The sequence below is a fragment of the Pinus tabuliformis genome, chromosome 5_1, assembly GCF_031772625.1.
Source record: "Pinus tabuliformis cultivar Carrire ecotype Pingquan chromosome 5_1, CPIR1, whole genome shotgun sequence".
NCBI lineage: Eukaryota > Viridiplantae > Streptophyta > Pinopsida > Pinales > Pinaceae > Pinus > Pinus tabuliformis.
The window spans coordinates 479,947,115-480,019,203 of record NC_142305.1 but is presented as its reverse complement, the minus strand read 5'-3'; the positions used below and the strand labels follow the sequence as shown (position 1 = coordinate 480,019,203).

Sequence of the window (72,089 nt, the reverse complement as noted above, 5' to 3'; positions counted from 1 at the left end):
GTATACGCGGGTTTCCTTCTACATAGTTGCGTATATACGCGGGTTTAATTAACTGAAGTAGCGTATATTATCTGGATTTGAAAAAGGGAATATTTGACTTGATAATACTGATTCACCCCCCCTCTCAGTATTATTTCCAACACAAGGTCTACTAAAGTTCTTATGGGGAGAAGCTGCCAACATTGTCGTGTATGTTCAAAATAGGAGCCCGCATCAAGCCTTGGATTTCAAGACACCCGAGGAAGTCTTCACTGATAAGAAACCTGATGTTTCTCATTTTAGAATATTTGGGTGTCCTGTGTATTTTCACGTGCCTAAAGAGAAAAGGAATAAGTTGGAAGCTTCTGGGAAGAAAGGAATATTCGTCGGCTTAGTGAAAATTCAAAGGCATATAGAATCTATGTGCCTGGTCAAAGAGATGTGGAAGTAAGTCGTGATGTCACCTTTGATGAAGACACTACCCTTGGGAAAGCCAAAGATCTCCCTATCTCAAGGAAGGACGATGATGATGCTGCTGAAAAATAAGATGGACCTCCGAAAAATGAGCCTATGCCCGATGTTGAAGGCCTGATGGATCCTATCGATCCACCTCCTAGTGATACCTCTACCTCAAGGAAACATCCACTGTGGCTCAAAGATCCTGAAAGACATATTGCTCCAAGAGGGACATTTCGTGAAAGTAAAAAGTTGAACAAGTATCAATGTTATTTCGTTGCTATGAGTACTATTTTTCAAGTTGAACCATGCACATTTGAAGAAGTTGTAAAACACCAAGTATGGAAGGATGCGATGAATGAGGAATATGAATCATGAAGAATGATGTCTAGGACGTGGTGCCTAGACCTAAAGACAAGTCTGTGGTCACCTCTAAATGGCTTTACAAAATTAAACGCGGAGCTGATCAAAGTGCTGAAAAATATAAAGCCAGGTTCGTTGCTCAAGGCTTCTCTCAAAAGGAAGGGGTGGACTATGACAAGATAATTGCACCGGTTGACCGATACACCACTACCTGATCTATTATTGCTCTTGCTACCAATCAAGGATGGAGCCTACATCAAATGTATGTCAAGACTGCTTTCTTGCATGGCTCACTTAAGGAGGAAGTCTACTTGGAACAGCCTTAGGGGTTCGAAGCACAAGATCGAAGGACGCATGTATGCAAGTTGAAGAAAGCCCCCTATGGGTTGAAGCAAGCCCCTAAGGCTTGGTATGAGAGGATTGATAGTTACCTTATGAAGCTGGTATTTACAAGGAGTTATGTTGATCAAAACCTATACTTCAAGATTGAAAACGACATGCCTCTCATTTTGGTCCTTTATGTTGATAACCTCTTTTTTACAGGTGCTGGCCCTCTCATTTATCAATGCAAGAGGGAGTTGACTTCTGAGTTCGAGATGAAGGACCTAAGGCTAATGCAATACTTCCTAGGCTTGGAGGTTTGGCAAAAGCCAGGGGAGATTTTCCTTTCTCAAGGAAAATATATTGTTAAGCTACTAGAGAGATGTGGGATGGTGGATTGCAAGTTTGTGTCTACTCCGATAGAACTCGACTTCAAGAAGCTATATCGAAGTGATGTTGGGCCCGAATTGGCAAACCCTTCTGAGTCTCGACAACTTGTGGGGGGGAGGGCCAATGTTCTTGGTAAACTCCCGATCGAAGTTCGAACATATGGCTCGTTGCGAATACTTTGAATCAATTTATGGTTGAGCCTCATCACATACATTGTATTGCTGCTAAGAATCTCTTGAGATATCTCTGTGGCACAATCAACTATGGGTTGAGATACACTGCCGAAAATTTGAGGCTACATGGATATTTTCATGTAGACTAGGCAGGCAGTGTGGTGAATCGAAAGAGCACGTCTGGATGTTGCTTCTGATTTTGGTATGCTTTAATTTCTTGGATGAGCAGGAAGCAGAAATCGGTTGCTCTAAGCATCACCGAGCTTAATATATTGCAGCTAATATGGCCTGTTGTGATTCGTAAAGCTATATGCTTGAGGAAGCTTTTCAGTGAGCTATTTGAACATGTGTTGGGTACCACCATGATCTATTGCGATAACTAGAGTGGGATTCACCTTTCAGTGAATCTTGTGTTCCACGGCCGCTCCAGGCACATTGATATCAAGTACCACTTTATCCAAGATATGGTACAAGTTTCGAACATATGGCTCGTTGCGAATACTTTGAATCAATTTATGGTTGAGCCTCATCACATACATTGTATTGCTGCTAAGAATCTCTTGAGATATCTCTGTGGCACAATCAACTATGGGTTGAGATACACTGCCGAAAATTTGAGGCTACATGGATATTTTCATGTAGACTAGGCAGGCAGTGTGGTGAATCGAAAGAGCACGTCTGGATGTTGCTTCTGATTTTGGTATGCTTTAATTTCTTGGATGAGCAGGAAGCAGAAATCGGTTGCTCTAAGCATCACCGAGCTTAATATATTGCAGCTAATATGGCCTGTTGTGATTCGTAAAGCTATATGCTTGAGGAAGCTTTTCAGTGAGCTATTTGAACATGTGTTGGGTACCACCATGATCTATTGCGATAACTAGAGTGGGATTCACCTTTCAGTGAATCTTGTGTTCCACGGCCGCTCCAGGCACATTGATATCAAGTACCACTTTATCCAAGATATGGTACAACAAGGAGTAATAAGACTCCAACACATTAGGACAGATGACTAGATTGCTAACATTCTCACGAAGCCCTTGGGGAAGGTCAAATATTAGCCTTCCATGAGAGACTTGGAGTTGTGGAAGGACCCTCTCATGAGGGTCTCACTTGAGTTGGACACTAAGCTCTGGGAGCTCCTAGGGTCTTGGGGTACTTCTTGAAGCCATGAGTGACCATAAGGTGAGTGGTTCACCTTCCCCTATAGGTGCATTATGTACAGGGTGAGTGGTTCACCTTCCCTTGTGATACCCCATGATGTGTAGGGTGAGTGGTTCACCTTCCCCTATGATTGATGACATATGCATAGGATGAGTGGTTCACCTTCTTCTATGGCATATGAGCAGGATGAGTGGTTCACCTTCTCCTATGGATGCCCCAACATACATTCTACCCATGTAGTTCGTGACTCATGGGTAATACATCTCATCTGGCCAATGAGTTGGGAAAAGTGAATAGGGACCATAGCACTACAGATGGATGCATTGTGTACTGTCGTACTCCCTATGTCTAGGATGCATGGTGTTCAACGACTTGATCTGAGATCAAGTTTGATTAGTTTTCTACCCCTGGACTGACTTCGGCCAATGGAGAGTGGCAAGGTCTTGTGACTCACTCTCGATTGATTCTTCTTCATTGTTACATCAATGTTCAGCGAAGTTAAGATGAGATGTCGAGACGATACATGATGACAAGATGGCATGATGATGGATGGATTGGCAGGTGGAATTCTCCTTAGTTGACAAGGAGTGTTAAAATTGGCAACTAGGGCCAAATTCCACTTTGGAAAGCTCATTTGATGAAGATGATTATTGCATTGAATTCCTCTGTTCAAGAGGACCAAAATCTAACTAAAAATCATTAAATTTGGATAAGCAAAAATGTGTTTTTAAATTTATGCCCACACATGTGCAAATCGTCAAGGCCGGCCACATCATCATGTACGCTCATGAAGCCCAAGAGACATGTCACTTCACCTTCAACGACTTTTATAAATATGAGGGACCTCAAGCCTCATTTGGCATCATCTCATCTCACACATTCTTCTCCCTCTTCATCTGATTGGTTCGTACAGCTTATTGGGCATCTCTTTTCCTCACACGTGTGGCAATAGAAGGACGAATTACAAGGCCAAAATTTCAGATTGTTGCAGGTTTGACCAGCGTTGACCAGGGGTGTTTTGTCCACATTTGACTGCGATTTTTGGGTCAGAATTTCATTTTTGGCAGCAGGCCGCATTTAATGGCATAGGAACCGAAGCATTCTGTTGACTTTGACTGCAGACCAATTGCAGGGTTGACCACAGAGTTTGACCATGTTTGACTGCTATTTTGATGACTATTTTGGGCTGACTTTGACCAGAAAAGAAACCCAAGTTTGACTGGGTTTGACCGAGCTGCATAAAGGACTGTCTGATGCGTTGACTTTCTGGTTAGGGCTGAGTTTCACTGTGGTTGACTGCAGATTTGACAAAGCTATTTTCACTGTGATTTGGCAAGTCAATATGACTTTATTGTACTCTCTCTCTCTCTCTGGTGAACATTTGAGATAGTAATAAGAAGAATTGATCAAAGGGTTTTCTCCATCTTGGGGTTTTTCCCAGCGATTTGCCAAATTTGGTGTTCTCTTGTCTTGGCTAGTCTTCTGCATTTTGTTATTTATGTTCTATCTACAGTTACTGTAAATGTGATTTATGGTTAATGTGATTGCTATTGGAAAACTAGATTGGAAATTGTCATTGGGCTGCTAAAAAGACAGTGAAGAAGTTGTGCTAAGGATAGAACATACCATTGTTAACTAAAATTAACAAGAACTTAATAGGATATATGACATATCAACCCGATGTTGATATTTGAAACACTTTGCTTGGGGTCTACAAAATCTGTGGAAATATGAAGCTAGGAATTCAAGCAGCAAAATGCCTCTTTTTAGCTTGGAACCACAACATGATGCAACATACATTCTTCTGCCAAACATGTTCGCTAGAGCTAGTAGTGGAGTGATGGCTATGCTACTAAGGGGCTTTCATAATTTCATTGCCGAGGTGAGTTTCAAAATGCATGTTGACTTGGATAAATGGAATAGCTTATTCAACAATCAGAAAATGATGGATGACCTGCATTGAAACTGGCTGTATCCCTGGTTATTCCACAGAACTCTATAATAAAAAAATTCCATGCAGCTAGACTTGGGCCATCTTCAAATGTCTAACAGTTGAGTGGCATGGTTGCAAGGAAACAGACCCATTTAGTATTTACTGTAACATCTTGGTGCCCTGCATGTTGAGATAACGGCCATGAATGTGTCTTGGGATTAATGGGAAACTGATGAAACCAATGATACAAGAAAATTGTGGATTGCATATTAGAGTGTCTCTCACTACAGGCTGTTTTGAAAAAGGATCCTGAGGTAATAGTTGACATACTCTAACAAGAAATACATGGTTATTATAGATTGTGCCTCTTCAAATATATATGCAGAGGCAAACCATCCTCCAAATGTTAGTGTTTAAATTTATAAAGCCAACAGGAAAACTGATCAAACCAAATCTCCACCCAAATTCTGAAATAGTCTCTTGGTCCTTACAAGTGCCCTAGAGAACAATATATCTAGCATGCAAGCCCTGAAGACAAAAATACACAAGTACATCCAAGATATACTCTTATCCCTTCCCCCTTTTAGGATGTTACTTCCCACACTTCTTCAGATATGCAGACCAATGGCATTATTCCTCAGTATATGTGTGGTATGGCTATGATGTGTCTTCCAGCCTGCCTCCATTGAATGAGCATGTCAATGACATTGTTTTCCAGCTGATGAGCATATCAGTGGCAGCAATCTGTCAGCAGACTAGCAGTTCAATGATCACTTTCCTTCAGAGGATGAGCAGCTCAGAGTTAAGTCCTATACCGGAAGTTTCTTTCAGCACTTCTTTATAGTATGGGCATTTAAGTATCGCAGTCTTCCAGATGATGAGCAGTTTGGTGGCAACATTCTTCCAGAAGATTATTGAGTCCACCTTTTTATTGAGGCTAGCCACCACAAACACACTCTCTCTTCTTACAGCTACCACCGACACAACATTGAGTTGAGTATGCCCACTCACCTTTGTACCTTCTCTCTCTTTTATGTATGCCTATTTACAACACTCATCAGATCATTTGGATAACAGTATTTAAAGTCAGACATGCAAAGTGTTGTAAAGTGTTTTATGTATGGCATTTCACTCTAAAGTGTAAAGCCTCAAATGGTTAACTAACATTTTGCATCCGACACAGCTGACTCTGAAGGCATAACTGCGTTACCTGCCTGGCATGATAAAGGCCGGGCATTTCACTACAACATTTGGATGTGTTATCCAAGCCTTGCCTGACTAACTGAGTATTACTCGAAAAAATCTGGAAACAATTAAGCAGAGCTCAGAATAGACGACAAGAATGGTGCATTTACTTCACTGAAGAATTAAGACTGAATTTTACAAACAACTTGATTGAATGCAACTCCCTTTGAGGAATATTATTAGACAATTGCATTACAGTCAGAACATTAAACTAATGCAAAAATGGTTAACTGACATTTTGCATCCGACTCAGCTGACTCTGAAGGCATAACTGCATTACCTGCCTAGCATGATAAAGGCCGGGCATTTCACTACAACATTTGGATGTGTTATCCAAGCCTTGTCTGACTAACTGAGTATTACTCGAAAAAATCTGGAAACAATTAAGCAGAGCTCAGAATAGATGACAAGAATGGTGCATTTACTTCACTGAAGAATTAAGACTCAATTTTACAAACAACTTGACTGAATGCAACTATCTTTGAGGAATATTATTAGACAATTGCATTACAGTCAGAACATTAAACTAATGCAAAAATAATCAATTTTTTTTCATTTTTTTAGCTTATAAAACAACATCAACATCAAACAAACACATTTCTACATAAATATGAAAATAGAATCGATATATAAGATGTATAAGATGTCAAGTGATACATCAAATATCGACATTGAAATATGGTATGGTATTTTTCCTAAGTCATAACATCTAATAGAATGTTGCAAAATCATATCAAAACAAAAATAAGTGTATCTCATGAGAAGAATCACGACAATGAAAACAACGAATTTCACATTGTTTGCTTGATGGAAAATGGTCACATAATCCTCAGAAATGTTATTAGAACTGGACCAAAAGATCGGTTGACCAAAAAATACATAAAATATTCAAATTTGAAAAAGAACATTTAATTCATGTGTGTCCCTATGAATCCAAATTATTAAACACAAATATGCAAAATCTCTCATGTGTATAGCGAGGGTGCATGTAACCAAAATATCACCAAGTGCAATCCATCTCTGAATCAAAATAGATCAATAGAGACTAAGAGGCTCTAAATGGCCTCCGAAATCCAAAGGAAATCATGCTACAAGCCTACAACAAATAGCTACATAACATCAAAATCATTGCCTATATTGGGATCCTACTCATCAAGATCACCCACTAAGCATTAAAATAAGATAGAAAAAGCTTAACATTCTAATCAATGATTTTGCTTGACTGAAGTGTACATTTTTACTAGGGTCATGAAGGAGGGGCTCAACACTCAATGCCACCAACATCGAGGTAGATCAACCGTCAATCCCGCCAATCCTGAAATCCTAAAAACTATGTAGCTTGTTGGATTTTGAGTGGATCTAAAATTCTACTCTCTCCATATGAAATCCAATGAGGTTGGAACCACTCTCAAACATCCTAAGTCAATTAATGGTAAACTTAAAAATTTAAGTAAAAGATATTACCATTAACTACTAGGATATGTATCTCATGAGATGAATCTTGGAAAATGAAAACAATAGATTTCCCCTTGCTTGCTTGATGGAAATATGTAGAGTATCCTCACAGCTCAATCCCCTAACTCACTTGTAAAAAATCAGGGTTAAAAAAAAATGGTAATAAGTTGAAATTTTAATTGACAAAGACAAGGCAATAATTCCAAAATTATCGCGATAATTATCTAAATTATCGCGATAACTTTATGGCAACAATATTTGGCAATAACATTGCGATATGTGCAACACTACAATGTACAGTGGAACAACTAAAAAATTGTGATAACAAGTCCATTATGAGTGCCTCACGCTTCCAAAGTTTCATACCTTTGAGGACTATTATTAGAAAATTGCATTACAGTGAGAACATTATACTAATGCATGCCAAATGGGTACTAACTGTGCCAATGTACAGTGGGACAAGTGAAAAACTGTGATAACAAGTCCATTATGGTTGCCTCATGTTCCCAAAGTTTCATCCCAACGAAATGTGAGAAGCATGTCATTTATGCAGATTTCTTCTGCTTCTTCAATCTCCATTCCTTGATATTTGCTTGCATCTTTGCTCGTACAGCCTTCTGGAAGCCAGGATAAGGCTCATAACCACAGAACTTTTGGAGGACCTGAATTCAAAAAAACAGATGCATCACTTCTGATGTTCACTTCCGACCATGAAACATCTTAAAGCTTCTAATTTCAAGTTAGAAAGCATTATTAATACAAAACATATACCAGCTCACCTCAAGCAAGACAAAAAATGGAGCCATCATGAAAGCTTGGATAAGATTATCCAAAAGTGCGGGTGATCGCTTCTGCAAAACAATATATGAGATTCCAATTCCACGTCTAACAGCAATGAATAAAATGTGTATTTTCTATGAGTACCTCAAATACTCCGTGTCCTATAAATTGGGCTGTCCAACAGACCACTTGGGAAACGAGAACCACCTGAGAAAACAAAGCAACAGTCAATCATTAGAAAATAAATAAGTACATATGCCATGCTCTAAGGGTGAGATATTGGCAGAGCGTTACACCTAGGTTTGAAAAGGATATGAAGCCAAAAAAGGTATTGATTGCAATATTTGGCTCTAGTCTTTGAAGCAATAAAGTTTCTAAATTACTGTTGGGGTTAGAAAGATATCGAAACTCTCACTATCTGAACAAAATGCCAGATAAAATGACTATCCTTACTGGACTTATTTCTCACACATCCATCCAAACCCTAATAAGATCGAGATTTTTCAACTGCTGCTGAAATCCAGCAGACGGTCTGGAAAATGAAAAATCAACTAGATGCCATAGAGGGTCATTCATCATTCATAGACACCGTCCCCAAAATCAATGCATTAAAATTTTGATATATAATTCAAAACTAGAACAAGAAAACCTGAAGACAAATCACTCCTAGACTTTTAGGAATATGGTCCTCTATTCTAACCACTTTCTCCATCAAGAGTTCACGAAAACTACTTTTTACTTTAATTTTTCTGTGCAGAAGAAGCTGAAACTTTGTATTACAGGGCGTTCTTGAGAATTGTTGCAGCATTTCTCGAGTGGAAGACGATATTTCTGCCACATAAATTTGTGATGGAAATAAAAAACTCTCAATGGTGCGAGCTCAATTTGCTGCGATGAAGTTCTGTGAAAATGGCTAACTCAATGACCAATATGTAATTTTGCAATGCAAGGTTTTCTAATGACGGCATAACATGGGTGGAACTCAACAGTAAGTGGACACCCATATCGGCAGTGTTCGCCTTCTCTGCTGGGAAGGCAGAAGCAATCTAATGGGATTTTAACATCCCACCCCTTTCTCTTTAGGCCTTTTGGAGGAAGGTGATTTGGAGAGTGCACTATGAGCGAAATTGTAAGCAGATTAACTGTAATGACTAAAAAACAAATCGTAAGCAGCCGATGCAGACCCCCCAACACCATGTGAGAAAGCGGTTGCCTGATCAGCATGAAGTCTACTTTTAGTCCTGTGGTTGGCCAGCTCAAAATCAAAGCCATAATCTAAGAAACCCGAAGCTTAGTTTGCCCTCCAGGAGGATGTTAGGAAGAATCTAGTATTGCAACTTATTATCGACAGTGAAGTTCTTGAAAGCAACAGCCTATTTAGAAATTGCCAACACACACAAACACAGAATTGCAAAAGACACTTGCCTTCCATGCTAAGGAGAAACCCAATCGCTGTGCAAGAGCGTTGCTGCTGACCCAACAAAGAAGGCAAAGGGCTGCTGCCAGCGTACCTGCCTTCTTATCCATCATGATATAAAACAGAGCATATGCAACAGCAACAAAAAAACTCAAATTCAATATCATGTATTCCTGAAAGGGAAAGGCCCCTGGTGAGAAGGGAAGCAAACCCAAAGCAGGGGTGAAGCATCCCAATAATAGGCCAGTGTACAAAAGTGGCCACACACATATGGTATGAATAAAAATATTAGTCGCATTATTGTGATAAGCTCCATAACGTGCAAATTGTGTCTCCAGATCAAAAACTCCCCATGCCATTACAACAATCTCTTGGCTCTCGCTCCAATTTCGTTTATTAAGATCTGGCACCACCCAAGTGAAAAAAAATGATTTTCAGAAAACCCATATGTGACTTAGTGCAATCAAATTCCAAAAGGAGGATATCTTGCAACCCCTAATTCGAATTTACATATAAAACACACGACAAAATCTAATATTGAGTTCAATAAGCAACTGTATGCCAAACTTTCTGCAAATTAGCGAGAACAATCTGAAGAAAAACAGCAGGAAACAATTAGCAAATCTACTTACATCGATTGGAAACCTGTTAATAGATTCAGATAAGAACCCCCGCGGTGGCTATTTCTGTATTTTATTTGCAGAGCTCGAACAATAGATTCAACCTCAAACAATCTCCAGTCAAGAAACTGAGTCACCTCATAAGGCCCACAATGACCTTCTAAAATCGAAATGTCAAAACTATTCCGCACGGTAGTGATTTTCTGACGTACGCACAACTCCCTTCATTTGGAAATCTGAGGTACAGTTGGACGAAGTAACCATTGAAAACCATGTAGAAATCCTGAAGGTCCACCTGGCTTAATGCAATAGCAAGTATTTCTAGAAAACAAATTCGAAGATAATACAACTAGAATAACAATCTGCTGGGTCAAAAAATTAAATGCCCAGCTTTGTAACATTAATGGTGATATAATTTTTTGGAATATATCCTTTGGTGGGAGGTTGTATGGCTATTAATGTTTTTCACATATCCGTGTAATATGGTGTATATATTTTTGGAAAACACCAAAAGATTAACGTGTAGTAACATATTGGGAATTCAGGTGAGTTGTTTGCCACTCTATGTCTATGTTAATGTTATACGCTATGTGTATTATATTAAATTTTTATTATTTATATATATATATATATATTCAGGTGAGTTGTTTGCCACTCTATGTCTATGTTAATGTTATACGCTATGTGGTATTATATTAAATTTTAATATTATTTATATATAGAGAGAGGGGTTAAATATTGAAGCGATCGTATTATATTAAAATTTTAATATTATTTATATATTTATTAAAAATAAGTATTATTGAAATTAGAAATAGTTTTTTATAATACTGAGTAAGCTTTATTTTTAAGGTTTTATAGTTCATTAAAATCATGATTTTTTTCAAACTTTTACGTAATTAAAATCATTATTTATTATTTTTTATGACTTTCATGTGATCGAAATTATGATTTTCTTAATATTTCTATCTTAATGAATATTATTGTTGGTTTTACATGTTTTAGTTATGATTTTTCAATTATTTTAGAAAATTAATGATGATAAATAATATTTCTATCTTATTGATATTATTGTTGGTTTGACATGTTTTAGTTGTGATTCTTCAACTATTCTAGAAAATTGATGATGATAAAGTTGGAATAGCCATCTGTAAAGTCAAAAATTAATAACTATTTTATAAGTTGTAATATTAATTGTGATATATTTTGAGATATAATATCTTAGTGAGAGGATATATGTCTATTATTTTCTTCAAATAAACATATATGTAATATAGTGTCTTTTTCTTAAGAAAAAAGAAAAACAAAAATTAATAACTATTTTATAAGTTGTAATATTAATTGTGATATATTTTGAGATATAATATCTTAGTGAGAGGATATATGTCCATTATTTTCTTCAAATAAACATATATGTCATATAGTGTCTTTTTCTTAAGAAAAAACAAAAACGATAAACATATATGTCATATAGTGTCTTTTTCTTAAGAAAAAACAAAAACGATAAACAAGACATGTCATATGGTATCTTTTGTTAGGAAAAAAACAAAAGAAAAAGAAAAAGAGGGATTAGTAATTGATTACCCTATGTTCAGGTTATATATATAAATATATAGGGAATTTAATGCAATATCTTATATTTAGAAAAAGATATCGTCATATGTTTAACTAAAAAACAATAATGGACATAAATTCAGTTTTATTAAAGACAATGATATTCAAGTTGTTATTGGAGTTGTTATTGGTTTCTTTAACTTATCTAAGAAGAAGAGAGTGATGCATTTATTTATTTTTATCATTCACCAAGATAATGATCTCAAAACTTCCATGTCATTTGACATTATTGTTAGCTTGGAATACTTTGCTTTTTAACTCATGACCCCTCAAAAACTCAAGGGGTCCCTTTTTTCCCAAATATCTGTTGTAGTGTTCCCACCTTCTATATTTCCTCTTGAAATGTGGCATGTTCAAAATGATGACACGTTAACAATTTATGTTTAAAAAGTCCATAATTCATCACTTTGGATTTCTCATTGGTTGTTTACAATTAAATGCACTAATAATTGAAGAGTAGTGGAGCCCATGATTACATAACTTCATTATTAATCCAACATGTTGGTTGAGGTCCACTTTTTTCTTCTTTTATTTTTTCCTCTTTTTTTTTTCATTTTCTTTTTTTGGGAAAAAGATAGTCTTTACTATTAATCAATTCAAGAGAGGATGCTAGTACCTTGCTATACAATGTGGATTACCTCTCTCTTCTTGGTTTTCCAAATTTAGGATGATAGTAATCACCAAAAAAAATAAAAAATAAAAATCCCGAGGGAGTCAATGGGTTTTGACGTCAAGACATCCATGAAATTCCACATGAAAGCATCTATAAATCAAATTAACCCCTAGCACTAGTCGAGGTCCATTAGTACACGAACTTGCATGACAAAAAGGTCATCTCATTACTCAACCCCTAAGGTACCACCCACATTGCAATTCATGCATTCTTCATAGCTACAACATTATCGCTACCAAACCTCATCGTTGAGTCTTATTGTCCAACCCCATTTCACTTGTTGAAGATAAATAGTGCACTAACCACTTGATTTTGAGGACCATTAACCTCCTAGAAATCTCATTAATGAGGAAAAGAAAGGATATGTACATTGTCTCGCGTGTCCGTATTAGTGTCCACTAAGTCAAGATTAACTAATGAAGTGAATTGTTCCCACCAACATCACCACTTAAGCTTGACTTAAGAGACGTGAAACAAAATAAATGGAAACCTCAATATTTGACAAAGTAAATATTATCTCAACATTCCCCTTTAGTACATATTTGGGAAAGTTGCAGTGCAACATATTGGTTAGGAGTGAATTAAAAAGTGGATAAACTCAACATTTTTTATTGATTTATTTTTCCTGACAAGGAAAAGTTTTATCTTGATCTAGTCATTTTTTTCAAAATTATGACAATCTTGGTCATCTTAAAATGTGTCAAAGCCACTTATAGCAAAGCTCCATAGTTAAGTTCCCATTAATCAATGAAAATATAACTTGTAGCAAATTCTCACCAAATTTGGGAAAGAATTTATATAGAAAAGAGGTTGAGTTTATGCATGATTTAACTTACTCCTATTGGTTAAACATTACAAAAATATCCTTATGAAAATTAGGAAGGAAATATTGTCACATAAATAAGGACTAGCAACCACTAATGACTTTGGCAATTATGATCACTAAGGTAGGTTAAGTGCAATGTGACATATGTACATTATTGTCCACTAAGTCAAGATTAAGTATGAAAGTGGACTACTTACACCAATTCCCCTTATTAAATTTGACTTAGGAAACAAGAATGGAGCTATCTAATATTGTAGCAAACTTTCCTTCAATTATCAGAATCCAATAATACACAAAGTCAAATTTTCCATCCATTTAAAACTTTGATTGATTTTTTTATGATTTAGGTCAATTTAGAATTTGTCATAACCTCTAAGGGCATTGTTCCATCACTTACATATTTTAGATCATGGTAAAACTTTGCTTATACCTAAAATTTATATCGGCTTCTTATCAAATTTATAGCCAAAAAGAGGACCCATTTGCTAAAAGATTAGTTTGTTCCAATAATAAGAATAGGGATAGAGACAAAAATGGAATTAACCTAAGTATTGGACAAAGTAAATATTATGTCAACGTTCATATCTAGGAAGATGTAGTGCAAAAAATTAATTAAACATTACAAAAAAGTTACGAACATTGGAAAGAAATATAAATGATAAATTTTCACAACTTGATCACTACAAGGTGCAGAACAAGCTCAAGCATGGAGTTCATTAAAATCGTCGTCGTGAAACCAAAAATATTCTCACAAAATGGTTAAGATGACAAAGACGCCCATTTCTAAGCATAAGCACAAATGATCAGGGATATGAAAAGATATCCATAATGATGTCAACTAACAATAGTTAAAAGATATAAAAGATCAATAAATGTCTTAAGGTTGAACAAGATATGATGTAGATGCATATAATGGAAAAAGTTGACAACGATCAACATAAGTACTCCAAGTAGGAAAAAGGTTCTTTACCGACACACAAATTATCATAATAAAATAAACATACGTTGCCATCATATCTATCAAGAGAATAATGCATAATGATCAATTGATGGTGATGAAAAAAATTGAATGAACACATTGTATGTAAGGAACCAATGAGAAAAACTCATAAAATTCCTCATTAAGGCACTTAAAATAATATCTTATGTAAAAATATTATCAAGGAAATCATTGGCCACCATTATGTAGTGAATTATTGAAAGACTTACCAAATCATCTTTCACAACACAATTGATAAAACCAAAATAAAAAAATCTATATATAGTGGTTATAACTAAGACATTATAATGAGGTAACAAGATTCAGGGGTGATCATATATGATCCAAATAGAAATGAAAGAAATGCATATGCATGGAGTTTAGGATGAGCGACCAACAATTAGCTAGAGCCCCTGGCTTTATTCATAGGAATAAGATTAATTGATGCCAATAAATGCAAGAAAATAATTGTTATAAGATATTTTGAGATAATAATCAAATCATTAAGGCACCGGTCTAGGTAAGGTCAAAACAATTTTGCAAGAATCATTCAAAGATATTGAAACAAGAGGCAAGGCTAAAGAAGGCAGAATATTATGATGTCCTAAGAAACTTGAATGGAAAAGCAAATACAATGGCTAACAAGGCATGTGGTTTGAAATGGGGAACTATATGGAGCAATCAAGGAGTAGGGTGAACTTTATTACCTTAAAGTTATATGCAAGAAAAATAAAAATAAAGTGTGTTGACGACAATTTGAGGAAGGTCGGCGAGTGACTAGCCTGAGCTGCTGCGCGCTCGGCTCTGCTCCGCGAGGTCCGCTCCTACGGATCTGATCCCTGAGGCCTCTTCCCTCTTTCGGTAGCTGAGAGTGGGTGAGACTCTTCTCTTGGCTGGTCGTCCAGTGATCGCCCGCCCTTTTCCCTTCCTTCCAGCTACGGCCGTTTAGGGTTAGAGCTGGATCTCCATGGAGGAGCCAGATCCCCCCCTGGGTTCTTCCTCCCCTCCTCCACCCTCTGCTGTCGTGGGTTCTTCCTCCCCTCCTCCACCCTCTGCTGTCGAGGCCTTCAGATCCTTGTTGGCCTCTCTACCCAAGAAGAAAGCAGTGGAAGCCGTTAAGTTCGTTAAAAGACTCGAAGACATCCCTGAGATCGCCCTTCCCCCTGAAGGTCCGATCCAAGTAGCTCTTTCTTTGTCGGAACGCGCCCTGGTGGGTCAGTTTATAGGTCTCTGGCCCTCTCCCAAATCAACAGAGATCTGGGTCTCCAGAAACTGGGCTCCGCTGATCAAGGGCAAGGTAACATCTTACTTCCTCGGAAGAGGATACTTCCTCTTTGAATTCTCAAAAAAAGAGGACAAGGACCTTATTTTCAGAAATGGACCCTATTTCATGGGGCCTCAAGGGTTGTACCTGAACAAATGGACCCCGGATTTCGACTCGGCAATGGATGTACCTTCAGCAGTCCCAGCATGGGTAAGACTCCCCAATCTTCTGGTTCATTGCTGGAACTGGGATTCCCTGAAACACATCGGGAACACCCTTGGGAAATTCATCGATAGGGCCAACAATAGAGACCAGTATGACTGCACCAGAATTTGCGTGGAGGTGGATCTGGAGGTTGGTCTCCCAGAAGCTGTCAAAATAAGGGTGGGCCCATGGACACATATTCAGAAACTAGACTATGAGCAGTTGCCGTTCAAATGCCGGAAGTGCCAAGTCTACGGTCATTTCGCTAGAGATTGCCCGTCCAAAGGGGCTGAAGATAAAGGGAAGGAGGAAGGATGGAATCAGGTGAAGAGATCCATAACTTCCTTCAGGAAGTCCGCAAACGCTAACATCAGAGCACCCCAAACAGTGCCTGCTCAGCAGCCACCCATGGAAAGTCAAGGGAACAGATATGAGATCCTCGGATCAAAAACCATAATTTCCCAGGAGACAGAAACCCCGAAAGAAGTCTCCCCGCCTAAATCCAAAAGTGAGACAGAGATTTCCAAAGGAAAGATGTTAGAGGACGAGGAGGAAACCCAAGAATCCGAGGAGTCGGAGGAAGAAGGGGAAATAGGGGACTCGCAATCCACCCCCAGAAGATCTACAAGAGGCCGAATGTCAACAAAAGAAAAAAGGGAGCAAGAAACATACAAAGACAAGCTCCATGGCAGCCAACCTACGCTAGAGAAACTACTAGCAAAAACTTCGAAGACAAAGAAGACGCAAACCCAGGGCTCCAAAGGAGCTCACCACAGCAAAAGTAAATAATGAAGATTGTCTCCTGGAATTGTAGGGGAATGGGATCCAAAGCCAAGGAAGAGGTGATGAGAAGTTTGATAAGGCAGGAAACCCCAGATATCCTCCTCATCCAGGAGACTAAGATGGAGGAATCATCCTTCCTCCAAGCAAGTAGAAAGTTTTGGAAAAAAGACGGAGCACATGCAACCTCGGCCCGGGGAGCTTCAGGAGGACTTGGGTCGCTCTGGAACCCAAATAAGTTCTCCCTCATCTCTAAATCCCTAAATACTCATTGGATATTGTTAAAGCTGCAACACTTAGAATCTAAAGAAATTATTAGTCTGGTCAATGTATATGCTCCTAATAATGCAAGTGAAAAGAAACTATGTTGGGACTCCATCAAAAACCTGGCAGACCTGGAAGATTTGGGGAACGTCATCATTGCAGGAGATTTCAACCTCACCCTCCTGCCATCAGAAAAGAGAGGAGGCAGTATTGTCAGAGACCCGGCAAGAGAAACAATAGAGGATCTCATGCAGGATTGGGACCTAATCGATATTAAGCCTTCCATCGGTAAGTTCACGTGGTCAAACAAAAGGGCTGGGCCAGGACACATAGCGGCAAGACTGGACCGTTTCTTGGTACAAAGTTCCTTCCTACTCATAGGATTAGAAGCTAGATCGTGCATTTTGCACAGCAGTACATCAAACCACAAGCCTATCAGCTTGGAATTGTTGACCACTAATGATCTAGGGCCTATTCCATTCAGATTCTGCTCTCTCTGGATCAAGGAGGCGGACTTCATGGATAAGGTAAGAGACTGCTGGAAAAACCCAGTCAAGGGTTCTGCCTTCTTTGTGTGGGAAGAAAAACTTAGAAGAGTGAAAGCCATGCTGAAAAATTGGGCGAAGACCTTGCCCAATCCAGCTGAGGAAAGGAAAAAAACTCAATCAGAACTGGAAAGGCATCATCTTCAACTCGAAACAGCTGATATTTCAAAAGAAGATCTGGAAAAGGAGGTCAAGCTTCAGCAAAACTTCCACAAAGAATGCCTGGCTGAAGAAGAGTACTGGAGGCTCAAATCTAGAAGTCTTTGGCTTAAAGCTGGAGACAGGAATTCCTCCTTCTTTCACAAACAAGCCCAAGCTAGGAAAGGCCGGAACTCCATCATAGAAATAAAAGATGAAAGCAGTGTTCTAAGGGACTTTACAAATATAAAAAAGGCAGCCTAGGAGCATTTAGAGAAATTGTACAGGGAAGACATCAGAGCAGATCAAAATTTCAGCCTTCTAGATACTGTTCCTAAGCTTATCACATCCAAAATAAATCAGGCTCTAGAAAGAAAAATCACGCTTAAAGAAACCAAGGAGGCCCTATTCGCCATGGACCCGGATAAAGCCCCGGGTCCGGACGGTTTCACTCCAAGATTCTTACAAACTTGTTGGCAGATCATTGAGAAGGAATTCCTCAAAATGATTCAGAAATCACAGGACTGTCAGAAGATTGGAGGCTGCACAAATTCGGCATTTCTTGCCCTCATCCCTAAGGAAAAAGGGGCAAACACCTTCAGCAGATTTCACCCAATTTCACTATGCAACATTGGGTACAAAGTGATCACCAAAGTGATAGCAAACAGGCTGAAAAGATTCCTCCCCAAAATCATCCCGGACAATCAAGGGGGATTCATCAAAGGCAGACAGCTAGTGGACAATTTCGTGCTGGTCCAGGAGGCAATCCATTCCAGCCAACATCGAAAGGAAAAAGGTATGGTCATCAAACTCGATCTAGCTAATGCCGTTGATCGTGTTAGTCATAAATTTTTGTTTAATGTAATGTTTAAAATGGGATTCGGGCAAGGTTTTATAAAGCGGATAAAAGCCTGTATTTCGGAGCCTTGGATTACTCCTCTGATGAATGGAAGGGCCGCTGAATTTTTCAAAACCTCTAGAGGACAGAGTGTTTGGTCAATTTAGTGTGTTCTAAATTGCTGATTAAAATGTCAATCTGGGATTCGTAAACTGACGAAGTGAAGTGTACTATATGTACAAGATAACCATTTTCTTAGTCTTTTGTCGTTTTTGAGCTTTTTAGTTTGTTTTTGGATTTATCTTTTATGGATTCCCTAGTGTGTGATGGCGAAAATGAAAGTTAAGTATGGATGGTAATGGTGATTTCTACAGTGATTTTCCAAACTTAAAAGTGTTCAAAAATAAAGCTCTAAAATAACTGTAATGAAATTAATTCTTAAGAGGAAGTAAATGTATCAAACAGTGAACTAATGACAATGGCCCAGTATCCTTACTGCTGTATGAAAAAGAAAGTAAAAACTGAACTTAAAGCAACTCAAAGACTGAAAGCAAAGCAACTAATTCACACTACTTCAACCCTTCTGATCCTTTACCCTTCAACTCAATCTACCTTATGGGAAGCAATCATGAACAAGTTAAGCAATATGATATCTAAATTGCAGGAAATTAAATTGCATAAAGGAAACTAATCACACTACTTCAACCCTTATGATCCTTTACCCTTCAACTCAATCTGCCTTATGGGAAGCAATCATGAACAAATTAAGCAATATGATATCTAAATTGCAGGAAATTAAATTGCATAAAGGAAACTAATCACACTACTGCAACCCTTATGATCCTTTACCCTTCAACTCAATCTGCCTTATGGGAAGCAATCATGAACAAGTTAAGAAATATGATATCTAAATTGCAAGAAAGCAAACTAAATCATACTACAATAAGTAATATTCTGATTCCTTACTAATAGAGTCACTTGACTATAGAAAGAAACCATAAACAAATGAGTAGTATGATGTCTAAGTAGCAGAAAAATAAATAAGCAAAACACAATTTGAAAAATGACAGTGCTGGAATTAAACTTCAGAAAATGAAAATTAGCAGGAAGGAGAAGATGATCTCATATTTAAGTAGTTATCTAAAAAAAATATGTAAATCTGCCCAGGCTACCTACAACAAAACCTGTAAAAGAAGCACTGATCAGCTAACAGTTAGAAAAGAAACATAAAGGAAATATAGACAACAATGATCATTAGAACAACACACTATATATACAAGCAATGATTGAAAGAAAACAGTAAATGAAAGCAAGTAGAAACTATACAAGGCTCTGGTGTACAGGGGCCCTCTGCAACCTCGGCCAGTCAATCACTTAGTCACAAATCCGATTCAGAAAAACTATCTTCTCATGTATTTAAAGTGAAATGCAGTACAGTGGGTGACAACAGTCGAAATTACAATATGAAAGCTAATCCTTCAGCGTATATCAACGCGTTATTTATAAGAAAAAGATGCTGCAACTAATTCCTAGATTTATGCTGCTAAAAGACACGTAAATCCCTTGAGCCGAGATCTAGCGTGGTGGTCATGAATTCATGGAGTGGTGGCTGCTTGGTTTAGTTCACGGGCTGCTCTCCAGGTGTGCCAATACCTCCGTTGACTAAGGATCGTGCCCCGCAAACCTTCAGGTGGGCAAAACAGAGCCGTGCCACCGCAAAATTCTTCATTTGGCCCTTCCTTTGACCATCGTTGACCGCGATTGTTTATGAATGATTTGGCTGATCTGAGGGGACACACCCCATGTACACGTCACATGCAACTTACCCATGTGGCTGGTTTCTCCATTGGACGCCTGTAGCATAGCCTTTAACAAAATGGTTGCGGAAACTTGGGCTCGCTGTGGAAAGTGACAAGTTTCCGCAGCTGCTTGAACAAAAATCTAAATCAAACAACAGTCATAAGCATAGTTAGGAAACCATTCCATAAGTTCTTTTTAAACTATTTTGCAACAATTTGACAGCTTGGTGGACGAAGTAAATGGAAAAAGAAGGCTGAAAGGGTATATAGGGAAGTGCAGGTTTGGGACTCAACACTGAGGCAGGGGTACCCTCTTTCACCCCTTCTTTTCGTCATTCAAGCTTTTGTTCTTAGTTTCTATTTGAATAAAAAGCAGCAAGATCATGCTATCACCGGGTTGTGCATTGCAAGAGGGTTGAAGCGCATCAATCATGCCCTTTTTGCGGATGATACCCTTCTCCTGGGAGCTGCAACCCCACATTCAGCTATCAACTTCAAAGCAGTTTTGGATGACTTCTGTAAAACCTCAGGCAGTGAGCTAAACAAGGGGAAATGTCAGATATTTTGTTGGAATATCCCTGCTTCCACTGCAAATTCCATAGCTAGATGTTTGGGATTTACTGCCTCCATTAGTTGGTCCTCTTTCAAATACCTTGGGCTATCAATCTTCAATAAGAGGGCATCAAGAAAAGACTGGGCTCCTCTCTTAGATAAATTCAAAACAAAGATGCAAGCCTGGGGATCCTCTTGGCTTAATATCGCCGGCAAAGTTGTACTCGTCAAGGCAGTTCTCAACAGTCTTCCGATCTTCAAATTTGCTGTCCTCTTGGCACCTGTGGGAATTATTAAGAAGATGGAAGAATTAATCAGGTGTTTTTTCTGGAAAGGAGGCAAGCAAAATGACAAGAAATTCTCCCTAATTAGTTGGGAAACAGTCACAAAACCTTATCTCGAAGGAGGTCTGAACCTCAAAGATCTGATGGCCAAAAATCTAGCTATGGGAGCCAAATTAGTATGGAAAATAATCGCTCCTAAACCAAGCTGGGCTCAGATTGCATTATGGAAGAAATACTTTAGAGGTTCAAGGCTCAGGTGCTTAGACCACCCAAAAAATTCGCTCAGAATGCACTTCAGCAGTCTCTTCAATAGAATCGTGCCGATGATTAACAACCATGCTCATTGGATACCTGGAAACGGTAAGAAAATACAGTTATGGAAGGACAAAATCATGGATCGCTCTCCTTTGGAAGAAGTTGGAAACTTTACAGTGCTAAGGAACTGGTTAGAGGCAGCGCACGTCCACACTCTGTGGGATATCTCAGAATGGACAGAGAACTATTGGACGGGCTGGAAGCGTTTATCAGTGCCCATCGACCTGCAAAATGATTGGACAGCATTCAGAGCCCAGCTTCACGGACTAGCCCCCCTCCACGTCAACAGAAAGCATGTGAGAGGTTGGGAGAATAGTCGCTCGGGATATACTGTTAAGCAGGGATACTTCAAGTTTTTAGAGCGCCCCCACGTCCCTCCCAATCCAACTCCTTGGGCAGGGATATGGAACTTCCCGTCTATCCCAAAAATTGACCACTTCTGCTGGATTCTCAGCCATCAAAAAATTCTTATTGAGGACAGACTTCAAAAAAGAGGAATTAATGGACCGTCCAGATGTGTTCTCTGTAAGGCAAATTCTGAAACCGCTCTCCATATAATGATTGAATGCAACTACACAATATCTGTCTGGCAGGAGCTGCTAGACACTTGGAAATTCGATCTCAACTTTCCCACCTTAGTTCAAGAGCTGTTTGTAGGTTGGATGGCCAGATATCCAAGTGTTCAACCAAAGAACAAAAAGATCAGATCAGCATGGAGTGCTTTGCCAAAATTTACTAGTTGGCAGGTTTGGTTAGAAAGGAACAGGAGGATATTTCGTGACAAAGCACAAGATCATAGAATAGTAGCCAATTCAGTGAAATGCCAATTAAACGAGTGGTTGGAAGGCATAGATGAAGATTCAAATCTTAGTCAACAAGACAGAGAGCTGGGCACTGCCCTTAAGCTTAGCTTCCATAAAACAAGAAGCTCACCACCAGAACTTGAAGTTTGGCAAATCAGGAAAAATGAGATCGAATTCCAGGAATGGCTGTCCAAACAATTAATTCCATCTCTATTTTTTGACGGAGCAGCTAAAGGGAATCCAGGGAAGGCTGGGGCGGGAGGACACATTATTATGCCAGACAACACTTCTTCTCATAATTTTTCCTGGGGGCTAGGCCATACTTCTAGCATGCAAGCCGAGGCGCTCGCCCTCTTGCAAGGGGTAATCTTCCTCAAGGAGCTGGGAATTCAGGAAGCTAACATTCTTGGAGACTCCCAAGTTATCATAAGAGCTGTGGTGACCAACTCCAACCCATTTGATCTGCACCTAGCCAGGCTACTTTCCAGAATCAAAAGCATCTCAAAATCGCTTCGCTTGACATATTTTCATGTTCTAAGAACAAATAATAAAGCAGCAGACACCCAAGCAAACATTGCAGTTCATTTAGACGTTGGAACTGTTCTCAGAAACAAGGAATCTCTGTGGACTCCTATTCCATGAAAAGACATGTTTTACTGTTCTCTTTTAAATCAGTTTGTCTGCATCTTTCATCTAGGACAATTAGCATCCAAAGAACATTTTGAAAATTGTAAAAAGAGGAAGTGGATAAGAGAAAAAGCCAATCCCCTCCTGGCAGAAAGGCATGCTGGAAAATGCTCCTCATTTTGTAACCGAATATGTGGCCATTGGCCAAGCAGATAATGAAACACTATAACCGTTCTTGTAAAAAAAAAAAAAAAAAAATTGGGGGGTTCACTCATTAGATCTATCATTTATGGAGGTATTATTGAAGCCTTGTTTGCAAGTTTACCATTTATATAGGGTGTCACCCATATCACAATGTGGCATGGAGTGCTTCATGCATGAGAATGAAGTGGGAGACATTTAACCACCATCTCCTCACTTCATCCCTAAAGAGGGTGGGAGACCTTTGCCCCCATGTTAGAGTTCATGCTACAATGGTGTTTTAAGGCTTAAATCATCCAAATTCAAGTAGAATTTTGGCTCTAGGAAATGTGGTGCATCTCGATTCTTGGAGTCGTTAGGTAGTTGAATGTCTCTTCATTAAGTGCACAAGGTTTTGTTACAAGTTTGAATCAATGCAAAGATTCAAACTTGTTGACAAGGGTTGTAGGCTTTGGTTTTGGACACAAACTAGGATTCAGAGGAGTGTTTATGGAGCAAGGATACCTCGTCATTGCATTGTTGGAAATAAACATGTGGTGGGGACACAAATACACAAAGAAATGTGTAAATTGTGAAATTCAAGAAGTTAAGAGAGAACTGAGAAGTCAGTAACTGGAGATTATGGACACCAAAATTTCTATTACTAGCATGAAAGTCTAGACCATATTGCAAGAAGAGGTACATGATAGGGAGGTGACCTTAATCATGGAAACAATGAATTATCCAAGGAACGTGATCCAATAATTAAAGTAGGAGAACAACCTCCTCAAAGATATTGTCTTGTAGTTGTTGAATTATCAAGGAATGACACAAGCTAAGGTGACTTTGTTTATGGATTCAACTATGGAGGAAACTAAGATGGTGCAATAACACCACTCAGGAATAGGCATGTTCAAAGTGGGTCAAAATAATGTGGACATGAAGCTCAAGCTTTTTAAATATTGATTCCTTATGTTACACAAAGTATGCTTGCTACTAGGAGTTAATGTAAGAATATATACAAGTAGAATCTTTTTGAATTGGCACCTTGTTGTAGCCAATAATAATTTTATAGGAGGGATGAAATTTTCTCCAAAACAATATCGTATTAGCCATTTTGAAAAAATGAGGTATTAAGTTATTCACTAGTGAAGTTCCAAAACTTTGCTAATAAAAATACAACGATCCATGTGTGTGAGTGTGTGTGTTAAAATACAATATATTGGATTAAAAAAAACTTCTACCCTAAAGGAAAAATAAATAAAAAATCAAAAGGTAAATAAGCGATGATGTTTAGCAAATTGTTACAAAGTTCATTAAACTTCATCTAGAATGCAACAAACAAAGTTTAAAAAGGAATTTATGCAATAAATATGGCAAAATTAAAAAACTTCAAAAAAACCCATGAAATCTATAGTAAATATAATATAAAAATTTGTCTTCTCAATTCTTTTAAAAAAAAAACATCTTCTTTTAAAAAATAATACAAAAATTTAACATCTTCTTTTAAAAAATAATACAAAAATTTGTCTTCTTAATTCTTTAAATAAACATCATCTTTTTATTCATAATGTGACCTTAATGCCAAAAGGCATGTGAGAACATGTGAAATCCTTTTTTAATAAAATGAAAATTTTACAAGGTTATATGTTTCCATGGTGATAAAGAATGTGAATACATGCGAAATTCTTTTTTAATAAAATGAAAAATTTACAACATTATGAAACCTTCAAATGTTTCTATGGTGTCCCCTACCATTGATCTTTTACATTATTAGAAATAAAAACCCTCTTTTTTCTCTTAACGTAACCTTAATACCAAAAGGAATCCATAGTGTTTGATGTTATTGATTTTTTACGTTCTTGCAAATGAACACCCTCTTCTTGTTGTTCTTAATGTGACCTTAATGCCTCCATAGTGTTTGATGTTATTGATTTTTTACGTTCTTGCAAATAAACACCCTCTTCTTGTTGTTCTTAATGTGACCTTAATGCCAAAAGGAATGTGAGGAGATGTGAAATCATTTTTATTCTTAATGTGACCTTGCTAAAAGGACTATGAGTAGTAGTGAAATCCTTTTTTGAAAATATGATTCTTTTATAACATTATTGTAAAAAATAATATTTTCAACTGTTTTCCTGACATCCCCTATAATTAATCGTAATCTTGTATTATTGAGATCTCAAGCTAAGTGTCATAGAACAAAAGAAAAATATGAGAGATTAAGGTCATCCTCTTACTTGAGGATTTTAGAGATGACTTTTTCTCTACTTAAGAGAACTATGAAAGTGAAGAGGAATTTCTTTGCTCTTGATGAGTCATATCGTTAATAGAAAACTAAAGATTATTGTAGTTATGAAGTATTTAATAATAGAGGTTAAATTTGCAACTTGGTAGTAGTTTTTTTCTAAAGGTGAAGAAGAATGTAGCTTTAAGGTAGAAAAATATAGAGTTTGCAATAAGTTTAAGATAGTATTTCTCACAAGGCAGTAGTGTGTCCCAAGGTGGATTGAGATGGCTTCTCCAAGGAAGAAAAGGGCATGTGTTATACATGCATTTATCAACCAGAAAATACAGCATATATAAAAATATTCAATATGAATTTGCAAAAAAATGTATTTTGAGTTAGATTGGAATAAATAATCCCTATTTATTACAATATTGATGGAGTATATCTACAATTATATAATAAAATATTGATTAATGAATGATTGATATGAATGATGTTTACCATGAGTTTCATGATGATGTATAAATAAATATTGACTAGTCATGAGGTGAAAGAGTCTATGTCCTTTGGCCTTTTATTAACCTTATTATTATTATTATTATTATTATTATCCCTATCACCCTGGCCGGTATTGGTAATATGTTGAATCTATATTAATTCCGTCAACTACCAAATATTTTTTGAATGAACCAAAGTAAAACTTTAACAAATTAGATTTTTATTTTTTGTTAATTTTTATTTTTTGGATTTATTTGTCATACAATTGGTTGTTTATTTGTAAATCTTATTGCCAAATGCCTCAATTGGCACACCTTTTGCAACGGTACAAGTTCCCAAGAATACATATCACCAGGTTGTACCGTTATTTCTATCTCATATATATATCACACTTGGGTTGTACAGTCATCTCATATATATATCAAACTTGTTTATGGAAAAAATCATTAGAAAATCTTTCAATGAATTATCTTCTACAATGTTTTCTAGAAAATCGGACTTGAACCATTAATGAAAACCTCCAATTTACATGCTAAAATAAATGCCTTGAACCATTAATGAAAACCTCCAATTTATGTGCTAAAATAAATACATCTCAACGCACTTATTTTGATGAACAAATAATTAATGGCCAAAGAAAAGGACATGTGAGTTGATCGATCCTATAAAATTGGCAACGTTGCATCGATGCTTGGTTTATCATTATTTGCTAGTTATGCAGTTTGGCCGATCACTCCATAAATATAAAATTGGCAACTTTGCATCGATGCTTGGTGTATAATTATTTGCTAGTTATACAGTTTGGTCGATCACTCTATAAATAATAAATGAAAATTTATTTACTTTTAATAAGTATAACAATTAATTCTCATGCTTATATTCATTTAAGAAAAAGTCTTAATTTTAAAAATAATTTATATGTTGGGAAGGTAGGTACCGAATTTAAAATAAGGCACCGAGTTTACAATAATAACGGTGATTTCTTTCACATGAAGTCGTTTTTAGGTTGCTCATATTTATGTTGTATAGAGTTGTGATTAGTGTGAGATTTGATTTTGAAGATATTTTAAGTAATTGTTAAATTCTACCATCTTCTTTTATTATTAACATAATTTAGTTTAGATTAATTTTTAAAATCAATCATGTTTATTTTAAATAAATATAATTTAATTTAGAAATAAATTATATTAATAATAAAAGAAGATGGTAGAATTCTAGCTCAGGTTTATTTTAGATAAATATAATTCAATTTAGATTAACATTTAAATTAAATTCTAATATATTAATATATTCTTAATTAAAATAAAAAATTCTTTACAAATAAAAATCTTATAATTTTTATTAATCATATATAAATTAATAGATATGTCTTAATTAAATATATATGTGCATATTCAATATCTCATAGTTCTTTTATTGTTTTTCACTTTAATTTACCTATACTTAAACTAAGTGGAGGGAATAGCTATTATGTAGCACTTGTTATTATTATTATGTTTGTTATATTGTCACCCCCCTTAAAGAATGCATAGACTGTATGTAATAAACATGTTTTCTTGGTGGCATCATCTTTATATGGTTGTAGGGGTTTGGCTTGGATCTCAATTTGAATGTTGGTGATGCTCCTTTGTAGTGTGTGCATCATATTCTAAATTCTTTGACTTGGTTGTTTAACGAAGGCAACTCAATGCTCCTTGGTAAATACTTTCAATGTTGTCATTGTTGAATGTTTATCTGTGTTTCTTGCCCTTTTTTTATTAGTTGCAATTTACTTTTCTTGAGAGTGGAATCTTCAACCCTATATAATTATAGTTTTTCCTCTTCCACTTAAATTCCATGAATAGTTCTTCAAGGTCGGTGGTATAAGTGCCCAATTAAACCAGTCATCTAATGCCTAGTAACGTTCCACCTCATTGAGTGGTAGAGTACATAATCTTGTTTATAGTTCCAACTTTTGTATTTAAATAAAGATTTTATGACATCTGCCTACTCCTCTGACCTTATGTCTATCAATGATTCTAACTATGATGTCCTTGGTGGGGTATACAACAAGGTTTAGTTGCTTCATGAGATTGAAGTCAATATAGTTATGAGTATACTATCAAAATCTACAAGTATCATAACATTACTATCTTCAATGATTCCTTTTGCTTCAAGGTCGTAAGCTATAATTTATCATGATGGTTAATATTAGAATTATAAGTTTTCTTGCCTCTTCTTGGGTATTGGGTCTTATCAACCTTCCTTAGATGAGATGGAACATATTTTGTAGTTTGTTCTTGTCTATGTTCTTTTTGAGTAGCAATTTCTTTTTTAGGCACTTTTTCTTTATTCCTAATATGTGATGTGCATGAGATAGATGCTAATGATACTTTTGACATTGCTTCATTATTGACATATTTTGAATTATCCAATAGTAATTTGATTCCCTATGTTCAAGATATTTTCTCCCTTTCGATTTGTTATTTAAAGTAGTGTATTGATGTGTCTTCACATCTATACCTTGGAATCTAATTCTTATCGCATATGCAGTTACAATTTTTCCATCTTTGACACTTTCTGAGTGGTGATGTTTAATATCATTATAAGGGATCAGTGGACTATAGTTTGTTGTCTTCTTTGGAGGTTCAAAAGATACCCTTTGTTTCCCGATGAGCTTCCATTCAATTATCTTTGTCATGCTTATAACTTCTTAGTTCTTGATATCCTTAGCTAGTTTCAAATTATAACATACCCAATAGAAATACTAAGAGCAAAGATGCAAATAACATTTAAATATTGTAGGAAGTAATCAAAATAGTGAGCACAATGTTTAATATCAGCCAAAATACAACACCTTTATTCTTAAGAGCACATTGTTCACTTGCCCCTTCAAGGGAGAAACCACCAACATAGTAGAGCTCAATTACAACAATTCTCCAAGACATCTTTTTTAATGCTTCTACCTCTATATATACTACTTCTATCCACTAAGAACATTCTTCAGAAGGAACTTTCTAGTAGGTGTAACCTTCTATCAAGCCTTCTTACATAGAAATACATAGTATTCTATCCACTTTAAAGGGTTGGGAGGTTAAGACCCTAACATGCGCCCCCCCCCACATAAAAGAACACCCTTGCTCTCAAGGATTCAAATGAGGAAATTTCTACATAATGGTAGTTGTCACCCATATGGAATCGTCAAGCTATGTATCCTTCCAATGTATTGAATTTCTTGAATTGTGCAGTAGTGGATTCAATGCTCTCATTAATAAAGGATAGCTTATTCTTGCAACTAGATGGAACCTTCTTCATCCAATTTAGGAAAACTACTTTGAACCTCACACTCGGATCTAATCACTTTATTTAAGTAAGAAACATGAAAACTAGATGGATTTTAGAGTGGATTGGAAGTGTTAATTTGTAAGCCATAAAAATTTGGAGTAGGTTTTTGGTAGTGGTTTACTTTGAGGGATGTTTGCTTATGTGGTTGGATATGAAGAAACACTTGATACCCTTTAGCAAAATGGCATTCAAAGTGACGTTGATCAACTTGTTACTTTAGTCAATTATGAGCCATGAACAAATGATCTTTGAGAATGTGTAGAATTCCATCCTGAACTATAAGGGTTTTGTCCACATCTTGTACCTTGGAGACCCCTAGTAGGTAAGATAATAATAATTGAGGCTTTTGATGACAGATGGCCTCAAAAGGAGTCATGCGAGTGGCACCATGACAAGTTGTATTGTACCACCATTAAACTAAAGGTAATCATTGAACCCACTAAGACTGTTGATTAGATGTGAAGCACCACAAATAGGCTTCCAAGCACTTGTTGATGGATTTCTATTTGACCATCAATCTAGGGATGCTAAGCAATGCTAAGGTGTAATTGGGTGCCCTGGAGCTTGAAGAACTCGCACAAGAAGTTACTAATGAAATCGAATCACATGGTTGAAGACAATAGACTAAGACATACTTATATGTGTGTGTGTGTGTGTGTGTGTGTGTGTGTGTGTGTGTGTGTATGTGTGTGTGTGTGTGTGTGCAAGTGTGAGTGTGCATGTACATGTGTGTGTGTATGTGCATGTGTATGTATGTAGAGAGAGAGAGAGATGTCTAGATAGGTAAGTAAATAAGGAGATGTTGTAGTGTGTCTGGAGTTTTCACTATTTCTCCCTTATTGCTCTGGCATATATTGCATTCAACCATAAATGGATATATCCTTCTTCATGCCATTCAAAAAAAATGAAATTTTGATTGATTCATATGTTTTATGAAAATGAGATTCTCTTGTTGTTGGTGGGGCATGGAGTTCAATCGACACAATGAATTTAAAATTGGATTGTTTGATCATATATAAGTGGCTTTTACAATATACCTCCTCATTTTTCCAAGTGTATCCAAGAGAGGCAATAAAATCATGTTGCAATTGGTGTGTTAGGCCAGAAGTCTTGGGATCTTTGAACCATCCATGGTGAATTGCTTATAATGAAGGAGAGTGAAAATATGGACCCTTCCTCTTCATATTTCCTACAAAGTGCAGCGATGACCACATTCTCTTTGCCCTTCTTATAATGATCCATAATCATATCCTAACATTTTGGTAACCCATTTATGTTCCTCTAGGGATGAAAGTTGTTGCTCTAAAAAGTATTTGAGGCTACAATGATCAGTTTTAGTTTGGAAACATTGTCCAAGCAAGTAAGGATGTTAGATGTCCACCATATGAAAAATGGACAATATTTATTTTTCATATGTGGATTTGCAAGTGTTTCTTAGAAAGTTATTTACTAGTAAAGGCCAAGCGTTTGCCTTCTTCTATGAGAACTACAACAATGCCCTTCCCCAAGGAATCACGTTCTAACACAAAAGTGTTAGTGAAGTCAAGCAGAGTTAGTATTGGAGTGGAAAACATAGCATTGTTTAAAAGCTTGGAAGGCTTGATCAGCAACTACATTCCAATTGAAAACATTTTCTTAGGTAAGACAATGAGTAGTGTTGCAATTTTTCCATAGTTTTAGATGAACTTTTAATAGTATTTGATCAAACCCAAGAAGCCTCTTATAATTTTAAGTGTCTTAGAATGGGGCCAATCCTACATATCTTTAATTTTCTTAGGATCCACATTGACATCATCCTTACTAACAATATGGTCCAAGTGTTCCAGTATTGATGCCCCAAAGGCACATTTGGATCTTTTGAGAAAGAGTTGATGAAATGAAAGGAGCTTTAAGACCTAATCTACATGTGTAAAATGGTTTGCCAAGTTTTACTATAAATGAGGATGCACTCAAAAGAGGCAAGGACAAAATGATGTAAATAAGGTTAAAAGAAGAGATTCATGAGACTTTGAAAGGTTGATAGTGCATTATAGAGGCAAAAGGGCATGACCAAGAACTCATGATAGCCTTCGTGAGTATGAAAGACAATCATGGGGATATCAACTTCATATGAATCTAGTGATAATTAGAATGAAGATCGTTTTTGGTAAAAGATTAAGCCCTAGGAAGTTCATCCAATAGGTCATCAATTATGGGAATGGGAAATTATCCTCGACAATGATTTTGTTGAGAGCATGAAAATTAGTGCACATGCACCTAGTACTTTTTCTTTTGAGTACCATGACCACTAGAAATGAATAAGGTCTAGTATTAGGGCAGATGATACCCATAGCTAATAATTCTTGAACAATATTTTCAATCTCATTTTTCTATGTAAATTGGTGCTAATAAGGACGAACATTGGGAAGAAAGTTACTTAGTATGAGTGGAATGGAATGATAATGGGAACCATTGGAAGGGGTAAGGTGTTGGGGGGTATGAAAAATTAAGTGGTGTTTGGATAAGACTCAAGTTGCATTTCATGATCAAGGGGTTGGGAAGGAGTCCCAAATGCTTGAATAGTATTTTATTGGGAAATAATGCTAGAATGACCCTTTTTGAGGAGTTTTTCCATATGGTGGGAATTGATGATCTTAGGCAAAACTTGTAGTGATGCCATGGAAAGTGTAGTAATGCCCGACTTACTAGAAGCTCATGTATAAGTCCTTGAAATCCATAGTGATGGGGCCTAAAGTGTGTAACCATTTAACACCCAACACAATGTCACACTCTCCTTCCCCCCCACCCATTTCAATGGAAAACATGTGGGATTTCAAAGCATAATCTCCAATTTGAAGGCATGAATTTTCACAACGATCCCCACATTTCATGGAACCTTCATTAGCAATCATGTTCTAAAAGTTGTCAATTGCATGGAAATAGCAATGGGTCTCTTGACCAACTCTATGGTGAATAAAGTAATGGATGTTGCCACTATCAATGAGGATATTAATCGTGCAATACTTGATATACCAATTAATTTATGAGTATGGGGAGTTAAAATGCTATTAGGAGAATGGAGATAGATTAGGAATTGTACATTGGGTTGATCAAAGGGAGTATTATCCTCATCTACCTTAGGTAATAATTAAGGGGAGGCAACATTACCATCATCTTTTGAAACATCCTTAAAAATGGTCGTAAAAAGTTTATGTTCCTTATGTTTATGCCCCACAAATTATTTTTCATCACAGTTGTAGCAAAGGCCTTTTAGTGATCCAAACTTATGAAGAAATGCAATAGAATACATGCATAAACATAAAAACAGAGATGTAGCAGAAATAAATCTTCATTTCATTAATATCAAATAACTGAAAGATGCTTACATACAGAATGGAAATAAACTATCTCGGATGTTGGTAGCTTATCTCCGAGAAGAGGTGTGGCGGCTACATGCCTCTAAACTATGTTCTAATTATTCTCAAGGGCCTTTTTATCATTGAACAACAAAGGGAAACCCTAAACAACCAAAACCCTAACCGTAGGAGATGGAATGCCAAGAGTTTGTGGGCCCCGTTGGGGTTAGTTGGGCCACCAACTTCCGGGGGTTGTAACTTGATCATATGATTTTCGTTTGTCGCGTATGATACCTCGTCAGAAAGATCTCTTCGAGTACTAAAGGATTTACTACATGCTTATGCTTATGGCTATGGGCTTGCTGCAAACCTAAAAAAATGTTGTTTAGGGGGTCAAAATAGCTTTGGAAGTTCACAACCCGAAAAACTGCTAAAAATAGTAAATGTTGCGATAATCAAGGAAACTGATGAAACCGACTAGAGGTCTAGGTGGAATAGGCGGATGGCCAACAATATCCACTTGAATCATTTAGTTGTCATTATGCCATTTCCACCCTTATTAATTTGTGGATCTTGAGAGGAGGAGAGGGAGGAGTGGAATTGGTGGGGCGGGGATGGGGAAAAATGATGGTTTTATTTATTTATTTTAGTAGTGACCACCTTTGTGCTTCCTTGGCTCTGTGAGTAGCTTCAAAACACATCTTAGGGAAAGCCATTGAGACAAGCATAAATATCATCCTTGATATCACCATAAAGTATTCATAGAAGAAAGTGTTTGACATTCCTTCATTGTGGAAAATCCATTGCTCAAAAGCAGTGATGCAATCTTCAATTATACATGGTTGCTTAAGCTTGTTCAAATGGCCCAAATGATGAGTATTTATGTTAATTTGTTCATAAACATTGGTGATAAATTGAGTCGAAGCAATATAATTGTGGTGGGAACTCTTACACCATTGCAATCATTTCTAGTGCTTTAGATCTAAACAAAGGACACCGACATGAAGTTTCATGAGGTCAATGGTGATGCCATGCAATAAGAAATAGTGTTCCATTCAAGTTACCCACCCAGTGGGATCAAAGTTGTTAAAATTTTTCAGATCCACTTTAGAAAGGTGTAGATTTTGAGTAAAGGGGTTCAAATGAAGCTCCACAAAAATGGGATGATTCAACTCCCTCTTGGTGCAAAGGTTGTTCTGGGGAGCTAAGGCCCTTGGATTGATCAAGATTGACTAGTTCAAAATTAATGGTAGCAAATGCACAAGTGCTTTTAGCATAAATGTGATTATTCTAAGCTTGAGCTTCTTTGAATTGGGTGTGGAAATTTGCATAAAACTCTTCTAGGGAAATAATGCATTCATGCGGGTTTCCATTTGGAATAGGTGCACAAGTAAGAGGGGCACCATGGCAATCAACACAAAGCTTGGAAGCTATTGAGATAGGTTCCCAATAAAGGTCATATTGGGATCACTTTTACTTTTTCATTTTTGGCTCCTACGAAGTTATACTCTTGTTTGAATAAAACTACATTGACAAAATGCCCAAGTTTTGAATATTAAAGACTATTTACGAATTTCCTAGCCTGCTTACAGGAAGTAGGGTTTACAGGTACTCAATGTATTCAATGGATTTTGGTGTCATTGATGGAATTTCCTAGCCTGCTTACAGGAAGTAGGGTTTACAGGTACTCAATGTATTCAATGTATTTTGATGTCATTGATGGCCCAAGCAAAAGGAAACAAATCTCTGCCTACGAGAAGGACTGTTGAACTGCTTGATCGACTGTCCTACCAACCCCATAAGTCAACATGTTTAGGATGTTCAACATTTGAGAAATCATGGATCTGTGTTATTAGTGGTTTTGGAGCAGTGTGTGTTTGCAGGACGAGGAAGATTCAAACTGCACTGCAGTTCTCTGTTGTTTGCTCCTTCCACTCAATGCACTCCACCTACTGCAGTATCTGTTAGAGAGAATATTGGGTACATATGATAGCTGGAGTGGAGGTGGCTACTGGCCAGTTAAAATATCCACCTCCTGACCAGTTAAAATGTCATCCGCGTTAGTCAAGCAAGACAAAGCTCATGGCAGCATCTGTTAGAGAAAATATTGGGTACATATGCTAGCTGGAGTGGAGGTGGCTAATGGCCAGTTAATAACATGAGAGAGGTAGGATTGCATTTGATTGGCCTTGTTTCTCTATGAGCAGTTTGGCAATGGAGTCCATTATCGTCGTGAGCACATTTCATTATATTTCTTCATTCAAAGTGCAAGTTTTCTCCCTTGGAAGGTTCTGACTTCGCTATATGCTTGCATATTTTAAATGCACAATTTAATTGTGTACCAGAAGTTCAACAAAACTATTTATTTATGTTGACCAACAGTAGAATAACAATTGAGGATTTGCATCATTCTGCGGTTGATTTTTTTGCTTGTTTCTGAGAGGGTCTGCGCAGTTCAGTGTGGAAATGGGTCGAAAGCTGAAAATGTTATTGGGAAAGAAATTCAAATATTCAAAATGTAAGACTCTGTTGAAGATGACGGTCTCTCAGATCAAAAATATTGAAGAATAAGAGGATCCTACAATTATTCTAGTCGACTTCAATTGACAGGTCACCTTTAAAAGCCACAGGTTGGTCCCTCTATAGTCATGACATTTCAGTGAGAGTTAAAACTAATATAAATAAAATACCTCTCCATTCGTTAACAAACCTCGTCTGAACAAGAAGAGTATTTTTCGGATCTAAAGAAGATATTTCGGTAATATGAAGGAGCAATCCAAGGAAAAGGAATCTCAGATACAATTATCTGAAAAGAACGAAGAATTAAGATGGCAAAGGTCAAGTCGTGGAGAAATGAAGTGGTTCTATTCAGGCATTTGAAGGATTATTTTTTGAAAAGGTTTATGGGACAAAACTCGACCAAGGAAGAACAAACTTCAAAGTAAGAAGCTCAGACCTGAAGCTTGAACTTGACTTAGTTTAATCTCATATTTCAGTCCTTTAAGACACATATTATAGCCTCAGTTAAGCACAGAACTTGGCCTCCTTGGAGCAGAGCTCTTAGCCTTGTGAAGCACAAAATTTAACCCATTCCTGTGAGTAAAGCTAACTTCAGCCTCTAAAATTTTGGACTCGTGGAACTATAATTTGGCTCTGTATACACCTCGATATTTGAAGAAGTCTTCGGACCTCTGGAAGAATTCAGAGCAGTAAATATATTTTGACCAAACACATTTGGAGAACTAATTGAAGAATATCCTCAAGCAAACCTGGAATCGTTGTTATAGCAGAATTGTAGGACGTTCCTTGGAGACATTGTCGCAGAACTTTGTGGACAGAATTAGGCAGACTTGTTGTGAAGGCTTGAGACCTTAAAGTCTTTGTGACCAAGCCTAGTGAAGTTGCTCAAGATTTATGTTGACCTTGGAAAACACCATGAAGTATATTTTGAAGATTAGCTGAAACACGTTTGGAGCTAACCCTGAATCTTCTTGAGCATGTATTGTAGCAGTCATTGAAGACATTTTGAAGTATTCCTTGAGCAGACACTAAGAGCCTTGGAGACACTTTCAATGCCTTGCTGAAGTTGACCTTCCTTTGAACCAGACTTTCAAGTATCCTTGAGGAAAATTGTAGCTGTTCTAGAAGCCTTTGTTGAAGTAGACCTCAAGCATCCTTGGAAGATATTTGAAAATACTTTGAACATACATTGTTGGAGCAGTTTTGGAGATATCCTTGAAGCATTATTGGATTTTTGTTGAAACCTCTTTCTAGACTTGTTGAATAAGCTTTGGGAAGTCTTGAAGCCAACTTGAAGGATTGGAGTAAATTGAGAGGGTTGGAGTCCTAGAGGATTTCCATCCTCATATGAGGTCAGAGCCTCATTGTGACTAGGTTGGAGCATGGATTGATTTTTGAGGATTGGAATCCTCATAAGAGATTGTAGATTGATTGAGACTAGGTTGGACCCTGGATTTATATTTGAGGATTGGAGTCTTGATTCAGGTTTGGAGCCTAAAAGAAGTTAGAATTTTGTTGTACATGTTAGAGCCTAAATTGTTCTATAAGAGGATTGGATCCCTTACCTTCTTTATTAATAAAATTATTTGTATTTTGTCTTTTGTTATGGTGTAATTTGTGAAAAGATCTTAACTGACATAATCTAACAATTGAAAGAAATTCCCTCGTTCCAGCCCCCCGCCCAGTGTTTCCAATTGTTGGTATCAGAGCTACCTTCAAGCACAACCTAACAGTTGGGAAGGTAGATCCTATGAACACAAATGGCAATTTCAAGAAGGAAAGGCTCCAAATATTTTGAAGATATCTCCTCCTCAATCATGAAATCGGAAATCAGGTTGGCAAATCTCCCTTGTTTGATGAAACAAACTATGTATTATGGAGCTCCAGAATGCAGTTCTTTTTTATGGCTCTTGGTTGTGAAGTATGGGAATCAATTGTTATTGTAGACACAATTATAGATGAATCAAAAGAATACAATATAAAAGCGATGGAAGCAATCTTAAGTGATCTATTAGATTTTGTAAAAGGCAAGGTGGGTCAATGTTCTTCCTCGCTTTTCCTTCCTTGTTCCAAAGCTAGAGTGCTCCAAGAAAAACCTAAGTAACCAAGAGTATGAAAGAGAGAGAAAGAGAGAATAATGAGAGAGCTCCAACTTGCACTGACAAAAGGTTAGGAAAAAACTTTCAAAAAACTTTCCCACTGATCCGCAGCAGCGTTTTTATGAATGAGGCCTCTATTTTCTTCATTTTCCATTATTTTCCTTCAATTTCCTCCTCACTTGCAACCTATGACCTTTCACCTTACTTTTCTCTTAATTTCCTTTATTTTCAAAAATAAATGTGCCAAAAATGCATTTTCGCCTTTTAATGCCTTAGCCTTAGCCTTTGCCAAATTTTCTTATTAGCTAGAACACACATCAAGTGATGCCCACTAAGATATCTTTGCCCAACATTCAACTTGGAATAAATGTTTTTTAATTGTGGTTTTATTTTTCTTACATTCAACTTGGAATAAATGTTTTTTAATTGTGGTTTTATTTTTCTTATCCTGGGGTGGGCAGGGATATTGTCTTCGATTATACATTGACTATATATTAATTCACATTTGACTGAAAAATCAAATGAATATAGATAAAGTTAACTTTACCCTACCAAATTATTTTTTTTTCTTCAATTTTCCAACTTTATTTATGTGAAAATTGATTAGTTTACAAACATTCACTCTTATTTATTTAATAATAATTCTTGTACAGTCATATAATACAGAAATGCCATGTGAGACCCTCTTTTTTAAAATTTGTGAGATTAAACTTTGTTTTTTTGGAGATCCCTCTTTTGAAGACCAGGCTCATGGCATCCGCTTTCATGCTTTCTATTTTCGCAATAAAAAAATATTTATCTTTGTGTAATTAGAATAGCAGTTGGTTTTAGTGTGATTTTTAAAAAGTTTTTACGGTGGGTTTTTTCCGGTTAAATTTCTCTAAAATCCGGAAGCAATTTATTGAAATTATAAGTTTGATGGGTAATTATTGCACAATCAAAGTGTTCTAAAGATTTTTTAGGCTGTTGAATCCTAATATGCAGTTAAACAACCAGTTTAAATAACACAAATCAAGATTTCACTTCAAATTTTTCCACTGGATTCAGCGCCAAAAAATCCAAAAAATCTTACTAAAAACAAGTCCATTAGAATATAACATTGTTAACACGTATTCCAAAACTACAAACGCTTTGCGTAATTAGTTCTTAATTTAATTTATAGTTCTTAATTTAATTTATATTTCTGTGTGACTAGAATGTACCTTCATACCTTATTTCTTAATTTAATTCCCTGTACGTACAACGTACCTTCATAATTGATGACACTATCCAGGCCAATGTAAACTAACGCAACACCATTTTAACTATATAAATAGTTGATTTCTAATAATTTTTATTGGATTTTTTTTTTGTTATAATTTGGTAAAATAAATTTTGATTAATATATTTTATAGGTGGATTTTTAGGTTTGAATAAATTTTAAAGTATTTATATTGTTTAGAAATTAATATATATATATATATAATTATTATAAAATTTAAAATAAAAAATATATTCCCAAAACTTTACAAACTTAAGAAAGTAAAATTACTGCCCTATATTTATAGGTTCCAAAACCCTGCAAACTTAAAAAAATAAAATTACCACTATATATTTCTAGGTTTAAAAGATATGGAAGAGGTTTTTTAAGTTATGTATAATTTCATAGTGGAAAAGTTTTTCAAAATTGTTCATATAAGCATAATAATATCATTATAATAATAAAGATTTTGTTTAAAAAAATATTCTAAAAATTTTGAAGAGAAATGTGAGAAAATTATTTAAAAAATGTTTCTTTATAATAATTTGATTTATATAAAATTTTAAAATAAATTAAAAATATAATTATTATGTTTTTTGTTTTTGTTTTTTCTTTTTAAATATTGTAGATATTATTAATTTAAATAATTAAAATAAGTTTTTTTTCCAAAAAATATTCAAATTTATCATAGTTATTAAATTAGGTATATAATTAAACAATGTTTCAAAAGTGTTCCTATTAATATGGATTTTGGTTAAATATTTTATTAAGATTTTTAAATATACTCTTACTTAATTTTTCATTAGGTTTGTTTTAGGATTGGATTTTGGTTAAATATTTTATTAAGATTTTTAAATATACTCTTACTTAATTTTTCATTAGGTTTGTTTTAGGATTTAATTTTATGGTTTCAAAGGAAAAGGTTTCCACCATCATGATTTTTAAGAACATGATTAATTATACAAATTTTTATTTTTAAAATATTTTCATTCAAATTTTAAAATTAATAAGAATAAAAATAATAGAAAGTATATTCAAAAATAAAAGGTATAGGAGTGTGGTTGTGGGAAATCAATAACAACTAATTATAAGTAGAAGTTGTTGATTTTTAAATCATTTTCAGTTTGATTTTTTTTTTTTTAATTATTTAAGATTCCTCATGTTTTTAGTTTTTTATGTTTCTTAAATTATTATTAGTTTAGTGAAAAACTTGATTATTTTATCAAAATTTATTGTTTTTTAATTGATTGTAAAAATTTAAAAATATGTAAAGAATTTTGATTTTATTGGATGTTTACATGTTATTATATTACACATTAGATTTTTCCTTTAAGCACTATTAGTTTAGCATGTTAAGTTACAGAATGTGCCTTGATTTATTATTATTATTATTGTTATCCCTATTTTATAATTATTTTTTATTGCTTGATATTTACAGTAAAAATAAGTTACTTTGAATCAAAATTTTTAAACAATTATTAATTCAAGTTTTATTATTTTTTTATAATTATATAAATTAAATTATATGAAAAATAATCTAATGAGTGTATTTTTACATTATCAATAACATCTAGATGTTCTAATTTAGACATTATTGTGACTGTCCAAGACACTTGGTTTTACCACATTAAATACAAGTATGAAAATGTTTCAATTTAACATCATAATTTTACATTATGATTGTTCTATTTCTAAAACTTTATGATTTTGTAAAATGGTTTGGTCAAAAGAATATTAGCTATGAAACAACCAACTTTAAAAATATGATTAACATGCTTTAAGCACATAAAATTTAAAACTAAGACTTATACTTTGCCTATAATTATGATTACATTTCTCTCAATCACCCCCAATGAAAGTTTTGTTTTTAACTCTAATTTAAGTATATTTACACTAACCAAGAGTATCTACAATGTAGACCTTGTTCAAATGTTGCATTTGGTTCATACCTTTCAAAGTTCAATAAGTAAACTAAGCGGAAGGAACGCTAGCTATGCGGCCTTGTTAACTTTTATTACATGAACTTTTCACTAGGGTTGTTACAGAACCCCCCCCTTGGGGAACACCGTCCTCGGTGTTAAGCCACACCAAGGTCTCAGCAAAACTACTGAAAAGCAAACATACTACCCATGGAGATTTATAGCTTAGCTCATTGCAGTATTTACAATGAAAGACCTGCTCAAAAGCAAAACATCATGACAACATGACAAGACAACAACCATAATAAAATGACACCCATAATGCTTATTGGAGCTTTATAACTTAGCTCATGGCGGTATTTACATCCATATGCATATGCATACATATACCAAAACAACAACAAAACATATATACCAACACCAAACCAAAATTGCTTTGCCTCAACCGATAAGCAATGAAGGATACAGGGCCCGTATCTGATCCGCCATCTCCCATGTAGCTTCTTCGGGCTCAAAGTGCTTCCACTGCACTTTAACTTGCTCTATGGCTTTGTTCCTGAGAATGAGATGCTTCCGCTATAATATGCACTGAGGCTCCGGTTGGAACTCTCCTTCTTGCTCCACCTGCACTACAAACCAATCAATAACATGATCAACGTCCTTTATATACTTCTTAAGCAATGAAATATGGAAAACATCATGGAATTTCATTGTTGGAGGTAGTGCAAGTCTACTGTGGTGCCAACTTGACACATGATCCAATCCTCAAAGAGATTTTCTTGGGCTTGATTCACAAATACACATGCTCCCTAACCTGAAACTCATTGAATACGCTGTGCTGATCTGCATAACTCTTCTGTTTATCCTGTGTTGCCTTTAGGTTCTTCTTTATAGCCTACATTTCATGTTCCATGTCTGCCAACATATCAAGTCCAATAAGTACCATGTTCACTGGATCACTCTAGCTGATGGGAGTTTTACAACTCCGTCCATATAATGCCTCGAAAGGACTCATCCTCAATGACTCCTGATAATCATTGTTGTATGTGAATTCAACCAATGGAAGATACTCCCATTATCTTCGCTGGTGCATCACGTACATCCTCAACATATCCTCCAAGATCATGTTGACCCTCTCTATCTGTCCATCTGTCTGCGGATGATAAGTTGTATTGAAGGCCAACTATGTACCCAAGCCTGTAAATAGCTCCTTCCAAAACTTGGAAGTTAACTTTACATCCCTATCTGACACGGTCTTCTTTGGAACATTATGTAGTCTTACTATCTCTCCAATGAACACCTGTGCTACCTCACTAGCTGATGTAGTCTTTACTGGAATGAAGTGAGCTACCTTGCTCAACCTGTCAACCACGAACATAATAGATTCACGTTGCCTCACTGTCATCAGAAGACATGTAATGAAATCCATGGAAATGACCTCCCATTTCCATTCTGGAATCGTTATAGGCTGTAGTAAACCACCTGGATGCTTACATTCCGCCTTTACCTACTGACAATCTAAACATCTAGCTGCGAACTATGCCACTTACTTCTTTAGATTTGGCCAATAGTATAACTTCTTTACTACCGCCAACGTCTTCTGATATCCTAGATGACTCGAGTATGGCTTGGCGTGAAACTCCCTCAAGATAAGCTTCTTGAGCTCACTACAATTCGACACATAGATCATGTCCCTAAATCTCAACAAACCATCTGTCGTGAGATGATAATATGCATCTTGATCACCTGCACTTGTACATGTACTCTGTTGTAACCTGTGCAAGATATCAATGTACTTGTCATCCCGTTGTCCTGCCTGCAAGATCATATCCTGTAACTCTGTCCCATAAGAGCTCATAGCTACTATATGCTTTACCTATACCCTCCTGCTAAGAGCATATGCAACTCGATTCTCCTTCCCTTTGATGTATCTAATCTCGAAGTTGAACTCACTAAAGGTAGCCAACCATATAGCTTACTTAGCATTTAGATTTGTCTCGTCAAACAAATACCTCAACCCACTGTGATCGCTCATCAATGTAAACCTCCTTCAATGCATGTATGATCGTTGCTAACTCAAGATCATGCGTCGGATAATTATGCTCGTGCTCATTCAGTTTCCGTGATTCATAGTACATTACCTGTCCTTCTTGCATGAGAACTCCACCAAGTCCTCCCTTGCAAGCATCTATACATACTACAAACTCCTTGTCCCGATTCACAATATTTAGCACTGGTGCATGTGTCAACAACTGCTTAAGCTACTCAAAACCAGCCTCACATTCTTCTATCCATTCGAACTTCTTTACCTTTCCTCTGTAATGATGTAATAGGATATGCAATGTGTGAGAAGTTCTTGATGAACCTCCCGTAGTAACCTGCCAATCCCATGAATGATCTCACCTCATCCACATTCTTAGGAGCTATGCACTCCATGATGGCCCTTATCTTTTCTCGATCCACTGTTATGTCATCCTTGGAGATAACATGCCCCAAGTAATGTACCTCAATCTGAAAGAAGTTGTACTTACTACAACTAATGCTCTCTTAGCAACCTCAACATTGATGCTAAATGCTCAACATGTTCTTCCTCATTCTTAGAATATATCAATATGTCATCAATGAATACAATAACAAACTTATCCAAATAAGGACACAACACACTATTCATCAAACACATGAATGTAGTTGGAGTATTAGTCAAACTGAATGGAAAAACAACAAACTCATAATGCCCATACCTGGTCCTGAACACAGTCTTGAAATTTTTATCTCCCCTGATGCGTACCTGATGGTATCCTGATCTCAAGTCAATCTTAGAGAACGGTGCCGCTCCCTTCAACTGATCAAACAAACAATCAATCCTCGGTAATGGGTACCTGTTCTTGATCGTTACCTTATTCAACTGACTGTAATCAATGCACAATATGAGAGTACCATCTTTCTTCTTTATGAACAACAATGGTGCACCCCACAATGATACACTTGGCCTAATGTATTCCTTATCAAGCATCTCCTTTAACTGAAACTTCAACTCTACCAACTCAGGTGTGCTCATCGTGTAAGGTGCTTTTGATGGTGGAGCTGCCCCTGACACAAACTCAATAGAAATGTTTACCTCCCTGTGAGGTGGCAGCTCTATAATGTCCTCAGGGAATACATCTTGAAATTGCTGCAAAACTGGGTACCTGCTTAACACATATGCATCCTCAACCTCCTTACCCTTGTCACTAGAAATGTGTACTGCAAACATAACACAACCTTTTCTGCAACTACGTTTAGCTTGCATAACAGTAACCATCCTCACCGATGTAGGCTTATTCTTCCCCTGTAAAGTCCTCTTTTCCCCACTATCATCCACACACTCAATGGCCTTGTCAAAGCAATCCACCTTGGTTTTGTGAAGGTATAGCCATTCCATACCCAAAAGCATACTATATGATCCCAATGGAAATGCATTCAAGTGTACTGCTCTAGGCATACCATTTAACTCAAATGTGCAAGCTCTTACCCAATGGTGAACTCGCTTCTTTGTAACTGTAGCCAACTGTACCAACCAAGATTCTGCATGCACTTCTTTTCTCAAATCACACTTATCCACCAGGTCAGGATTAATATAACTATAGTTAGATCCAGGATCAATCAAAATAGAAACAACTTGATCACAAAGCTTACCATCCATCTCAATGATCAATGCCTGATGATCCGCCTGCCTGTTGTCCACAACTGCATAGATACGAGGAATGTTATGACCAACATCACCAACTATATGTGCCTCTTGAGCACTATAGATCTGGGGTCTACCACCACTCTGATACTATGGACAATCCCTCTTACGATGATCCTTACCACATATCCAACACTACAATGGTTCCCTACCACTGCCTCTAGCCTGCTTCTCTCCATATCCTTTCTCAGCTGTATTGAACTTCTTGTAAGGAACTGCATTTTATTTCTCACTTACATCTTGAGGTCTTCCTCTCTTTGGTGGTCATTTTCCTTTAACTTTGTCATTTCTTTTCAAGTCATTCTTAGGCTCAACTTTGCGCTTCGACTACTCATAACAGTGCTTCAACTTTCGGATGGCCTCCTCCAAAGATATAGGGTCATTGAAATCAATTTGGTCTCTGTATGCTACTGGGAGTTGTCTAGTCAATTTAACATCTTAAATTTCTCTACATAAATTATCAATCCAGGTATCGTAAACTGATGAAGTGTGGTGCACCATATGTGCTTAGTTAACCTTTTTCTTACTTCGTTGTTTTATAGTTTTTGTTTTGTTTTGGGGTTTTGTTCTTGTTGATCTCCTAAAGTATCTAATGCAAATGGAAATCCTATTCTAAGGTCTTAAGAATACTTTTAAAGGTCAAGTATGGATGTAGATTTCAAGACAAGGTCTATGTCCCTAATGGTAACTTCCAAAACTTAGCACTTCAAAAGATCCCAAAACATGTTATTGATGGAATTAGTACTTAAACAAAAGTGTAAGTATGCAGCTACTTCAATCAAACAAAAGATGAAATACTGATCATGAAATCATTGTCTCTGCTGCTTGTCTAAATACAGAAATAAAAGTTAAGCTATTGCACTCAAAGAAATAAAAAATTGCAAGGAAAGTAAAACTAAAATCAAATTACACATTCATAATTTGATCCCTCGCCATTAGTCCCGCTATGGCTTTCGGAGGTAACCGTCAATGATATGAGAAATTTAATATCTAATTGCAGAAAAGTAAAACTAAAATCAAATTACACATTCATAATTCAATCCCTCGCCATTAGTCCCGCTATGGCTTTCGGAGGTAACCGTCAATGATATGAGCAATTTAATATCTAATTGCAGAAAAGTAAAACTAAAATCAAATTACACATTCATAATTCGATCCCTCGCCATTAGTCCCGCTATGGCTTTCGGAGGTAACCGTCAAATGATATGAGCAATTTAATATCTAATTGCAGAAAAGTAAAACTAAAATCAAATTACACATTCATAATTCGATCCCTCGCCATTAGTCCCGCTATGGCTTTCGGAGGTAACCGTCAATGACATGAGCAAGTTGATTTCTAAACTAACTAACAAAGCAAGTAAAGAAGACTGAAATCAAAACAGAACTGGAATTTAAAAAAACTAAGAAAAGCAAAATCAGCAGAGAGGTTAATCTCATGTCACTAGTTGATGCAAAAATATGTAAAGAAAAACTAATATACAATCAACCGGTTGAACACACTTGCATGAATTAAAATTGCATGAATGAAAAATCTAATCTATCAAACTTGAAAGCAATCAAATGACATAATGAAATCAAAGCAAAATTACAAAATGAAATCTACTCTACCTTACATTCTAATGTGCTCCATGACATCTACTTCACATCTCCTTCCATGTTGAGAACATCAAAGCTTTATTCAAATTCTTCAAAATCACAAAGTACAACAAAGCTCTCCAAAGCTTTCAAAAGCCATCAAGGAAGAACTACAAACTCCAAGCTAAAGAACTAACAAATGAAGGAGAGAGGTCTCCTATTTATACAAAAAGATGAGAAGCCATCTCATTAATGAGAGTCCATGAATCTCTCCCTCTACCTCTAGAGTCCTAATCAAAATAGGAACTGATAAGACACATGTCTTCTTAGAGTTACAATACAATTAGGAGATGTGACACATATCCTCATGATCCCATGATTCTTTCCACTCAAATTCGAATTTGGCCTTAGAGTGCCACATAAGGGTCTTCTAGAAGCCTCCTTTCAACCTACACATGTCAACAATCTCAACCCATTTGTTAGGTATAAGCATATGCACATTATTTTCTAATTTTTAACCACAAATTCACTTAAAAGGCTTAGAATTAATAAAGTTTGGAAAAACATAAATGTGGCCCAATGATAATGAAAGTGGGATGAATGTGGTGACATAGTAGTGAAATGCAGGTGAAATGGAGGTGATATAATGGACATAATAGTGAAAGTGTAATGGAAATGAATGACATTTTCAAGACTCAACAGTAGTCCACTGATGAATCTCTGAACCTTGGCCTTCTCCTCCTCAAGGTAAGGCACATATCTCAACAACTCCAAAAATCTGCTAGTATACTCCTCATCTGTCATAGAACCCATCCACAACTCATAAAACTCCTTAGCCCTGTCATCATAGTACCTCTCTGACAAGCACTTCTTCTTGAAGGGCCTCTCAAATGCATGCAAAGTCAAATCTTCCTCATGTATACCTTTGACATTCTTCTCGTATTCCCACCAAATGTCTGCTTTAGCTTTGATACTAAAGGTGTCTATATTTTCTTTCACGTTTTCTAAATAATAATGCAATCGTAAGGATTTCTTCATACCAAGCAACCACACCTCTGCATCCTATGATTTCTTCATCTCTTCATCAAAGGTAGGTGGCTTCGCTTTCTTAAACTCATTTGGAAAGTATCCCATATTACTCCTCCTGTAAGGATCATAATGATGACGATCATGATGCCTGTTAAAACCAAAACTAGAATAGTACCTGTGTCTATCACCTCTCCTATCCGGAGTATCCAACAACCTTCCATCTCTCATCGTGTCAGACCTATCCGACTTGTGTCCACCAGGAGACCTGCTGCCATATGCCCCATTAGTTATGTCCTCCTGTCCATGGCTAATCCGAAGTGGTCCTTGTCGCTGCAATTCTGACAAACTTCTGAAGAAGTATAATGTAGTATACCTAGGGGGGATAATATGGGGTACAGAGGGAGGTACCCAAGGGAATAATGTAATAATAGGATGGGCCATAGTAATAAATAAGGTGGTTAACCTGTATCATGTAAGGGACCACAAGTAGTTAGCAATAATGTAATAAGCCCATGGTATTAGATAGATGGTATTGAGGGATCCCTGAATGGTGGGTGAAATGAGGCAAGGGAGTGGCTAGGACTCCTTCAAAGCTCAAGACAGAGTTTGTGAGATGGTTGGATTTGCTCAACAAACTTGGAGAAGTGTTCTTATGGAATGATGAATTTGGTGAGGGACTTAGTGGAAAAAAGTGATAATCATGGATGGATGAGGTTAGGATGGGGTTTCTGGTCATGAAATCTCTCTGCATTGCTGAAACTCCTGCACTGCATCAATCATTGACATTTATCCATGAATCATGTTAAACAAGAAAGATTTTCAATTAACTAAAGAAAAACATAATTTCATTATCTAGTTGCCTATCTCATGCATGGGAAAACTTGCAAAATAATGTGAAACCTTTATGAGATCTAATGCAAGGATGAAGATATCAGAAATGACAATTAAATCCTATTCTTGAAAACTAGTAAAATGTTGGCCTAAGTAACAGAAAACCCTAAATTCCATGAGAAATCAAAATACTGTCTTTTTGGGGCTGCATAGGAGTTCTTTCCTCAAAACATGGTCCCTGAAGGGAGGAGTGAGGCCAAAGACACCTACTAACAACTTTTTTGATATTCCTTTATCTTCTTGATCTACTGCTAAAACAATGCACAAATGGAAGCAAACTAATCAAATCCACAACCACTTGCAATGAAATAATGCTAAAGACAATTCACCCATTAATCTATGAAATCAACTAAGAATACAAATACAACAAGAGGAGTCTTTGTTGCTAAGGTTGGGCCCTAACCCAAGAGCTTCAACCCTCTAAGTCAACTCAATGCTGGATCAAGGAAATGCTCATTCTCATTATCATATCAGAAAATTACATAACAAAGTCTTCCACAAGTCTTGAACTCGAACAAATGCTTAGTGATTTTACATAAAAAAATTGAATCCTAATGAGGCTCTAGGCCTCCTTATTTATACAACTGAAGTCTCCAATGACTTCCTTAAATATAGGGAGGCTCAAATCCCAAACTCAAGATGAAATGGCTCTTTAACTATCACTGGATCGATTGCCTTTTGATCTCCATGACTTGCCTGCTTGCAACTCCAAGCTAGTGTGATTTGATGGAGGAATATTCAAATGAGGAGTAAATGAGGAGGATCTATCTCCTACAATCTCTCCTCCTTGTCTCACTCAAGTTTCTGCCCTTAATTAGCCAAAATTGCCATGATTTTCTCTCAAAAACCTGCAATCAATGCACATTAGTCCACTAGGCATAACATCTCACTTTTACTCATCTCATTAAGCAAAATATAATCAAAATATTTAAGGAATTATGAGAAGAGTTGATTTAAATAAGCTTGGAGGTGTATTAAGGTCCATATAGTTACCCAATTATGAGGCTCATCACAAGTCCCATCCTTCTTTGGTACAATGATGATGAGTGACCCACATTCAATCGAATGACACCTTCTTCCTACAGCTGCTACAACTGTTTCTTCACCTTGCTTCTCTAACAAACTACATGTACAACACAATATTTGGAAATAGGGAGTCTGGAAATATCTATATCTCATGCTCCACTTCTCTCTTAGGAGGTAACCCTTTAGGCTCTCAGAACACATCCTTGTATACTTGTAACAACTCCATTTTTTTTTATGTTTCTTAGTACACCCCTCCAGGGATGCCTTGCTTCTTGTTGACTCCTCTTCAGACCAACTTTCTCAAAAACAATAAAACACACTTCTTTCTAGAACTAATCAATTTCTTGGCTTGGTTGGCACTTTCTAGTGAAATTTTCAACTTGCCTGTGTGCGCGTTGATGATGAACGATTTTCCATCCTTGATGAGCTAGTACTAGTTATATATCCTCATGAATATTGCATCATTCATGTCCATGTATTAACTCCCAAACACGATGCCAAATACATCAAGGGGAACCACATCCATATCTACTTCATCAATAAAATTAGCACTGTTAGCAAATATAATTTTGCATCGTTTTGTTACATTCAACTTTGCATATTTATTTACTCATCCTAATATATATGGGTTTGGATGATCACAAACTTCTAGCCCGAACTTCTTGACCAACTTTGTTGCAATGACATTCACCTATGATTCTGAGTCAGATAGAGCATCAATATTTGTCTACTTGACCTGTATCTTTATATGGAAGCATTTGGTTATTTCTTTCTCTTCCTATTGTTGAAGGCTACTCAGATTCACCTCCTTCTGCACTAGCAAATAGATGATCTTCTCATCCATGTCCAATCTGCTTTCAAATTGGTTGGTTCGAATATGTGGCCATGAGATTCTTCTTCTTGTTTTCTCTCTTCTTGTTCTTCAGGTTTATCTTTGGATGCAACTTCCAGCACTTCTCCTCTATATGGCATCATTGTTGTTGTGATTGCAGTGACTGCTAAGATCTTTGCACTAGTGTGTTGTGGTCATCGTCTTTTTATCTTTCCCCCTTTTTTCTTCTTCTTCCCTTCCTTAGAAGCTTCTTGTTTCTCCTTTTTCTTCAATCCACTTGATTGTGCTCTTTTCAGGCCTATGTTTTCTAGGTATTGTGCCTATACAAAAGCCATGTCCATCGATTTGGGCTTGAAAAAAATCACCTAGTCACGTAGATGGCAATGAAGACCCCCCAAATACTTGAGGAGTACATCTGGGTTCTTTGGAGAGATACCCAACATTATAGCCATCTTTTTGAATTATGAGCTGTACTCCTGCATGCTTTGGCACGACGTTTGCCTAAAGTAATGCCATCAGATCCACTGGTCCTCCACATACTCGATGGGATAAAAGTGTGATTTAATGAGGGTTATGAAATCCTCCCACTGAGTCACTGGAGGTTCTCCCTCCAACCTCAGGGTTTTCGTTGTGGCTCTCCCACAAAGTTAGTGCGTGGCCCTTTAATTCTAGCTACGCGAATGAGATCTTTTACCCTTCCTCAATCTGTGGACACTGAAATAAACTTCTAGTTGCTGCAAACAATGGCTCAACTTCGTAGCATCGATCTCACTGCGGTATGGCTTGATGTCGGCTTTTGCTTCCATTTTAAACATGATTGATTCACGACACTCAAACTGGGCTGATCTTTTCTGGGTTTTTTCTTCGACTAGTTCTCTGTCTTCCCGAACTCCTGATCCCCCTTTTGATTTGTCCTCTACATTCGATCCAGCATATTCTCCAAATATCCGCAAATTATTGCTTAAGGATGCCATGAGGAGGTTTAGATTGCAGTTTATATCTGTGACTTGTTGTTCAAGCCATGAAAACCTCACCTTTACAAGATCACGAGGTTCGTTTACAGATTCATCGAACATGATTAGGGTTTTGCGATTTTTGGCCCCGTCCATCTAGATCCATGAAATATCCACAAAATACTGAAAGAAACCTGCTTTGATACAAAATTATCCATAAGTTTCTATGGATGTTCCATTGGATAGTTTGTCACAACAGATCTGATAATAATATATTAAAATTATGAATTTCTACACAATTACAGTTTTATTAAAATTTAGATCTATAAACTTAACTATAATTAGTGCATGCATGCGAATAGAAAATATGCAAAAAAGTAGAGAAGGAAAAAATAATCTCTCACACACACATAAGACACAAGATATGCTCTCTGGGAAACCCTTTTGGGAGAAAACCTAGCTGGAAGGTGAGGTGGCTTCACTCTCTTTCCTTGTCTGGAAAATATGGTTGTAGGCACAAAGAAGTAATGCATGTGGCCTATGGGATGATACAATACACAAATCCTCTTTGTGTGCTCCACATCTTATATCTCTTGGCTATCTTTTCTCAACTATGGAACAAAATGCTATCAAAAGAATGGAATGCCTCTTCCTCCTAGTGGCCTGGTTATAACATAGTCTGATAGCCTACCAGTAGTTAATTTTGACTACGTCAAATCTTAACTAGAGTTACAATATAGACTCTTCAAGGGTTTTTTACATCAAAAACACGTGGCTAGACACTTTTACATGAATACTTGGGGTTGATGCGACATCCTCCCAAATTATAGGTGTGAAAACAACAAGGTCAACTTCTGAGTGGCATAATTTTTGCATACAGACTCTCATTGACACGCTTCTTGCACCGTTGGAAATATATTTGTGTTTAGAACAATCTGAAATGGTGCCATGCTAGATCGTAAAAATTTTATCTCCAAAAAATGTTGTTTTATGCCTCAAAATGCTCACAGAAGGTTTCAGGCCCCATTTCGCCAAACTGGGTCCCGCCGGTAAAACCAGTCTCATGAGTTGATTGCTCCACTTTTTCCACTTTGAATGCATCGAGATGGATGAAAAGCAATATGATGATCCAATCCGGATCAGAAAGAGAAGTAAACTTGAAGATCATATGATTGACATAAGCAAGGATTGCTTGTAAAGGGGAATCATTTTCAAAAAGACACAAGGAATAATAAGAAGACCTATTTACCTAGAAGGAAGATTACTATATCAAGATTTTATTTAAGACCTCATCATCTTAAGGAGGATCAATCTCTCACTGAAGGAAGTAATAATAAGCTCTTGTTGAAGAATCTCTAGTACACTCCATCATCTTGAAGAAAAGGAAGCATCAAAGAATCTTGGGATCATCATCCACTCTTTGAAGTTGTTTGAAGACACTATTGTTGAAGGCATCCTAGAAGGCATCATTCTAGGGAATATTTGAAGTCTCTTTAAAGGTCTTGAAATCATTAATATAGTTGGGTACATCATCAATAAGAACCCTCATTTGATAAGTAACTACCATTTTAAGCTCCATGTCTCAATATATAGATCAAATAACTACATTTTGCATGGAAAGTGTTGTAGCATCCATTGTGTTTTTGTTTTTGTTTTTGTTTTGTTTTTTTGTTTTTTGTTGTTGTTGTTCCTTTTGTTTTTTTTTTTTTGTTTTTTTGTTTTTTGTTTTTTTGTTTTTTTTTCTTTTTCCAGTTTTATTGCAAAAATGAAAAAAACCAAATATTATGTTATAACGGAAATAAAAGGAAATGTAGAAATTTGAAAGAAATGGCTTATTTTATATTATTAATGGCTTTTGAACGTGAGAAACCCACTAGAAGATCTAAGCCGTCCACTTGGAAGGCAACAGATCCGACGGTAATCGCGTGGTTAACAAGGGTGAGGTTTACTAAAAAATCAGACGCAAGAAGTTATAAAATTGAGTTAAAACCTCAGTTGATTAGGGTCGTCCCCTTGAAGAATGAAAATCCGACGGTAATTGCGTGGTTAACAAGGACGATGTTTAATTCAGAAAATGGACGTGATGGTTTATAGAATGTGGTTTAATCTGTTGAAGCCCGGATCAATCACAACCACTCATCAAGAAGGGACAAGATCCGACGGATATCACGTCGAAAAGTTCTCGGGTTTTATTATAAATTTCGGACCCGAGAAGTCTTTTAACAACAATTTTGTTTCCTATTGGGTCCATGGGGAAGGCAAAGGTCTATGGAAAAGGCGTACACGATAAGATTATGAACTAGAGTCTAAATTCTTTTCAGTTCCTTGGTAAGCCATATTTCACGTAAATCAACCAATTCCGCTGTTTTAGCTGAATAACTAGAATTAGAGGCGAATGAACGAAACTCCGAAGGAATGGTGATTGGTCGAGTTTCTTTGTGTTTTCGCCAATCAGGACATTTCCGATACATACGTGGGCCCATTACCCACATCCACGCACGGAATCTTGTAACGATGCAGTTTCGCTGTGTTAAAACAGTCTATCTATTATCAGAACATTTACAGAGAAACTTCATCAACAATCAAGCCACAGATCTAAACAACGAGCAACCATCATCAGTTATATTCTAATTTCTGTTTCTTCCTTGTTATTTTGTTTTCTTGAGAATGAGGTGTCTTTTACCCCCCAATGTAATTTTCTGTAATGACTTTTACTTTAGACAGTTAGGAGATAGTTAAGCAGTTTGACAGTTTTGGTGATTATCAACTGTCACATGATGTATAAAAAGAGGAAAAATTATAGAAAAAAGGTTCAAATTTTGAAGAACCTGGAGACTAGGCTACTGTATTTTTTATAAATTGTTGATTAATGAAAGAATCAGAAGTTTTCCACACATTGTTGGGTATGATTTTGTGACTTCTTTGTTATGTGTCATCATATGTCTTCTTTTCTTTAAGTATAGTAATGAAGCTACAGGTCTTTGTTTACTTATGTGAATGAAGTTAAAATTCCTTAAAAGAGTGCTCCTATACTTAAAACCCTTACTTCTACATTTCTTCTAAGTTATAGATAATAGTTTTTGTGTAAAGCAACATATTGTCTCTAACTTCCCAAAGTGTTACAGATAATAGTTTCTGTGTAAAACAACATATTGTCTCTAACTTCTCAAAGCATTCTCCACTCAGCATTCATATTCAGCAATCAAATGGCATTCTGAGACTTTCATATCACCTAAGTATTAAGGGTTAAGAACCAGGTCTTTCAGGTCCTTCACTTGAAGATACATCATACAAATAAGTGACAATAATAATAAACATTAATGTCTTAAGCACAATTTCTACACAACAAAGAAATTGGTTTCTTAAGGGACAACAGAAAGCAAAAAACTCGTTGGGTCAAGAAATTTCCTAGCACGGAAGAAGAGGATTGATTTGGTGCTCATAGAAAATGAGGCCATGGAATATGTTCTTGGTGAGGTGACTCAACTAGATAAAGAGAAGACTCAAGAATTAGAAATATACAAGAAGGGAGAAGTAAGGGAAAAAAATATTCTTATCGAATCCATAAAAGATCATCCCCTTCCCTTTGTTGCTAATTTGAAGTCATCTAAAACAATCTATGATAAGTTGGTAAAGTTGTACTCTATAAGTACATCAGGTCAAAATATATCCTTGATTAATCAACTATATAGAATAAGGAAGTCAAAGGATGAATATATGGCCACTTATCTTATGAATATCTCACAAATAAGGGACCTATTGCAAGGGCTTGGTGAGGTCATTTCCGATTAAAAAATGACTACTTGTGTATTAAATGTTTTTCCACCTGATAAGAGTAGTTTTACAACTAGTGTCTACTTAAGAAAGGATATTAATCCTTTTGATGAACTATGGCCTCAATGTATCTTCGAAGAAAAAAGGATAAAGGCAAAGGATGACACTAAATCTAATGAAAAATATCAAGATTTTGTTGCAAAATCCAAGAAGAAGAAGAAAAGGAAGTTTGGAAAGTCCAATGGAAAATACGATATTTCCAAGATAAAATGCTTTGGATGTAACAGGTATTTTTATAGGCCATTTTTTCACATCCGATCAATAGGCCTCCTAATGGGATCAATCAACATCCTATTCCCCCTTGTCATCATCTTGCACAAAGCCCTAAGCATGCCTCTTTCATTCCCCATAGTTTATGCTTGAAACTGCATCATCTGAGCCAGTTTTAGGACCAACGCTCCCTGGCCTCTTATTGGACAACGTTCACCTATCGGTTGCTCCACTATGGCATGCGTTGATCACCTATAGGTTGTTCCACTTTTCACCTACGTTGGTTCTAGAAATTCGAAAAAAGAGAGAAATTCTGGAATCTTCCTCTTTCAAAAACTTCTAGAACTTGTTACTACCATTTACCTCAGATAAAAAATTTAGATCCTATCCTACCGTAATTTGGATTTTCCATCCCTTATCCTTTGATCCCATCCTCCCATCAAAGGTAGATTTAAAACCTTAGATTAGTAATTGGATAAAAACTCCCAACTTACCTCACTCCTCTATATATTTACAACCTTACATATGCAAGGGGTTGGAATTTGGAGAATGAATCTAACTTTATGTTTCTATTGTGAGAGGTTTCATTTCATGCATTTAGGGTTATTGGAGGTGTACATTGTGACAAGGAAAGGAAAAGTCAACCTGGAGGAGCTCCTCTACAAGATCAACATCTATTTATGGTTGTAACTCCTTCCATTTATATTAATGCAAATAATTTTTTTTCCTATATGTGACGTTGTTATTTCATGTATTTCAATACCATGTTGATCTATTGAATAGATTATTTAGATGATATTGCATAGATCTCGTAGTTTCTTGGCTTGTGTTATCTGACTGTGCAGGTTCTAATTTTGGCAATCAGAGCTAGAATTGGAGCATTCAAGCTAAAGAAGGAGCGAATCTTGCGACAGATTCCAGGTAGGCTTCATTCCATCATCTATTTACTTTAAGGAAAGCATTGGGTTCCTTGTCTCTCTGTTGTTCTAGGTTAGCCACCAAACCTAGGGGAGATACTTTTGTTTGCAATCATAAATCTCATATAACAGGTATGGACATTTCAAGAGGGATTGTCCAAATAAGAAAAACAGCAAAAGGAAGGAAAGGAGTGGAGATCACATAGCTAAAGAAAAGGAAGAAACTAAGAAGAAGCCGAAAGGAGAAGATCCCATGGATCTTTGCTATTGAAGGGAGCTCCATCTCTATTAGGTTCATTTGCAATTTGTCTTTATTTTATTAGAATTTAGAAAGTATAGTAGCATACACCATTGCATTCTCTAAAAGAGTCTTGGTTTTTATAAAAGCATGGCATCATAGAAATAAGCATATGATAGTAGTGGAATTAGAATCTACATGATCAAATTACTTTGAAAGGAATAATATAGCTTACAAGAATGAGAAAATTGACCATATTGCACATTATAGTTCATCCAAGCATTTTCTAACATAATGTTAGAGTTAGACATCTTACGAAGAAGGATCACCAATATCCTCCAATAAGAACCATCATTTAGGAAGGTTCTTGGAAGAAGCATTATGACTGGTACATATATTCCATCTTGAAGGTATGCAGATGGTGTCATTTAAAGTCTTTCTCCTCTTAAAGGAAAGCTTATTTTCAATAAGGTTGCAAGCAAGCTCATTCAAAGAAAGTATGGCTAGATGGTTATATGGAAGCAAATGTATGCATGTTTTTAAGTATTTATTCTCTAAGGTAGAGTTTATATCTACAAGAATACTGAAAAAGGAGTTGGTTATAAAAATGTGCTTAATAAGTCTTCCATATGGTTACTCGATGCTTGGAACAAGAAGTTTGGCATACTTTGGAATGGTTAAAGATCAAGACTCTTCCAGAAGATGACATTAATTAAAGATGATGATATTGATCAACATTGAATATGTTTTCCTAAAGAAAGAAAGAAAGTTGATAATGACAACTCCAAGGAAGAAGAGATTGCATCTTGCTGGTTAGTTTGTTCCATGGGCACTTTCATTACAAATGATAAGCACAGAGAAGGATCTTGGTAAAATATTAAAATAGATCGTGTGAAAGGAGGTTGATCTCATAAGTAAAGAAAATCCAAAGAGGCTATCATATTGAGGTAATTTTGATAATGATGTCTTGGTTTTGGTTATTTGGTCAATATATGTTTTGCTACCTGGAAATAAATTGCACATTAGCATAATGATAGTTGAGGCAGGAATATCTACAATTGTTGTTTTTGAACTCAATCCAATGAATACATGGATTGAGTGGATGTTTGTGATAATCCTTGAAGGATTGTATGGTCAATATGTTTACATAATCTTGGAATTAAGCACGAATTAAGGGGTAGCAGTAGAAACAAATAACTCGATGTTCATATGAACGATGAAGATCACTTTCATGTCTAAAGGGAGCTATGATTAAGATCTAATTTTATTAGCTAAATATAATTCCTTTGTTGATGCTAACTAAAGGAAGTGATATAAAAGATTGAGGGCTTGAATCTTCTCAGATTTTGGCTCCATTACATTTAGGAAGATGAAATCTCTATTTGATGAAGATGCGAAGAAGAGGAGTATCCATGTAGCTACTTAAATATCTCCATAAATTATAGTAGTTGATTAATTAATGAAGACACACAAGAAATCTTCCCAATTGAAAGGAAGTAAAAGAATCTCCTCTATGCTTTAGAGGGATTAAGAAGTCTCCTTAAATGTATGAGAACGATCAATGATCTATTCCCCAATCAAGAGGGAATGAGGATCTCCTCTCTAGGTTAAGAGGGAGTGATGTTAAAGACATCATATTCTCCATGTGTCATGCAGTAGACCAAGACTAACAATCGTAAGTCTTAGTAAAGGCACTAGGAAGGAGAATGGAGGATTTGATAAGCATCTAAGATTAATACTTCTTGAGGACATAGAATCTAAGATAGGAAGTAGTCTTTTTGACCGACACTCTTTGAGAATTGGACAAGTATCCAAGAAAAGGGTGGTTGGAGATGACATATATTCTTTGAGGATTGGGAATCTGAGATAATAATAGTCCTAAAAGGACATACCTAGTGAACATTTGGATTAGATACCTTAAGACATAGTGTGGTGTTTCACGTAAAGCCTCCTAACATTATGGTATAACATAATAGAGCTTGTCAACTTAAAGCCTTACTATGTTGACAATGTTGGTTATGATGATGGTGCTTAAAGATGGCTTACCAATCCAACTCATGTTATGATAATTCTTCTTTTTGAGAAAATCCTTGTACTAGTGGTACAATTATGAATGCATCCCTAGTTAAGAGGGAGTATTGGAAAATGTAACTAGTTTCAGTCTTCATAATTGTCATTGTATTCATGTCATTATGTATATCTTATGTTACAAAAGAAGAAATAAAAATATTGTTTTTAAGCACGGGTTTCATGCTCTATTTGTATTGGTCATCTAGGTCAAGCATGCATTTCATGCTCCTAGGGTTTGTCTATTCAAAAGAATATTTTTCTTGAGTCAAAAGAGTCTTTATCATTTGTATAAGACCCTATTGGGAAAATTATAACATGTAAAATATATTATTTTGAGTCTAGAAAGTCAAAATAAGCCTCCAAGCACAAGTCGACCCTACAAATGGTAAGTCAGCCTAGAAATGGTTATTTGACTCCATGAAAAGCATATATATAGAAGGAGATTCAACTCATGTTGGGCACACACTTCTGTAGTTCAATCACAAGCAAGAAAGGAGAATAAAACAAGAGCGAGAATTAAGGAAGCAAGAAAAAGACAAAAGTGAAGAAATAAGAAACCCAAATTTTTGTCTACTTCTGTCCACACGTGTGAAAATTAGAGTTTCGGCAGCTATTGCAAGGTTGAGAGTTGTAGGTTGAGGTTGCAGATCCAAGCTAGGGGCCAAAACTGAGATTTGAAGTAGATTGAAGGAGGATTGACCCTTGTTGACTTGGTTGATCTTTGACCTATTTGGAAGAGGTTCTTGGAGGGATGACTTGGTGCTTGGAGGAGGACTTTGGTTTTGAACTCAATTCAATGAATATATGGATTGAGTGGATGTTTTTGGTAATCCTTAAAGGATTTTATGGTCAAGATGTTTACATCATCTTGGAATTAAGCATGAATTAAGAGGTAGCAACACAAACAAATAACCTGATGTTCATATGAAAGATGAAGATCACTTTCATGTCTAAAGGGAGCTAAGATTAAGCTCTAATTTGATTAGCTAAACATAATTCCTTTGTTGATGATAACTAGAGGAAAATGACATGAAAGATTGATGGCCTAAATCCTGTCACAATTTGGCTCCATTAAATTTAGGAAGATGAAAGCTCTATTTGATGAAGATGTGAGGAAGAGGAGTAGCCATGTAGCTACTTAAATATCTCCATAGAATTCTGGTAGTTGATGAATTGATGAAGACACACAAGAAATCTTCCCAATTGAAAGGAAGTAAAAGAATCTCCCCAATGCTTTAGAGGGATTAAGAAGTCTCCTTAAATGTTTGAGAACAAGCAATGATCTATTCCCCAATCAAGAGGAAATGAGGATCTCCTCTCTAGGTTAAGAGGGAGTTTTGGCTTAGTCACTAGTAGAAAATGAGAAATTAGTGACTAGGTGACTAAAAACGTTAGTCACCACAACTTTTCCAAGTGAAATACTACCAAAAATGAGCAATCTTAAGTGACCGAACTAAAAGCGACTAACATAAATCACTAATTTAGTCACAGGTTAAAATATGTGACTAGATAATAAGTAATACAAATAAAAATGACTAATATGAATGACTAATTTAGTCTAAGAACAAAATACAACTACCTAGCAAGTACTACAATAATATGAATCAAATTTTTATGTTAGTCATCTTAATTGTGTCAAGCAATCTAAACTTACAAGAGATAGGGGATTGAAAGATTGTTAAAGATTGGTTGAAAGGTTATCCTTCCTTAAACACTTCTTCATCCTCACATGGTTACACAATATAGATGAGCCAAATTTGCATTATTTATCTCTAATAATTTGTAATTTTAAAAATATATTTTTTAATAAAAAAGATATTTTATGTATTTTAAAAAAATCTATTCATTGAATCTAATTGGATCTAGTTCCAATTTGAAATTAATTTGAAGAGCAAGTTTAATTTTTAAGACTATAATATCAAATGAAAACTACTTTAATTTCATATTAACTGACCTAGATCCATCTTAACCCCGGATCTATCAAGCGCCGAGAGGGATTAAATCTCTCGAGGTACAAACTTTTTTTTCTAGTGCAAAACTTGAGGAAATGTTTGTAACTGGAGAGATTGGATCCCTCTCGACAATTTATAGTTATAGGGTTAATATGGATCTAGATTGGTTATATTATACTATATAATATCTATATTTGTATTTGTGTCTCTTTGCTATTCCCTCTCTCTATCTCAACCCCAAAACATACACACACACTCTCTCCCTCTCTTCCCCTTCTCTCCCTCTCTATCTATATCCCTCTCTCTATTCCCTCCCACTCTCCTCTCTCCCTCACTCTCTCTCCATGACTCCCTTGTCACCCCCTCTCTCTCTCCACCTTTCTCCCTCTATTTTTTTCATGTTCCCTCCCTTTCCAATTCCATCTCTCTCTCCTCATCCATATCTTCCTTCCTCTCTATCCCTTATCTCCCACCTCCCTCTATCTCTCCCCCAAAATCACTCTCCCCCCTCTCTCTCTCTCTTCCATCCACTCTATCGCTATCTTGCCCCCTCCCTATCCTTCTCTATCTCTATGTCTCCATCTCTCCCCCTCCCCCTTCTCTTCCTCTCTCTATCCTCTCCTCTTCTTTCTCTTCACTCCTCTCCTCTCTCCCTCACTCTCTCTCCATCTCTCCCTTCTCACTCCTCTCTCTCTCTATGTATTTGTTCTTTCCTCCCTCTCTCCCACTCCAACTCCAGATATCTCTCTTTCTCTCTCTTCTCTATTCCTTCCTTCGCTCCCTCTCTCCCACCTCAATCTCTCTCCCCCCATCACACTCTCTTTCTCTCTCTCTGCCCTCCAACTTTTTCACTATCTCCCTCCTTCTCTCCACCCCCTCCCCAACTCTCTCTTAATTTGATCATATTGTATCGTGTTTAAGAAATGATATAATCTAAAAAAACTTAATTGGTTGTAAAATATCAAACCTATATTTTGGATCAATCATATCAAAGAAAATAAAATAATGAAAAACTTTTAAAAATCATGTAGTATCTTTAATCTATTATGATTAGTCAATTTGCTTGCTCTCATCCCTTGGATCCTTAGTTAAGATGGATCTATGCTAGTTCTATATAGCTTAATTTTATTAAAACCTTAATTTAATTTCTATGGGAATATTTTTAGTAGTCATGAGGATAAGAGGGTTTACATATATCTCAAATTGTAACACTTTCCCTCTTAGATTCAATTAAAAAAATGTTGTAAAATTAAATTAAAATAAAATATTTTTACTATGAAATAAGTTATGGTTTTTGGGATGTGGTATTGATAATCCATGGTGTTGGCCCATGGTATTGTAACAAAGCCCATTTACAAGTTAATATCCATGGTAAAGTGAGGGTGAATATCCATGGTTAACAATATTGTCATATTGTTATAAAATATTTTGATTGTGAAATATTTTGGCCATGTGGTATTGATAATCCATGGTATTGTAACAAAGCTATTTTTATAAAATATCCACGTTAATAATCTTGTCATATTGTTATAAAATATTTTGGTTGTGAAATAAGTTATGGTTTTTTGACTTGTAGTATTGAAAAGCCATGGTATTGTAACAAAGCCTATTCACAAGTTGATAACAAAATCAAAATATAACAAATTGAATTTTATTATTTTTATTAATTTAACTTTTTATTATTATTATTTTTTTTCTTTCTAAGTAATACTAAACTATTATATTACATCAAGAGCAGAGTTACATTGTGAAAATTACAACGGGGCCGCGGCCCTGTAAAATTTGTCCGTGGACAGACAGTAGACACTTGAGAATTCTTGCCAGAATTGCATAGGACACATGGACAGAGGACACATGGATAAAGACTTAGGGCCACATTCATGCAGCTGACACATGGACATAAACACTTGCAGAACATCGACACAGAACAGAGATAACATAAAACCGACACAATTACATAGAGACAGAGTGACAGACTCATATATAACCGCATAGGAAGCAGACTGAGAAAAATTCTTGCTGTAGAACCTGGAGTGCGAGCTGGGCATGTCAATCTTCGTCAGTGGTCTGCGGCTCATCTTCTGCCTTGCAGCGTGGAGGCTGTAGGATAGCCTTGCCAAGGTTGCGCGCTCCACGGTCGCTTGGGCCAGCGCCTGAGTCACCAACAGGCTCTCTCAGGCTCGCTCCCGGGTCATGTAAAAAGGTAGTGGGCTTGGCCCGGTTTAGACTAACTACTCGCACGATGAGCTACGACCTTGCTCGGGATCGAACACAAGACCGGTCTGTCATGACGAGGCCGACTTTACCACTACACCGCCTCCACGACCTTAACTTTTTATTATTAATTGAGGCCATATTTAAATGTTTACACTCATCCCAATATCATTTTTAACTTCTTCTTCTTCTTTTTAATTTAGTGTCTCACGCAAAAATAACAAATTCTTATTAAAAATAAATCATTTAACCCAATTGAAATTTATATATTTGATTTTATATTATAAATATTTCTTTTATTTTTTCCATTATAAATATTTTTTTTTCCTTTTCATTTCTAGTTTATTCACAGATTACAACATCACATTGTAGCAGTGCATTTTTCTCTGCCTTGTTAATGGAAATGCCAGAAAAAGGAAGACCATCAACATGATCTATGGATTTCATGATATTATGGAGTTTGCGTGGGAAACACCTTAGGAGAGTATCCACGATTAGATGGAGGAAGGGCAAGTCATTCGGCGTGAAGATTTTGGCCATTTGTAATTTTGGCCATTTGTACATGGGTATGAATTTGGACTCTTGAGAGTTCTTCCTTTTTACTAAAGATGATTTGTGTTCTTTTGGGTAAACAATTTGGGTTTATATGATCCAAACATAAATTTCATCTAGAGTTGAGGGTTTAATTATCATGATAATGCAGATCTTGATTGCGGTCAACAATTCATCAAAAGACAATAACAATTCATCAAAAGACAATGCAAGTTTTGATTGCGGCCAACAATTCATCAAAAGAAAATGCAGGTCTTGATTGCGGCCAAAAATTCATCAAAAGACAATGCAGGTCTTGATTGTGGCCAACAATTCATCAAAAGACAATGCAGATCTTGATTGCGGCCAACAATTCATCAAAAGACAATGCACAAGTAAGCATTTTGCATGTCCTTATTGTACAAAGGGTTTAATGATTATGATAATGCAGATCTTGATTGCGAACAATTCATCAACAGACAATGGACAAATAAGAATTTTTCATGTCGTTATTGTACAGATCAGTTGGCTCCTCCCTAACTTTTCTAGGGTCATAATGCATGAAATTTTATTTTTTCTTTTCACCTTTTTTAGTGGTTGATTGGGCCGAGAGATGCTCTACAACCTATGGGGATAGATCTCACATAAAAATGTAAATGTAAACATTTAACATGGAATGTTTAACATTTAACATTTAACATTTTTAATCTAATGTCGGCCCTATTTAGACATATTATTATTTTGTATAAACACAATATAAATTTAAAATATAAAGAGGTTTATGAACACTAAAAAAATAGGTATGGTAAATAAATAAAAAATATAAATAAACTTGAGGTATAGTAAATAAATAACGCCTCTTTTTATACTTACTCCAAAGGTATGGTAAATAAATAAAAGTATAAATAAACTAGAGGTATGGTAAATAAATAAAAACCTCTTGTTATATTTAGTCCATAAACCTCTTTATATTTAAAGAAGACTCAAAAAAGAGGTTTTATTTAGGTGAAGAGTATGGGCCAAATACTATCTTAATACCATGGGCTAAATACTATGGGCCAAATACAATATTTATAAAAGAAGTATGGTAAATTAATAAAAATATAAATAAAAACCTCTCTTTATATTTAGTCCATAAACATCTTTATATTTAAAGAAGACTCAAAAAAGAGGTTTTATTTAGGTGAAGCCTATGGGCCAAATACTATTTTAATACCATGGGCTAAATAATATGGGCCAAATACCATATTTATAAAAGAAGTATGGTAAGTTAATAAAGATATAAATAAACTAGAGGTATGGTAAATAATTTTTTTTTGTATATTTACTTCATAGTTCACTTTATATTTACGAACACTAAAAAATGAGGTTTTATGTAGGTGAAGCCTATGGGCCAAATACCATGGGCCAAATTATTAATAAAACCATGCAAAAAAAATTATTAACCTTAATATTGATATTAATAAAAGTAAAGATGGCACATGGTATTGAAACACGGTATTGAGAACCAATGGTATTGACCCATGGTATTCAAGTGGAATGTAGCCTATTTAAAGGGGGGAATTAAACTAGCATAGATTCATCTTTACTGAGCATCTACTAAGTGCCGAGAGGGATCAAATATCTTGACATGCAAACTAGCATAGAGTGAAAAAAGATTTGATCCCTCTCCACTTTTGGTAGATCCAAAGTAAAGATGGATCTATGTTGGTTGTTTGTGTAATGGAATATACCATGCCCAAATTCAAAGGGCTCGAGTGATGCAAGCAAATTTTCTGGTAGGATGCAAATACTATACCTTCCATAAACTTTGTTACATGAAATTGAAATTTCTTGTAATCATGAACATAAAATATTTTCTTTTTCATCCTTAGATTCTGATCTCAATGCCTATAGTTTTAAACCATGTTACTATATTTTAAGTAGAATATACTTAGATCCATTAAAGCTTACAACTTTCCAAAGGTTAGGTTAATTTCACCTACAAAGAAGGCACCTGAATGGCTTTTTCAATTTAGACTCAATGCTTACAGACAATGATTAAAAATGGAAGAACCAAAATAGTCTGATAACTTTTACCCACCCATCAATTTCCAAGACCTTTGTTATTATTCTGAACCTAAACAAAGAGAGTAGAAGAAGAAGAGCAACCTGGTTGAGGTGGACCCTGACCTGCTTGATACTTTTCAAAAGTTGGGCATGCCCTTGAATAGAAGAAGAGATTGACCAACATTGTTGTAGATGTTGTTTTTGACAGCGTTTTCATTGCTACCATGCATAGGTAGACTCTATAGACAATTGAGGTTATCTTTTGTTCGTTATAAGAGGTAATTCGAGAGTATCTTGATCTAGTTAGGAAGTAGCTTGGCAGGTGTGTTCCTCCTGTTGATAACTATTATGCTGTATTGCATTTTTTTTAGTGATAGCTCCTTCTATTAAATCCCCAAGCACACTTTGTCACCCATTGAAATATCCACTTATTTCAGGATGAATGAGATGGAGACCACGCAGTTTGAGAGGAATCTTATTGTTGTAGATGAGAGGAGTTATGTGACATATATTGAAGGATGCAATGCATGATTTTATGACACCAATCATCTCCATGCCACAATAATGGATCTCTATTGCACTGAGGGAGCAATGATAAAGTATTACACTATAAAGAATTGGTATGTCGGGGGCGAGGAATACAGATGTGGGATTTATAATTTTATTACGAAAAGAGGTTTGTGTGACGGAGACAAATCAAGGATTTCGTGGACTTGAGTAGAGACTGGTTTGAAAATCACCTGGAAATACTCAAGCATTGTTTTGAAAGGCGACCATGCAATTGGAGAGTTCTATTATGTTGCCTTGAAAAATAACTATCAATAGGGGGGACAAAGATGATCCATATAGGGAAGAATTGCAGGAGTGGGATTGTTTCTAAAATTATATCTATAGGAAAGTCAAGGAACTACTACACAGGATTAGTGCAGGGGCAACCAAATTCTCATAATACAAGGAATTTTTCATAGTGTGATTCAATGCTCATCGGTGACCAAGTAGCTGCAAATACTTATCGTTACATTCAGGTACAATTTGAGTTGCATTCTAAAGTCTCTAATTTCATTTATTGATAGTCCTTCTTGTATCTTGTCTCTCTTAATTTCATTGTGGTAGGATTGGAATGGGTTAAAAAGTCAAGCATATCATTGAGTAAAATAGACACCCACATGTCACTACATGTCATTTTGCATACTCTCTATATTTTATACAATTAGAAGTGAGAAATATGATGTGTGCACAACTAAACATCCTAACATGCATGATCAATCCAGTCTTAGCATGGAAATCGAAACCAAGAATCATAAAATGTCAATAAATTTGTGACATGGAGTAAAAAACACAATAAAATATTTTATGCCAACATTGCCTATTTAGTGCAAGATACTACTAATATTTCATAATTTTCAGAGATGGTGGATGTCATGAAGATGCCCTCAAGAAAAGTTACTGACTTGAAGATAAGATGGTCAGTGCAACTATTTACTTTAAATAGGCTAAATTTAGGTAATTAAAACAAGTTTGAAAATCACTAGAAACACCACCCTTGTTTATTTTAAATAGGCTAAATTTAGGTAATTAAAACAAGTTTGAAAATCAATAGAAACATTGCCCCCACATCATTTTATTTCCAGTTGTACAAGATAATATTGAATAAAATTATGAGCACTTCCATTTAAATTGACCATACATAAAATAACAAACAAGTTTGATGCTTTTAAAAGCTATATCCATCATTAAATATAAGATATGACAAGGATGGCTCATAATTTTAAATGTTATATTCATCACCAACTATAAGATAAGAGTTAATGAGATGAGAAAAAGTTTTTCTTGATATAACATGTAAACGTCATATTACTTATAACTCATGCATATTGTATCTTATTGTGCATACATTAATTGTATAACTTCAATTTGGGTAATTTTTTACATTTAAATTGTCTAATATGTAAAAGTTACATTACACTAGCTTAAATTCACACACAAATAAAATATCAGAAATATGGCAGGGGAATGAGTAAGCATTTTCACACTGGTTTAAAATTTCCACTTGGTTGGTGAAGAACCAATTCAATGCTATTTTTGGTGGAATATTAAGTTATTAACCGAAGATAAAAAAATGTAGCTATAGGAGTTACATATACGTGTTTTAGATAGAAGTTACATTTTACAAAACTATATGTACCGTGACATAACTATAATATTCCAACTCCATTTTTTTCACACTTTTCAACATTTTAAAGTTTTGTCTATTTTAGTGTGATTATGAAATTAAATAGTTGATATTGTTTAAGACATCTCCTATTTGCAACATTTTGAATTTTTAAGTGGGATCTTGGGTATGTTTTTGTTACTACCATATATCATGTTTTAAGTAGATGGTGTTTTATAATTCACCCAAGAGACTTTAGGAGAAACCTTGAATTGCATGCTTGTTTCCATTATACATCTAATATTTGCAACATTTTCCACGTGAAGAACCTAATAGCCCATCTTGAACATGAAGCAAGTACCTTAAAAATTGGGGAATTCTATTTCCAGAGGGGGATAGATCCAGAGAGGGCAACGACAACTATCATAAATGGATTTTGTCGGGTTGTATTTAATGAAATCCCACTAGAATTTTCTACTAAAGTAAATCAATTGATGAATTTGAAGCTTGAAGGTAGTGTTGAATAGGTGTTGCAAGGTATCTCTATAACACTATCTATCTACATGATTATAATTCCATGAGATGGTGTCTCAATAATGCTATTTTCTATGAAATCTTAGAATGTGTTCAAAGTTTGTCTCAGATAAGGAAATATGTATGTACTCTTGAATTTATTTATGTTGTAATAAGATCAAGAATAATTTTTTCATTGCAAATAATTGGGATCTGCCATGTAAGTTTACTTTAATACATGAAATTCTTGATTTGTTAGATCCCAACTAGTTAGGGTTGAATTTATTTTTGTTGTCATGAGATTAAGAATAGAGTTGTCATTTTAATCACTGAAATATACCATGTAAGATTTATTCACTACATGAAAGTGTTTATTTGTTAGATTCCAACTTATTAGGATTATGAAGAGTCCTCTTTCATGACAATATTTATGAATGCTCTATTCTTGCTCAAAGAATTACATATTACAGAAAGGTGGAAAATAAATGAGATGCAGCTGAATGTTTTATGTTTTAAAATGTGTGGAGGGAGTATAAAATCATTTTTAGTTGCATTCAAATATTTTGGATCACCCACTAAAGTGCTTCATTTCCGTCCTAGTTAATTCCATTACTACTATCCCAATGCTTCTAGAAGTCCTTCTCCAAAGTGATCTCCTAACTATCTTGGAGGGAAATTGATTACTTGATTAGAACCCACGGATTACAATTTGATTAGGGGCAATGGATGAGAAAGATTCATATTCTTCAATATATTCCTCAAGTTAAAAGCATATCGAACGATTTCCTTTCTGTTTAATTGATACGACAACCACTCGAGCATTTGTTAGGATTTTGAGACCTTTTTCAATGATTTTTTTTTTTTAATGAAAGTTATGTTCTCAATTAAAGAAATTAAAGAAAAGGTGAAAATGATGCAATGGAAGGATTTTCTGTTTTAGTGCCTAAGAATGCCTTGGTAATGTGAAGGGCTTGGCATTTGACTTCCTAGCATTTCTTTTAATTTCATTTTTGTTGTGTTTATATTGCTATCCTTGAAGTTGGTGATCTACTATGTGTGTAATAGGAAGTATTAACTACTAAGAACTCTCAAAGGTGATATTGATGGATGACTAACTTTAAATGTCCCTACTTGACACTTTAGTATTACATGACCATGCAAAGAAATTATTAATCAATATTATTAATGTGCAGTGTTTCTTGGCTTGTCATATAATTACTGTATTTTGGCCCACAATAATATATTTGAGGCTAATTTTTGTTTTTTACTTGTGGATCTTTCCCTTGTTTCAGAAAAACATCAAGGATAAATGTCCATTGCATTGGCATTGGACATCATCAAAGAGGAATTTACCAAAAGCAGTAGAGGACATGGAAGAAATTGGTACAATGAGCAGATAACCGCTAGAGAAACACTGAGGCACCATAATTTCTTTTGTATTTAGATTCACTCAAAATTAACTAGTCACAAAAGTACCTTTTTTCCCGAATATTTTCATGTATATAGAAATACTAAAAACAAAATTTCAGACTAATTATTCAAACTAATAATAATCTAATAGTCATAATTTATAATTAAATAGTATAATATGATTAATATTATAGGACACAACTATAGGGTCTGACTGTTAGGGGAATTGTGAAAATATATGTACACTTCTCATTGTATTAGACAATCATCTCTCAGAGTGTGATATCCATCCAACGAAATGTACTCCCAGAGGCCATTGTGGGATATAAATTTTTTCTTTTAGCGGATAAGTGGTGATATATTTTATTAGGCCTTAGTGTTTTGCTTCCCTAAGGTTTTGACACTACACACAACGAACACCTTCATTCAACCAGGTGAGGTACTCATCTTGGAAAGTTGAATCATTTTGTCTCCATAATCCAATATGATGCTGGATCAATCTCATGATCCTAAAAACATAGGTCATAATAGCGAGGAACTTTTAATGTGGGTAAAATAATATCTAAATTTAAGGAACATGACTCTTTTAGAACAAGCAATAAGGATATTTTTTACACTGATATTTTTTTCCATTTGTTTTCACAAGTTATCAATTGCCTAATATTTTTAACATGTAACTTAGTTGATATGATTGTGCCTAAGGTTTTATTGAAGGTTGAATACTAAGTTCCTATGGTGTTATTTACTATGGTGTTGTTTTATTTTCTTTGTTTATACATGTCATCTAGTCGCATAGTGGCCACTATCGAATGTTGAGGTATATGTCGTATAAATATTTTATAGTCTACTTTATTTTATATTCAAGAATTCATCGTCTTTGATGTCTTATACTCTGCATTGTATCTTCTTTCATTTTCAGGAGAGGAACTCAATATTCATGGTAAGAAGCAACAATTGAAGAAAGAGGAGAGCAATAACACTAGAGCGACAAATTCAAAATGAGAGAGAGAAGAGAATATGTCTAGTGATACACTTAGAGCCAATATCTTGCATAAGACACACTCATAGAGATTGATGGTCAAGCCTTTAGAGTTCGTGAATTCACTTGCAATGCTTTGGCAACACAATGATAATGTTTTGAAATGATGAAACAATATTTCATGTGTAAATTGTAGTCCAACTGATATTAAGTTGGAAACTCATATTGCAATACTTGATATTTTATATAATAAAATTTATATGGTTGAAATTATTTTTATTTGCACTTGATATTATTTAGTCTTGTAATTAACATATGTAACTTTGCATTATCATATTAGATAAACATGCACATTGTATGACATTTTTTTAAAATTTAGTCACAAAATCATACTAATTAATTTATATTGATTAATAATGAACACATAAAATCAATCTAAAACTACTAAATTAGTAGTTTATATTAATTAATGATGAACACAAATAAAATGAATATATGACTAAATTAGTCGTTTATAATGATTATAAATTAAATTAATAGAAACTACTAAATCAGTCGTTTATACAATGAATATGAAAATACCAAAGAAAGATAAATGACTACTACAAATGATAATTTTTTTATTAAAATGATGACTAAATTTTGCATACATATGACTATTAGTAGCTAATTTACAGTATCTTATAATACGACTAGAATTTAGTCATATTTCTTTGGTCATTAATTGGTTTTAAATGATGACTAAAATTTGCATATATATGACTATTATTAGTTAATTTACAGTATCTTATAACACGACCAACATTTTGGTCATATTTTTTTGGTCATTAATTGGGTTTTTCAAGGATTCATATAGTAATATATTTTGTTGTGTATTTGGTTATTAATTGCTACAATTAATGACTAAACCAATGAAAAATTAATCACTAAATATACTACTAGATGGTAAAATTGAGGAAACCAATTAATGACTAAGCTAAAAATGACTAAAAGTTGGTTGCGTTATAAGATACTATAAATTAGGTACTATTGGTCACCAACTGAAAAATGGTCATTTATATGTAGATTTTAGTTGTTTTTTTGGTAATTGTTTAGTCATTTTGTACTAGTGAGCGGGTCTTGACCCAGGTTCAGAGTTAGTTGTGCCAAACAAAACCCTACACTACTGGCCCTTTCGGCATCAACCCGCATAGCGCGGACTGAAGTCTCACCCAAAGCAGTATGGGGGGATGCTGGAACCAAGTTTCTGCATCCAGAGATCAGTGTGATGTCCTTTTATGTCTTAGATCTGCCTTCACACAAATCTCTAAGCCCTTAGGGCTTGGCGCTGTAGTTTCCTTCAAATGGCCTCTAGACCTCCATGAAGGTCTACGATCGAATTCTGCAGACCTTTAATAGATAGGTTATCTAATTACACGCATCATAGACTAGCCTCAGATCAGAATCCACACAGATTTGCCTAAGTGATTAATAAACTTAACAGAAAGTATTATAACCTTCGCGTAAATACTTAACATGCATTACGTTCAATTAATAAGACTTATCCAGTAGATTCACGCATCAATACATCATTATTTCATAAAGACATTATCTCATCACAACATATATCACAAACATAAACAACAGAAGGAAACAGATAAAACATATGAATTTCTCCAACAATCTTCTTTATTGATCTTCAGTACAAGGTTACAAACTCAAAACTTCCCTGTGCACTCAGCTACGAACACTACTCTAGGCCTCTGCGCACTCAGCTGCAGAGCCTTTTCCTCCTCTAAGACTTACTTCTCTGCGCTAACTCCCTAAGAGTTCATTCATTGTACCCATAGACAAAAGCATAGATCTACCTTAGATTCTCTAAGACACATCTATTTATACAATTCCCATGGTCTGCGGACCAAGGGTATATCTCAAAATTGACTCAATCTTTTACATAAACGAGGGTAAAAACCATTTTTGACTCCTATCTACCTACTCGCTTCGCATCCACAATTCACAGAGAATTTACTTTTTTTTTGTCAAAATTTACATCAAAACTTGGGTTTTTAACCCAAAATTGACCCCAGGGACCCCATCCCAACAAGCCCCCAACACAAAGGTCATGACTCACCCTCGAGTCACTTGGTTGGTGTGGTGATCTTACTGTGAAGATCCCCAGATCCACCTGCACAACTGCAAACTCAACAACGCTCTCTGTAGCTTCTTGCGTCAATTGTTCGACGAGCTGCTCCGTAGCTGGTCCTTCGCCAACCAGCTTGATCTTTTGCTGTGTGAGTTGAAAATTCGTTAGCTTCTCTTGAATGTTGGTTGAAAATTCGTAGGATTATTCCAACCAAGGACCCAACCTAGCCTTAAGTATTGCCTCTTCTTTCCAAGCTGCTTCCATCTGTGCGAGGAGATGCTTCCCCTCCTACAACTTGGCGTGGCGCTGCGCTGTAGAAATTGAGCGCATCATTGCCCTAACCTCATCATACTTCTTTTGGAGATCACATATATCTGTACGCAATATCTGCAGGTTGGGGTCTTCCTGCAGAGTCGCCACCAACTCCATCGCCTACTCCAAACAAGGTTGTGTAATCAACGACTACGACATCGACAGTAGCCATGCCTTCCTTGATGGTGGCTTCGTGTTTTTCCCTGACTTTGGGCAGAGTAGAAGGTTGTGATTTGAGCTACAGCTCCATGATTTTCATCTTGAGTTCAAATTGAACTCTTGCCACCTCTACTTTTGCATCGCGGATGCTTGCAGCTAGTTTCTGGATCTTGGCCTCGAGTTATGTGTCCTCAGGTATGTGCAACTCTGGCACGCCTCTGCAACTGCGGTCACCAGCTGGGAGCTCTGCG

The 72,089-nt window shown here is 35.8% G+C and overlaps 2 protein-coding genes and 1 pseudogene across 2 annotated transcripts; 2 read left to right on the top strand and 1 right to left on the bottom strand.

Moving 5' to 3' along the window:
- Nucleotides 1-7,776: 7,776 nt before the first annotated feature.
- Nucleotides 7,777-10,591, bottom strand: LOC149165599 (ER membrane protein, putative (DUF962)). The gene is made up of 5 exons (XM_089432326.1): nt 10,306-10,591; nt 9,682-10,076; nt 8,401-8,463; nt 8,256-8,327; nt 7,777-8,138 (listed from the first exon to the last, which is right to left on the bottom strand). Exons 2-5 carry the CDS (start codon nt 10,030-10,032, stop codon nt 8,022-8,024), a joined length of 603 nt encoding a protein of 200 aa, XP_089288452.1. The 5' UTR covers nt 10,033-10,076; nt 10,306-10,591; the 3' UTR covers nt 7,777-8,021.
- A 5,238-nt stretch (nt 10,592-15,829) lies between these two features.
- LOC149165598 (uncharacterized) lies at nt 15,830-17,844 on the top strand. Its single transcript, XM_089429875.1, has 2 exons — nt 15,830-16,455; nt 16,668-17,844. The coding sequence occupies exons 1-2, from the start codon at nt 15,830-15,832 to the stop codon at nt 17,842-17,844; spliced, it is 1,803 nt and encodes a 600-aa protein (XP_089286001.1).
- Nucleotides 17,845-53,632: 35,788 nt separating this feature from the next.
- Nucleotides 53,633-66,870, top strand: LOC149165597 (iron-sulfur cluster assembly SufBD family protein ABCI8, chloroplastic pseudogene; annotated as a pseudogene).
- Nucleotides 66,871-72,089: the final 5,219 nt, after the last annotated feature.

What these genes read in the sequence shown, in the direction of transcription:
- LOC149165599 (XM_089432326.1), bottom strand. Translation starts at nt 10,032, where the DNA reads ATGGCATGGGGAGTTTTTGATCTGGAGACACAATTTGCACGTTATGGA. An exon ending in GTTTCTCCTTAGCATGGAAG is followed by an intron (nt 8,464 to 9,681) that starts GCAAGTGTCTTT and finishes TTGTTTTCTCAG; the next exon opens with GTGGTTCTCGTTTCCCAAGT. An exon ending in TAGGACACGGAGTATTTGAG is followed by an intron (nt 8,328 to 8,400) that starts GTACTCATAGAA and finishes ATTGTTTTGCAG; the next exon opens with AAGCGATCACCCGCACTTTT.
- LOC149165598 (XM_089429875.1), top strand. Translation starts at nt 15,830, where the DNA reads ATGGATGTACCTTCAGCAGTCCCAGCATGGGTAAGACTCCCCAATCTT. An exon ending in GAAGGGGAAATAGGGGACTC is followed by an intron (nt 16,456 to 16,667) that starts GCAATCCACCCC and finishes CTGGAATTGTAG; the next exon opens with GGGAATGGGATCCAAAGCCA.